We start from the raw sequence: 71,687 nt of genomic DNA, 5'->3' as shown, positions 1-71,687 counted from the left end.
ACTAGTATGCAGAATCACCAAAATTACACAGTCTGTGTGTAGTAACTCTTGCATGTATATGTATTTTGTTCTTAACCAGAACAGTGGAAACACTGGACAAAACGAATTCAACTGTATTTCACTTCTTGACACATGTACATCCAACAAGTACATGCTCTCCCTTTGGCTCACTGGTGCGTGAGGAAGGACGTAAGGGGCTGTGGGGGTGGAGAGTCCACCTGCCAATGCAGGAGACGTGAGTTTGACCCCCGATTTGAGAGGACCCCGCATGCCTCAGATGAACTACGCCCGTGTGCCGCAACTGTTGAGCCTGCGCGCTAGAGCCTGGGAGCCACAGCTCCTGAAGCCCCCGCTCTCTAGAGCTCGTGCCCTGCAACACGAGAAGCCACTGCCACGAGAAGCTTACGCATCACAACCAGAGAAAAGCCCGAGCAGCAACAAAGACCCAGCCTAGACAATAAATAAATGAAATTATTTAAAAAACAGAGGAAAAAAAAAAAAAGAAAAGGAACTATGGGCACTTCCCTGGCAGTCCAGTGGCTAAGACTCTGAGCTCCCAATACAGGTGGCCTGGGTTCAATCCCTTACCAGGGAACTAGAGTCCACATGCTGCAACTAAGACCTGGAACAGCCAAATAGCAAATAAATTAAAAATAAATATAAAAATAATGTCACCTTTGTTCTGTTCTCTATAGTGGCTGTTATCAGTTTACATCCCACCAACAGCACAGGAAGATTCCTTTAAAAAAATAAAAAAAAACTATGGGTAGTCCTATCTTTTCTTTTTCTTTTGTATCATTTTCAGTATAGATAGTTGGCTAACACAGTAAGAAAGGATATGTAACTAGAGAACAGTATGGAAATTCCTTTAAAAAAAACACACTAGGAATAACAATGCCATGTGACCCAGCTGTCCCACTATTGGGCATATATCCTGAGAAAACCATAATTGAAAAAGACACATGTACCCTACTGTTCATTGTAGCACTATTCACAATAGCCAGGACATGGAAGCTACCTAGACGTCCGTCAACAGATGAATGAATAAAGAAGTTGTGGTACTTATACACAGTGGAATATTACTTGGGCGTTGAACACATTTGACTCAGTTCTACTGAGGTGGATGAACCTAGAGCCTATTATAGACAGTGAAGTAGTGAGAAAGACTAATACTGTATATTAACCTATATACATGGAATCTAGAAAGATGCTATTGATGAACCTATCTGCAGGGCAGCAGTGGAGATGCAGACATAGAAAACAGACTGCTGAGCACATGAGGGGAAGGAGAGGGTGGGACGAATTGAGAGAGTAGCATTGAAACCTGTGCGTTACTATATGTAAAGTTAGATAGCCAGTGGAAATTTGTCATACGACATAGGGAGCTCAAACCTGAAGCTCTGTGATAACCTAAGTGGTGGGATGGGGTGGGAGAGATGGATAATAATGATAATATTATTATTATCAATATTATTATTATTACAATATTCAAGAAGAAGGGGACTTACATATACCTGTGGATGATTCATGTTGATATATGGTAGAAACCAACACAATAGTGTAAAGCAATTATCTTCCAATTAAAAATTAATAAATTTAAAAAAAAGAAATTTATGTACGTTTCCTTGGTCGTTGGTGTATCTTTGAATGCCACTGTCTCCTTTCTGTGTTCGTAGCAAATTCCAGTTTAAGGAAATGGTGTTTTCTCAGCTCTCCTACTTACTCAGTTGCAGACATAACATGCTCTCCTTGTACCTGCTTTGCGTCTTGCTGAATGCCCAAGCATCTCCAGTTTACAGGAATTCTGAGCTCATGGGGCTTCACATGCACTGTGCGTGGTGCAGACACCAAGGACAGTGGAGGACGTTTATACTACATGCATCTTCTCGGCTCATGCGCATGCTTCATTGTCCTGTCAGGCTTTTGCTTATAAAACAGGTTCAAAGCTAAAATTAATAAGAATTTAGGGGTGGTGACAGCAGAGCATTAACCCACACATGGGGCCCTTCTGATGCCCATGAAACCAGTCCTGTTTACAAGACTGGATGGCGAGGCTTCCACAGAGCCCAAGGCAAGAAAAGCATGGAGCTGCACAGATCCTCTGAGCTAGGTGCTCGATTGTTACAGAATGCTCTTCCTTACCCACCCTCCTTTCTGCCTGCCTGATCCATTCATTCATTCTCCATTCATCACAAGTTTACTGAGACTTGGTGTCAGATGGTGATGAGGAGTACATACTTTGAAACCAGATAACTTGAGTTTGAATCTTGGTTCTTAGACCAATAATCTGTGTGACTTTAGGCAAGTTACCCTATGTCTCAGTTTTCCCACATGAAATATGGCGATAATAATGTTCTATCTTACAGGATTGTTACATGGATTAAATAAATTACATGTGTGATGTAGATAGGACAGTTGTCTGATCATAATAAGCACTATATACACATTCCTATTATTATCATTATTACTATGTGCCAGGCATATTCTAGGGATATAGCAATACACAGAAATAGTCAACAACCTCTGCCCTCACAGAGCTTACACTTCGGTGGTGACATCTGGGCTGCATTATTCTTTCTTTAATGGAGAAAACGCAGCATTTCCACTACTTTTCTGGTCCAGCTGGAGGAAACATGGCTACCAGTAGCTCCCTTTAACTCCAAGTTTAAAGTTGACAGGAAAGGTTCTAATTGGCCTGATTTGGACCAATCATCTGTGGTTAGTAGGGGCAGGGGGCAGGGTCACATTGTTTAAAATTGCTGCTCTCATGGTAACCCTGTAGATGTATGTGGTACGAGAACGGCGAAGGCGATGGCAACCCACTCCAGTACTCTTGCCTGGAGAATCCCATGGATGGAGGAGCCTGGTGGGCTGCAGTCCATGGGGTCGCAAAGAGTCGGACACGACTGAGTGACTTGACTTTCACTTTTCACTTCCATGCATTGGAGAAGGAAATGGCAACCCGCTCCAGTGTTCTTGCCTGGAGAATCCCAGGGATGGAGGAGCCTGGTGGGCTGCAGTCCATGGGGTTGCACAGAGTCGGACACGACTGACACGACTTAGTAGTAGTAGTAAGAGTTAGAAAAGTGGACTGGGAACTTCCCTGGTGGTCCAGTGGCTAGGACTCTTTGCTGCCAGTGCTGGGCATCCAGGTTTGATCCCTGGTCAGGGAACTAGGTTCCACATGCTGCAAATAAGACCCTGTGAAACTAAATAAATAACATATTTTTAAATAGTTTAAGTAAATAAAAGTGGACTGAACAGACACAGCAAAGTAGTGTATCATCTTAGTCATTCAACTCTTGGCTTTCTTTTCTTGTATAAAATGTCTAACATCTTATCCCCTGTAAGGCTGGCTCCAGAACTTAGGATCAGCGGCTCAACTTTCCTCATCGCTCTTCTTTCTCTGATGTCTACTCCTCCCCTTTATGGCAGCAGGCCTGGGGCCACATCCACAGCGGGCTCAGAAAAGACTGCAGGCCACTGTCTGGGCCAGGTGATTTCTTACTCCTTCTCAGCCCACTGCTTCTCGCTTGTTTGGGCCCACAAAGCCACCACCTTAAGGAACTCACATTCAACACCCAGGCTTAAAGCCCACAGGGAGCCCTGGACATTATGGAACATTCTCTGAGGCCCAAAAAGAGAAAGGAACCTGGGCAAGGCCACCTGGAAACTAGGCACCAGGTCAAGAACAGAACTGGGGTCTTCCTCTCCCTACAACTCAGCCCTCCCTAAAGCATCTTTCTGCTGTTAGCTGTTATTTTGCAGTCTGTCTCCTTTATGATCCAGACTTTGCTCCATCTCCTAACCTGCATGGCAGTAGCTGTGTGGACCCTTTTCTGGAATGATTCCTCCCCCACCCCACCCCAGCCTACTGATTCCTACGCAACCTGTGTCCAGGCTCTTGGTGCCCACTGCCTCTGGTGGCCAGATGCTCATTTCCTCTGGGAAGGGGCTGAGGTCAGCAGTTGATGAATGGGGGAAGCAGAATGGAGGGAGAGAGGACAGCTGTCTTCAGAGTCACAGTGGTCAGTGACTGGGGAAAGACTGGTTTAGGGCAGTTGGGACCACAGATGCTAGCAAGTCAGATTAAGAAATTAAACAAGGAATGGATTCAGCCTTAATTTCTGATGAAAGTCGAGGTGAGAATGGGGGGCCAGTGCATGGAGGCTCTGGGTAGAGGGTGAAAAAGTCAGAGGAAGGGCAAAGATTTAGGTTCTTATTCCAATACTGAGGAATGCTCTCAGGGAAGTCATTTGACCTTTCTGAGCCTCAGCGTTTTCAACTTAAAGATGACTCCTGGCTTTATGAGACTACAGTGAGGCTGTAAGACGGGCAAGCACGGTGGTGAGGAGCATGGCTTTGGTGTCAGACAGAGCTGAATGTAAACTCAGCCCCACTTTTAACTCGCCCATGTGACTTCTTAGGCATGTTGCCTCACTGCTCTGAATCTCTATTTCCTCATCTGTGAAATGAGGACATTAATTATATATATAACTCATAGGGTTTGGGGATGTTTCAATGGAATCTTACATGAATAATAATTAACACAGAGGCTTGGCATGTAGTAACTGTCAGTAAATGGTTGCAAGGTATAGCAATCCAAAGGAAGAACGCTTAAGCTTAAAAGAGCAATTTATTCAAAAGCTCTTGAACCTTCCCTCCTTCCTACCACATCCCTATTTCAATATTCCACAGCAATTTTGGAACCTGACAATCATAAATGTTTATGGATGGAATAGGCTACATCTGAAGGTAGTAAATTCCTTGTTCCCAGAGAAAAGCCAATAAAAGCTAGGAAACGTCTTGGAGAGCACATTGCAGAAGGGATTCAACTGATAGAGTAAAGGGAGGAGGGCACTGGGTTATAGCCATCAGCAATCTTTTCCAGACCGTCTCTCACACTGCCCACCCACCCCTAGGTCTAGGGAGGGTGGTGACCACTGAAAATTCTCATTTGGACAACACTAAAGAAAATCCTGCTGAGAATTGGCTGTCCAGAAAGCCCACTATAAACTGGTCTCTCTGCATCATCACACATGCCTGTGTTTGGATTTCGTATTTGTACCGTAGGGGACTAGTCGTACGAGAGAAAAAGGCACAGACAGCTGGCCAGGGCCTCCTTCAGTGAAAGCCTGGCCAGAGAGGGGTCTTCAGCGATCACTGAGAATCTCCAGGCCAGAGATAAGCCTTCTCAGGAGCAGGAATGAGAAGCTCAGGGAAGCAGTTCACAAACCTCACCTCCTGGGCCTTCTCAGATACCCAGACCAGACACCAGAGGTGGGCACAACCACAGACTGGTCATCCGATCAAGTGGTTCTCCGCTTGGGGAGGGAGAGGTAGAGCATAGTCCCTTGAGGGGTATGGCACAGCCTCTGAAGGAGGTTTTGCTTTAAAACCCATACTCAATAATTTCACTTTTGACAAACACAAATCCCCTTTTCTTTTACTCTATGAGCCACAGAGTAAAGCTCAACAAAAACATCCTGGCTAATGGAGCTGTTTCTACCCAACCCCACTGGCCGATAAAATCCCAAAATGTTGTGGGAGAGAGAATGTCCCCCTGGAAGGTCCATATCATTATCTCTAGGGATGTGAAACTTTTCTGTTCCTCCAAAGAGCGTATGTATTCAAAAGAGTCAAGTAACTCTGACCTAGAACAAGCAATGTTTTACAGAGGAGGGGAGAAATGACAGCAAAGGAAAGGGATTTACCCAAGGTCAGAAGTGCTTTGAACTGAGTTACAATTAAACCTCATCTTTTCTCATTAAGTCTAGGACTCCTTAGTGCATTGATTGAGATGAATGTGGCATTCAAAGACAATATGAGCAATGGCGTTTAGAATCTTAAATCATTAGATCAAAGCAAGAAGTCAAGGTTGGGGTTGGCTCCTGTTGGGGTCAGCAGGTTGGCTCAGCTACTTAGTTCCTGAGTAATTTGAATTACATCCAAATACTTAAGAAGGGGTAAATTTGCTCTAGCTGTTGGGCTTCCCCATCAAGCTATGATCAGTAAAATCTAATGATGCCATAATTAAGAACATAAGTCCTAACCATCTCTCATGTTGACTATTTAAAGAGGAATTTTTATTTTATTTTCTTCCCAAAGTAACCACTCCCCAAACTTTGTGTTTTATCATGCCACTCCTTTTCTTTATGGGCTTCCTTGGTGGCTTAGGTGGTAAAGAATCTGCCTGCAATGCACAGATTTGAATTTATTATTTAGTTTTACCTACTTTTGAATTTGTGTAGATGTATGCCATTGAATTTTTTTCACTTAACATCATGCTCTACAGATTCAATGTTATTGAGTATAGCTATAATTTATTTTTTCTGTTACATAATATTCCATGGTATGAATGGAATATTTTTTACTTACATATCGTAGATGGACATTTGTGTTTTGCCTAAGTTTTGCCTTTTATGAACAATGCTGATGTAAACATTCTTAACTACAACTGCAAGTGGGGAAGATTCTCTCTAGGTTACATACATAGCAATGGAATTATTAGGTCATAGGTTATGCAGATGTTCAACTTTACTAGGTAATGCCACCTGTTTCCAAATTACTTTTACCAGTTGATATATTCATTCACAGTCTATGAAAGTTCCTTTGCTCCACATGCACACCAACGTTTGGTATTGATTAATTTTTAACTCTTGCCACTCTGGGAGGTGTGAAATAGTACTACATTATGGTATATGTTGGAGAAGGCAATGGCACCCCACTCCAGTACTCTTGCCTGGAAAATCCCATGGGTGGAGGAGCCTGGAAGGCTGCAGTCCATGGGGTCGCTAAGAGTCGGACACGACTGAGCGACTTCACTTTCACTTATGGTACATATTTGCATCCTCATTACTGAAATGAAACATATTTTAACGTGTTTGTGAGCCATCTGTGTTTCCTTTTCAGCGAAATTTCTGTTCTTTTGCCCATTTTTAATTGGGTTGTTTATTGTTTCTTATTGATTTGTAGATCTTCTTTATATAACCTGAATATTAACTCTTTATCATTTCTATGTATTTCCTTATTTATGACTTATCTGTGATATTTTTAGATAAACAAAACTTATAACTATTAACATAATTGAATGTATCAGTCTTTTTCTTTATTATTTGTCTCTCTTGTTTTAAAAATATACATATCCTTGAATAAAATTACTCTGTCATCTAAATTTCTAAGAACTGTGTACTTTTACTTTACTCATATAGGTCTAACCAATCTGGTTAAAGACTGATTTAATAGTCTATCATGTTTTAATAAACTATATGAAAAAGCTATAAAAAACACAACTGCTGCTGCTGCTGCTGCTAAGTCGCTTCAGTCGTGTCCGACTCTGTGCGACCCCATAGACGGCAGCCCACCAGGCTCCCCTGTCCCTGGGGTTCTCCAGGCAAGAACACTGGAGTGGGGTGCCATTGCCTTCTCCTAAAACACACACACACACACACACACAACTAGTAGCAGCTAAACAATATGCTACTAAATAACCAGTGGATCACTGAAGAAATCAAAGAGGAAATTAAAAAATACCTAGAGAAAAATGAAAATGAAAGCACAACAGCCCAAACCTATGAGATGGAGCAAAAGCCATTCTAAGAGGAAAGTTTATAGCAATACAATCCTACCACAAGATACAAAAAAAATCTCAAATAGACAACTTAACCTTACCCCTAAAACAACTAGAGAAAGAACAAACCAAACGTAAAGTTAGTAGAAGGGAAGAAATCATTAAGATCAGAGTAGAAATAAATGAAGCAGAGACAAAGAAAACAATTGCAAAGATCAATGAAACTAAAAGCTGGCTCTTTGGAAAGAAACAAAATTTATAAACCTTTAGCCAGACTCATCAAGAGAAAAAGGAAGAAGACTCAGATCAATAAAATTAGAAATGAGAAAGAAGTTATAGTTGATGCCACAGAAATACTGAGGATCATAAGAGCCTACTATGAGAAACTGGATGCCAATAAAAAGGACAATCTGGAAGAAATGGATAAATTCTTAGAAAAGTACAGTCTCCCAAGACTGAACCAGGAAGAAACCAAAAATATGAACGGACCAGTTACAAGCACTGAAATTGAAACGATGTTTAAAAAACTTCCAACAAAGAAAAGTCCAGCACCTGATGGAATTCTATCAAACTTTTAGAGAAGAGCTAACACTTTTCCTTCTGAAACTGTTCCAAAAAATTGCAGAGGAAGGGAAACTTTCAAGCTGATTCTATGAGGCCATCTTTACCCTGATACCAAAACCAGACATAGATACCACACACACACAAAAATTACAGACCAATATCATTGATGAACATAGATGCAGAAGTCCCCAACAAAATACTAGCAAACAGAATCCAGCAATAGATTTAAAAGATCATACACCAAGATCAAGTGGGGTTCATCCCAGGGATTCAAGGATTTTCCAATATGCACAAATCAATCAGTGTGATACACCACATAACAAATTGAAGAATAAAAATCATATGGTCATCTCAAACAAAAAGAAGACTATCATGTTTTACTTAAGATTAGCTAATTGTCTCAGTACCACATGTTGAAAAATCTATCTTTTCACTGAAATAAAATAAATTTTACTGCTCTGCAATAAAATTAATGCTGCTCTGTCTTAATTACTATAAATTTATGATAATTCTTGATACTTTGCCAGGCAAGTCTCTTTTTCTTCCTTTTCAGGAATGCAATAGTTTTCAACAGAGGCACAAAAACAATTTAGGGAAAAAAAATTCATCAATTTCCAGGAAAAAAATTGTGATTTTTATTATAATTACATGGAAATTCTCAATTTGACAGATCTGATATGTTTATGATTTTGAATCTTCCAATTCATGAACATAATATATCATTCCATTTATTTAGAACTTGTTTCTGTCATCAAAAACTTAATCAGTCAATCTAAAAAAGAAATAGGAAATTTTATTCAAGCAAATTTGAGGCTTATAACCTGGGAAGAGCATCTCAGAAATCTCTGAGAACTGTTCCATGCATTAGAACTCAAGGAAGAGTTACATAAGTTTTTGAGACAGAGGACTGTATACCAAACAATATATGTAGGGCTTCCCTGGTGGCTCAAAAAGTAAAGAATCCTCCTGCAATGCAGAGACCTGGGTTTGATCCCTGGATTGGGAAGATTCCCTGGAGGAGGGCACGGCAACAAAATCCAGTATCCCAGTCAGAGGAGCCTGACAGGCTACAGGGGTTTTTTTTTGACCATTCTGTGCAGAATGTGGGGTCTTACTTCCCCAACTGGGGTGTGTCCATTGCAGTGGAAGCACAGAATCTTAACCACTGGACCACCAGGGAAGCCCAAAATGACGTATTATTGACAGTTTACATAATCCAGATGTAAGTGGCATCGTAGTGGGTCATGTGACCTCTTACAAGCTCAAAAAGGAATGTTTTCTTTTAAGTTGTATTGTTGATGCTGGGGAAAAGGTTGATCTTTATGGCTGAGCAGTATTCCCGCTGATGGAGGAGGTTTGGTCAATGCATAACACAGATGCACGATGAACAGTGAGGGGAGAGACGAGGTCAAAGGGCAGAGAGGAATGTTTTACATTTAAATGTTTCTTGTCTTGACATAAAATATTAATTTTATTTCACAGTTCAATAGTTTTATCATTTTTTCCATGTGTTAAAAAGATGTTCCTACATACTTTATATTTGTTGATGATATTGTAAGTAATATCCTGTTTTATTGCATTTTCTACTTGTTTCTGGTGGCTAGAAATACAACTGATTTTTTTTCCTGGATTTTGTATCTTGTTGACTACCAAATTCTCTTTGAGGTATTCCATACAGACAAGCACATGTTCAGCAAATAATGATAGCTTTGCTTCATCTGTTTCAATCCTTAAACATTTTATACTTTTTTCCACATACTACCATGGTTAAGACCTCCAGTACAAAGTTGAATGAAAAATCATGATTTGGGGGCATCCATGTCTTATTCCTGATCTTAGAGAGAAATGTTTTCAAAATTGTATCATTAATATTGCTATTGTTATAGTTTTTTGGAAGATAATCGTTTTAAGATTAAGAAAGTTCCCTTTCTCTTTTATTCCTCACTTAATAAAAGGATTTTCCATTTGTTTTGCTTTTGCAAGTATGTTTTTTAATCTCCCAAGCATAAGTTTTCCTATTTATCTTTCTGTCTTTTTTTTTTTTTTAAAGCTCTATTCAGGTATAATTTACATGCCATATCATTCACCCATTTAAAGGATACAATTTGATGTTTTTTTTAGTAAACTTACTGAGTGTGTAATCATTACCACAATTCAATTTTAGAAGATTTCCATAATCCCCCAAAGACCCCTCATGCCCATTTTTGGTCAATCCTCAATCCCCAGGCACAACACCATAACACTTCCCATATCCATAGATTTACCTTTTGTGGATATATTATATAAATGGAACCATAAAATATGTGATCTTCTTTTACTTGACTTTTTTTCACTTAGCATAATATTTCTGAAGTTCTGTCGCATGTATAAATGGTTCATTCTTCTTACTGATGACGTATTATATGCATTGTACGGATAGGGCATGTTTTATTTTTTTCCCACTCATCAGTTAATGGACATTTGTATTGTTTCCACTTTTTGACTTTTATGAATAATGTTGCTATGAACTTTCCTGTACAAGTGCTTTTGTGGACACATGTTTTCATTTATTTTGAGTCGATGTCTGTAAGTCAAATTACTAGGTTGTTAAACATAAATTTAAATATAAACTTCTTAAGAGACTGCCAAGTTATTTTCTAAAGTGAATACATTATTTTACATTCCTGTCAGCAAACTACGAGGATTCCAATTTCTGCACATTCCTTCCCACAGTTATTATTGTCTGTCTTTTTGATTAATGTCATCCTACTGGGTGTGAAGTGGCATCTCCTTGTGGTTTTAATTTGCATTTTCCTAATGACTAGTGATGTTAAGCATCTTTTAATGTGCTTATTAGCTATTCATACATGTCCTTTGATGAAATGTCTATTCGGATCTTTTGTCTTCCTAAAAAATTGGGTTGTTTCCCTTATTGAGTTGTACAAGTTCTCTATATTCTCAACACAAGCCCTCTATCAGAATTATGACTTACAAATATTTTCTCCCAGTTTGTGGTTTATCTTTTCATTTTCTTAGTAGTGTCTTTCAAGGTACCAATTTTTAAAATAATTTTATTTATTTTTATTTTTGGCTGTGCTGGGCCTTTGTTGTTTTCCATGGGCTTTCTCTAGCTGCAGGACTACTCTTCGTTGTCATGCACAGACTTCTCGTTGCGGTGGCTTCTCTCGCTGTGGTGCACAGGCTTTAGGCACAAGGGCTCAGTATTTGTAGCACACAGGCTCAGTAGTTGTGGTAAGTGGGCTTAGTTGCTGTGCAACATGTGGAATCTTCCTGTTCGTTTTTTTTTTTGTTTTTTTTTTTAATTAAATTTGTTAGTCACTCAGTTGTATCTGACTCCTTGTCATCCCATGGACTGCAGCCCACCAGGCTACTCTGTCCATGGAATTCTCCTGGCAAAAATGCTGGAGTGGGTAGCCATTCCTTTCTCCAGGGGATCTTTCCAACCCAGGGATGGAACCTGGGTCTTCTGCATTGCAGACATATTCTTTACCGTCTGAGCCACGAGGAAAGCCCATGGACCAGGGATCAAACCCTTGTTCCCTGCATTGGCAGGTTGATTCTTATCCACTGTGCCACCAGGGAAGTCCTAAAGAACATTAGAAAAAAAAAAAGACTTTTATTATGTATTTTACTCTTTTTCTTTTCTTTTCTGGCTGTGCTGTGTGGCTTTGGGGATCTTGGTTCCCCCACCAGGGACTGAATCTGGGCCTTTGGCAGTGAAAGCCTAGAGTCCTAACACCTGGACCTCCGGGAAATTCCCCTAACTTTTTTATTGTCAAATTTATCAATATTTTCTTTTATAGATTTTTATCAATTTTTTCTTTAGTGTCACATCTAAGAACTCTTTGTCTAATCCAAAGTCAAGAAAATTTTCTCCTATGTTTTTTCTAAAAGTTTTATAGTTTTAACTCATGTTTTGGTCAATGGTCCCCTTTGAATGAATTTTTGTGTGAGTTAAGGGTATAAATTAATTTTTCTGCATATGAATATCCAAGTTTTCTGGCACCATTTGTTGAAAAAGCTTGTTATTGTTTTCTAATAACTCTACTGTGAACAGAGAAGGAGGATCTATGAAAGTAATCCTTTGTGTTTGTAGAGATATGCTTTATGACCCAACGACTGTTTGATTTTTATAAATGTCCAACATGTGCCTATAAAGAATGCATATTCTGTAAATGATGAGTGCAGTGTTATATATGTATACATATATATATATATATATATATACACATACTTAAATAAAACTTGAGAATACATTAGTTCAAATCTTCATCTGTATCCATTTTCAGGTCTGTTTGACCCAGCAGTTACTGATGGATGTTAAAATCTACTGATGCAGATTTGTCTTTTTCTTCTTGTCCATTTGATTTGTAATGTGTATATTTTAAGGCTGTGTGGTTAAGTTTCATACAAGTTTTCCTTATGATTTCATCATTTTATCACTATGTAGGGACCCTCTTTTGGAGAAGGCAATGGCACGCCACTCCAGTACTCTTGCCTGGAGAATCCCAGGGATGGGGAAGCCTGGTGGGCTGCCGTCTATGGGGTCGCACAGAGTCGGACACGACTGAAGTGACTTAGTAGCAGCGGCAGCAGCAGCAGCAGCAGGGACCCTCTTTATTGCTATCAATATTTTTTTGCCTTCAAGTCTATTTTGTCTGATATTGATATCTTGCAGTGAAACAACCCAGGAACTGTATACGTGGAAGGATTCGCTCTGGTGGAGTGATAAATACTGCCTAAAACATAGTTCTGATATTTCCACAGCACCTTCCCTCTCTTTCCCTCCCAGCCAGGCTCACATCCTTATATTAATCTAAGGACATCTTCACTGAACAGGCAGCATCTTCTCCTTAGGGTGTCAGAGAGCACCGACAATTTTTAACAGGTTATTCAAATCAGGTATTTGGAGTATAAAGAAATGTAAACATGACAGAGAAAGAAGGTTCTGTCTTTCAAAATCCAGACAGACCTTGGAAACTTACTTATGTAAATAGATGTACATACCAGAGGAAAGCAAAGTGTTTGGGCTTCTAGATTTCTTTTCTGAGGCCCGTTATCTCCACAAATGTGTAAAGCACTGCCAGTTTCTCCTGCAGTCTGGCCTGGACTCAACAGAAGGCGAGGACAGCCATATTTTAACAGACTCTGAAACAATCGGCTAGGTCCAGTAAATCAGGGTGAGGCTTTCTCTCTGCCTAGAGGTCATCCCCTTCACCCAAGGAGAGGACACCTCCTCTTCATCATTGGCTGATTCAGAGTAACTTTCTTGGGTTAAGACAGGAGACACCTGCATCCTAAGAGAAATACTCTCTCCCAGTGTGGATGAAGGTTTTGGTTTCAACCAACACACCAAAAGAAAGTCCTCTTTTAAAAAAAAATTTATTTATTTATTTATTTATTTGGCTGTGCTGGGTCTTAGTTGAGAGCTAGTTCTGTGACCAGAGATTGAACCTGGACCCTGCACTGGGAGAGCAGAAACTTAGCCAACTGAACCATGAGGGAAGTCCTGAAAGCCCATTTATGCAGCACTTCTATGCTGCATCCTTGGCATATCTGATTTCATCTAATCTGTACAACAACCCCATGAGGAAATACTGTCATCATTGTTTCACAAATGAGAACACTTAGACCTAAATAGACTGATTTTCCAATGGATATTGAGCTAGTAAGTAGCAGAGCCAGGATTTAAAACCCAGCACTTCTTACCTTCCTAGTCACAGGAGAAACGAGAGAACCAGGCTTTTGTAGAGAAGAGTTTTCTATCCACATGGAGCAGCCAGGAGATGGGGAGGGAGGAAGGGGAGGTGGTTGTGGCCACCTTCCCTCCCACTCCCTTCTGAGCCCCAGTGCTTGGTTTAGGAGGACAAGTGGGCACACAGTGGGTCCACGGGTGACCCAGACCTAGGTGTCAATGCTGCTCCAACACCCTACCAACTGAATAACATTGGGGAGTCACTTAACTGCCCAGGAGCCCATCAGTAACTAGTGGAACTGATAATAGTTCCTTGTTTGGAGGGCAACTGTGAGCATAAAATAGCATTATATATGAAGAACACTTGTGTTCCAACTGTGTCTCCTTAGGTTATGTATTTGTCTATTTGGCATCTGTTCATCACAGGGCCAATTACATTAACTATATTTTATATTCTTGATGCTCTGGCATTTAGGGCTTTTACAGATCAAGGAAAAGATTGCCCCTCCCAGGGCTGGCTAATTCTGAGATAATGAGCATGCCTTTCTGAGTCTATACCCCCTTAATCACCTTTTTATCTAACTCTTAAGCTTGAAGCCAATATTTTCCTGGCCCTAAAGTATCCCAGATTCAGGTACCAGGCAACTAGAGACCACGCCTACTGCCCAAAGCCTGCCAGAATTATCCTAATTGTTTACCATGCCCTGCCTTGACTTCACTGAAAAAGTGAAAGTCACCCTGTTGTGTATAACCACCAGGCTCCTCTGTCCATGGGATCTCCCAGGCAAGACTACTGGAGCGGGTTGCCTTTTCCTTCTCCAGGGGATCTTCCTGACCCAGGGATCGAACCCAGGTCTCTGCATTGCAGGCAGATTCTTTACTGTCCGAGCCATTCCAATTAAAACTCTGCTCTAGACTTTTCCTTTGCTGCTTTCCATCTCCTGACTGACACTAGTACTTTCCCCTATGGCTGCATGGAACCCTTCTCTGGGGTCATGAGCATAATAAACTTCCTCCTTTCAAGCCTATTCTCTTTCCTCCCATAGCCACGGTGACTTTACCATCTCATATCTAACATGGACATTCTTACAACAGCCTAGCAGTTTGAAGCCTGTAGTAAACATTCAATAATTGTTAGTTATTACTTTTACAGTATTCTAGACCAGCTTCTTGTTAATTATGTGACCATAAACAAGTCCCTTTCTTTTCTGATCCTCAATTTCCTCAGGCTACCAGTGGGGATTCATGATAACCCCAACTTCAATGGAATGGTTTTGAAGATCAGATATGTAAAATGTAAATATTAGCCTATTTTCTCTCTCTTTTCTAGTGTCTCCTTCTAGAAGCTTCACAGAGAGATAGAGATTTTCTTGAGCTTATAGTAGGTTTCATAGGCTAGCAATCACCTACTTTTCCTCTGCTGCCTCTGGTTCCTCCCAGGACCACTGTGCACAGAGGCTGAGATCCAGAATGACAATGCCCTCAGCTTGGGCCCCACCCCAGGGAGCTGGCTATGGCCTGAGCTTCAGAAAAGGGGTACATAGAAGGAAGCCAGACCAAGAGAAGAGCATGTGCGTAGATGTGGACACTTACCGACATGATGCACTCCATTAAGCCACCTTCTCCATGACTGATCAACTAGTAAATTGTTCCCAAGTATTTAGGGAGCACTGTGTGGGACTTGGTCTCTGCCTTCAGAGCTTAGTATTAAGCTGCAGACATAAAATGTACCAACCTGCTTATGAACCTATAAGCATTCCAGGATTCACTTGAAAATCAGTGCCTGGTTCTCACAATAAGTTGTTCTTTGGGGGGATAAAAAAATTATACACTGTACTAAGTGGGCTTTCCAGGTGGTGCTAGTGGTAAAGAACCTGCCTGCCAATGCTGGAGACATAAGAGAGATGTGTTCGATCCCTGGGTCAGGAAGATCCCCTGGAGGAGGGCATGGCAACTCACTCCAGTACTCTTGACTGGAGAATCCTACAGAGGAGCCTGTCAGGCTACAGTCCATAGGGTCGCATAGAGTCAGACATGACTGAATTGACTTAGAATGCATGCAAATACTATGTATTACATTTCTGTCCCCATCCATGGAAAAGTATTTATTTAATATATTATTCCATATAACATCTTAAGGAAAAACCTGAATGAACATTTTGGCCAACTCAATAATTACATATAGTGATATATCTTTGTAATAAAAATTGTAGGAAAAATAAGCAGCTCAAAAAAAAAAAATGCCCATGTTGTTTGGGTTAGTATGTAAATGTTTGCAGTATCAACATAACGAACATAATACGTTTGTAGATACTACATAATGTTTGTACACAAAGTAGATACTACATAAATATTTGTGGACAAAAAGCTAACTTTTTGGTCTCAGTTGCTTTCCTTAGGACTTGGCCACTTGCTTCTGATATGTCCTGGTGAGCCTTGCAATTGATTTTGAATGTTACCAAATTCAGATTTTCAAGAACTAAATTTTAGGTAGAAAACAATTATTAAAATTAAAAACAAAACTAAAAAAAAAAAAAAACAACTCCATAACGTCAAAAGGCAAGTGACAAACTGGAAAAATTATCTGCAACTCATATCACAGAGGACTTGTTGTTAAGTCACTAAGTTACATCTGACTCTTTGAGACCCTATGGACTGCAGCATACCAGGCTTCCCTGTCCTTCACCATCTCCTGGAGTTGGCTCAAATTCATGTCCATTGAGTCACTGATGCCATCCAACTGTCTCATCCTCTGTCGTTCCCCTTCTCCTCCTGCCCTCAGTCTTTCCCAGCATCACGGTCTTTTCCAATGAGTCAGCTCTTTGCATCAGATGGCCAAAGTATTAGAGCTTCAGGATCAGTCCTCCCAGGGAATAATCAGGGCTGATTTCCTTTAGGATTGACTGGTCTGATCTCCTTGCTGTCCAAGGGACTCTCAAGAGTCTTCTCCAGCACCACAGTTCGAAAGCATCAATTCTTCAGGGCTCAGCTTTCTTTATGGTCCAACTCTCACATTCATACATGACTACTGGAAAAACCATAGCTTTGACTAGACAGACCTTTGTTGGTAAAGTGATGTCTCTGCTTTTTAATATGCTGTCTAGGTTTGTGATAGCTTTTCTTCCAAGGAACAAACAGTTTTTAATTTCATGGCTGCAGTCACCATCCACAGAGATTTGGAGCCCAGGAAAATAAAATCTGTCACTGTTTCCATTTTTTCCTCATCTATTTGCCATGAAGTGATGGGACCCAATACCACAATCTTAGTTTTTTTAATGTTAAGTTTTAAGCCAGCTGTTTCAGTTTTCTCTTTCACCTTCATCAAGAGGCTCTTTAGTTTCTCTTCGCTTTCTACCATTAGGGCCGTATCATCTGCATATCTGTAGTTGTTGATACTTCTCCCAGAAATCTTAATTCCAGCTTGTGATTCACCCAGCCCAGCATTTCTCATGATGTACTCTGCATAAAAGTTAAATAAGCAAGGTGACAATATACAGCCTTGACATACTCATTTCCCAATTTGGAACCAGTCTGTTGTTCCGTGTCCAGTTCTAACTTCTTGACTTGCATACAGACTTGCATACAGGTTTCTCAGGAGGAAGGTCAGGTGGTCTGGTATTCCCATCTCTTTAAGAATTTTCCACAATTTGTTGTAATCCACACAGTCAAAGTTTTTAGCATATTCAATGAAGCAGAGTAATGTTTTTTTCTGAAATTCTCTTGCTTTTTCTATGATCCAAGGGATGTTGGCAACTTGATCTCTGGTTCCTCTGCCTTTTCTAAATCCAGCTCGTACATCTGGAAGTTTTCAGTTCAAGTACTGTTGAAGCCTAGCTTGAAGGATTTTGAGCATTACTTTGCTAGCACATGAAATGAGCGCAATTCTGTGGTAGTTTGAACATTCTTTGGCATTGCCCTTTTTTGGGATTGGAATGAAAACTGACCTTTTCCAGTCCTGTGGCCACTGCTGAGTTTTTCCAAATTTGTTGGTATATTGAGTACAAAGGATTAATCCCCCAATATTAAAAAAGCTTGAGGAAATAAAGGAGAACAAGAACATAGATCTAATAGAAATATATGGGCAAAAGACAAGAATGAGAAATTCACAGATAAATAGGGCTGACCCTTAAACATAGACAAAGAAGGTCAACTTCATTCAAAATAAGGGAAATAAAGAGTAAAATGTCTAGTAGCTACAGTTTTTTTTACCTAATAGCTTGGCAAAATCCAATACATTGTTTTTGGTGAGTTTGTGGTGAAACAAATGGTCTCATGATTGCAGACAAGAGAGCAAGAACTTCTGTGAGCAGCTGCTGCTGCTGCTAAGTCGCGTCAGTCGTGTCCGACTCTGTGCGACCCCATAGACGGCAGCCCACCAGGCTCCCCCGTCCCTGGGATTCTCCAGGCAAGAACACTGGAGTGGGTCTGTGAGCAGCAAATACCCCCTCTGAAATTTCCATATTCCTTTGCCCTTTGATCTTACACACTACTTCCAGGAATTCATCCTCTGACTTGTATAAATGTGAAATGACACGTGCACAATGGTATTAAGTAGGGTAATAGCAAATAGTAATAGCAAAAGATGGAAATAACGTACAACCTTTACGTGGGAGGGGATTAAATACCCCAAGATACATCCACACCGTGAAAGGATAGTAAAGTACAGAATACTTTGTGCTTAAATGGAAAGATCTTTAACACATGTTCAGTAAAAAACTAAGGTGCAGAATAGTAATTGTGTAAGAAGGAAGAAAACAAGAATGAATACTTATGTTACTGGTATTTACAAAAGAGACACTGGAAGGATACATCAGAAATGAAGAGAGATGTATATTTTTTAGACTAGAGCAGTGGTTCATGAACCCCAGTATGTATTAGCATCACCTGGAGGGCTTGCTACAACACAGGTTACTGGTCCCATGCCCAGCGCTTCTGCTTCAGTAGCTCTGGGATGGAGAACAAAGTGTGCATTCCTAATAAGCTCCCAGGTTGTCGGTCAAGGGATCATATTTTGAGAACTATTGGGCCAGAAAAATAGAATAGATAGAGTCAGAGGTTGGAGCAAGGCTTCTCAGGGTGTATCATTTTTTTATCATTTTGATTTTTTTAAACCTATGAATGTATTACCTACTCAAAAGAAAATCTCAATTTAAAGAAACCAAGATGTTCAATAAAATGACCTGTTCCTTAATCACTCTCTATCCCTTGAAGTGTTTTATTTTTCTTTATAATATTTATCATTATGCCTAAAACGATATTTCTTTTCTTTGCTTGCTTTTCTTCCCCACCTCCCCCCACTAAAGTCAGGACATTTCCTTTCTATTGTTCACTATATTTCCAACACTACTATCGTATCTGGCACCTAACTGAGTGCTTGAGAAATAGCTCTTGAATGAAATGTACATGCTGAATTCTCTCAGTAGACACTTGATCAGTGATCCTCAGTTGATTACCTGGGGAGGTTTTAAAACTCACCGCTGCCCCTGTCAAATGTTAGATTTTGATGCAATTTGGGGAGGTGGACCCAGCATTGGGGTGATGGTGATGAGAGCCACTGGTCTAAACCACAGCAATGTAGAAACTTATGGTTTGGATTCTTAGCATAAAAGGTATTCATTTTTTATATTAAGGACTACTGTTTTATATATAAAAACACTCATATGTTAAAATGTATTAATAGAGCTTGCTGCATTTTTGTACGTTGCTTTGGGGGCTGGTTCTGAGACCATTTTTGATTTGGAGACTCTGATGTCCTCCCTCTCCTTTCTCTTGAGGTTGTCTGATCTGGAAGCCTCACTGAAAAGATAGGCTAATGCCCAGGACCCTTTTCTGGGCAAGGGCTAGTTCAGGGGTTGACTGTTAGAACAGAGTTAACTTTAATGGTCTTCATGTAGGTTTCTTCCTTGTGGAGCAGAGCAGGGCAAGGAGTCTGAATGCTGGGCTCACTAACTGCCCTTTGTCATGGCATTTTACTTCTGCAGTGCAGTCAAGGGGCCTGTGAGCTCAGGCGATACTGTGTTGCAATCTTGCAACATCATCAGAGTGAATAGAGATTGGGTTTTGAAGTAACAGAGAGGTGGCATTCAACCCCATTGGCCCCTCACCAGTCGTATGATCTTAGGCAGCTCTGGGCCTGTTTCCACATCTGTAGAGTGGAGATGCTAATGCCTATCTCTTGGGATTGCAGGGAGAATCAAATGCTGTACTGTGCGTGATACATGGAACCCAATTAATGTCAGCTGTTTCATGGTTTTTCAGCTTAGTTATTGCATCAGCTGTTTTTATAGTTCTCCCCCAGGGTTTATTAAGTAATAGCTGTAAAAGTTTAAAACAGGTCACAAGTTGGCAGCCTGTATCCTTATTTTGATTGGCTTTCAAAGTGTTTTACAAAAATCCAACTTAATTGCCAACATTTAAAAACTAGAGATCTTACATAAAAATCTGGACTTGCGGTTTCATTAGAAACATCTGCATGACCACAATCGCTGGAACTAAGTACTGGATTCTCGCTCTGCCCACAATCCCCGTGATTCCCCATACCTCCCACCTCATCACCCCTCATATCCAAGTTCCCTGAACAGTTACCCACTAAAGGCTTTGAGTTCCAGATTAAGCCCCCAGTTTATAAAGCACTTTCACTTACTTCCTGTCACTCGAACCTCACCCATAAGGGAGATGTTACTATTATCCCCTGTTTTACAAGGAAAAAACCTGAAGCTGAGATGTTATGTGACCTACTCAGGGTTGTTCATCCCAGGAGCAACAATAAATAGCTAATGTTTATTGGGTACTCAACATGTGCTGGGCTTTATTCTAAGTACTTTACATTGGTTTGATTAACATAATCCTCACTACAATGTTATTAGATATGTTCATTATCCCTGTTTCATAGATGAGGGAATTGAGGCAGAGAGAGGTCAGTTAACTTCCCCAAAGTCAGCCAGTTAGAAAGCACAGAGTAAACCAAAGATTTCTGAGTCTTCATCTGCGCTTATTCTATGGTACTGCGGTGCAGTCTTGCCTTCCTGCCTCCTTTTCTCTTTTTTAAAATACTCAAATCTGTGGGCCCCAGCTTCTGGTCAGATTTATAAAGTGCATTTTTTATTTTTTGGTGAGAAGCAGGTGGAATTACATTTTGTAATATGCACTCATTTCACACACTAGTTAAGAAATGCTCAAAATTCTCCAAGCCAGGCTTCAGCAATACGTGAACCGTGAACTTCCAGATGTTCAAGTTGGTTCTAGAAAAGGCACAGGAACCAGAGGTCAAATTGCCAACATCCGCTGGATCATCAAAAAAGCAAGAGAGTTTCATAGAAAAACATCTCCTTCTGCTTTATTGACTATGCCAAAGCCTTTGACTGTGTGGATCACAATAAACTGGAAAATTCTGAAAGAGATGGGAATACCAGACCACCTGACTTGCCTCTTGAGAAACCTATATGTAGGTCAGGAAGCAATTTAGAACTGGATATGGAACAACAGACTGGTTCCAAATAGAAAAAGGAGTACGTCAAGGCTATATATTGTCACCCTGTTTATTTAACTTCTATGCAGAGTACATTATGAGAAATGGTGGGCTGGAAGAAGCACAAGCTGGAATCAAGATTGCCGGGAGAAATATCAATAACCTCAGATATGCAGATGACACCACCCTTATGGCAGAAAGTGAAGAGGAACTAAAAAGTCTCTTGATGAAAGTAAAAGTGGAGAGTGAAAAAGTTGGCTTAAAGCTCAACATTCAGAAAACGAAGATCATGGCATCCAGTCCCATCACTTCATGGCAAATAGATGGGGAAACAGTAGAAACACACTGTTGTGTGGCTGACTTTATTTTTGGAGGCTCCAAAATCACTGCAGATGGTGATTGCAGCCATGAAATTAAAAGACGCTTACTCCTTGGAAGGAAAGTTATGACCAACCTAGGCAGCATATTGAAAAGCAGAGACATTACTTTGTCAACAATGGTCCGTCTAGTCAAGGCTATGATTTTTCCAGTGGTCATGTATGGATGTGAGAGTTGGACTATAAAGAAAGCTGAGTGCCGAAGATTGATGCTTTTGAACTGTGGTGTTGGAGAAGACTCTTGAGAGTCCCTTGGACTGCAAGGAGATCCAACCAGTCCATCCTAAAGGAGATCAGTCCCGGGTGTTCATTGGTAGGACTAATGCTAAAGGTGAAACTCCAATACTTTGGCCACCTCATGCGAAGAGTTGACTCATTGGAAAAGACTCTGATGCTGGGAGGGATTGGGGGCAGGAGGAGAAGTGATGAGATGATTGGATGGCATCATGACTCGATGGACATGGGTCTGGTTGGACTCCGGGAGTTGGTGATGGACAGGGAGGCCTGGTGTGCTGCGGTTCATGGGGTCGCAAAGAATCGGACATGACTGAGTGACTGAACTGAACTGAACATTTACTTCCTACTGTATCCTCAGCACCTAGAACAATACCTGATACATAGCATAAGCATAAGAAATATAGCAAGGTTAAGCAATAAATGCATTGATCATTATCATCAGTATTTAGTATTCCTGGCTTCTGTAAAGAAGTTAATTGGTTAACTAATTAGCATAAAGATGAGGACCTACTATGTGGACATATAATGGGTTTCTTGCTCTTGAGTAGCTCAAGACCACGTGAGAAATACTGACAAATACAATTAAAATACAGAATATATGTGGACATAAGTCACTTGCCAAGAAAGTTACTCTCCATTAGAAATCATCAATTATCTACTTGTGATATTTTCGATAAAGGCTAAAAATGTAATCAAGTTAGTTTAGAATGATGATTATCTTACTGAATTTTTATTTTCAGTAGTGAAACTGGGTCCATGAGACAGAAAGACCTGGTGTCTGGGAAAATCTTATGATGAAAACCCAAGACAAAATGCAATTTGAAAGGATTTCCCACTCAAATATTCCCATGTTGCTAGGATAGGCTCACAGGAATCCAGGAGAGACACTGAAGTCTAACATGTTTGATCAAACTAATCTCTTCCGTGGTTTCCCTTGCCAGGGCTTCCGGAAAGTTCCAGCAAGGATTGCTGCCTTCTAGAGGTAGTTGGAGAAGGCAATGGCACCCCACTCCAGTGCTCCTGCCTGGAAAATCCCATGGATGGAGGAGCCTGGTGGGCTGCAGTCCATGGGGTCGCTAAGAGTCAGACATGACTGAGCGACTTCACTTTCACTTTTCACTTTCATGCATTGGAGAAGGAAATGGCAACCCACTCCAGTGTTCTTGCCTGGAGAATCCCAGGGATGGGGGAGCCTGGTGGGCTGCCGTCTATGGGGTTGCACAGAGTCGGACACGACTGACGTGACTTAGCAGTAGCAGCAGAAGTAGCTGGGGAAGATAGAGCCTACACAATTTAAATATCCAATAAAGAGCATCAAGAAGTAAAATATATCCAAAAAAGACAAAAGTCCTATCTCAAAGAGATATCTGCCCTCCCCCTAGCAGGACTGCTCACAATAACCAAGGCACAGAAACAGCCTGAGCCCACAGGCCCCTTGACTTTACTGCAGAAGTAAAATGCCATGGCAATGGGCAGTCATTGGGCCCAGCATTCAAACTCATCATCCTGACCTACTCCACTGTGGGGGAACCTACATGAAGACCACTAAAGTTACTTATGTTCCATCGATCAATGCCTGAACTAGTCCTTGCCCAGAAGAGGGTCTTGGGCCAAAGGGGCAGAGGGGTGGCCCACATCACACGGGTGGGGGTGCACTCTTCCCTGCCAACACTGCCCATCAATGCATTTGTACCTCTACTGCCTGTTTCCTTCCTTTTTTCAACTAAAAAAGAAAATGCTGCAAAGAATATATGTTTATTGTTGAAAAGTAAGAAAAACACAAAAATATCTTGTATTTTAACACCCAGAAATAGCTTTTCAGTTTATACTGCCAAACATTTTTCTGCCTTTCAGTTCAGTTCAGTTCACTCACTCAGTCGTGTCCAACTCTTTGCGACCCCATGAATCACAGCTCGCCAGGCCTCCCTGTCCCTCACCAACTCCCGGAGTTCACTCAGACTCACGTCCATCGAGTCAGTGATGCCATCCAGCCATCTCATCCTCTGTCGTCCCCTTCTCCTCCTGCCCCCAATCCCTCCCAGCATCAGAGTCTTTTCCAATGAGTCAACTCTTCGCATGAGGTGGCCAAAGTACTGGAGTTTCAGCTTAGCATCAGTCCTTCCAATGAACACCCAGGACTGATCTGCCTTTAGTTTTTTGCAAAAGCTTTCATATCGCTTTTTTGTTTCTTTTTCCTTTGTGCTAAAATATGCATAACACAAAATTTACTCTTTTAGCCACCTACTCGGACACGCCTGAGCGACTGAACTGAACTGAAGCGTGTGGTTCTGTGGCATTAAGCACATGCACACGGTTGTGCAACCACCAGCACCTTCCATTTCCGGAACATTTTCATTCATCTTTCCCAGCTGAAACTCTGTACCCATTAAACACCAAGTCTCCATTCCACTCTTTCACAGCCCCTGGCAACCATCACTGTACTTTCAGACTCTAAGTATAAGTGGAATCATATGATATTTGTCTTTTTGTGAGTGGATTATTCCACTTAGCACAATGTCCTCAAGGTTCATCCATGTTGTAGCATGTGTCAAAATTTCCTTCTTTTTTGAGGCTGAATAATAGACTGGCTCCAAATAGGAAAAGGAGTACGTCAAGGCTGTATATTGTCACCCTGCTTATTTAACTTATATGCAGAGGACATCATGAGAAACGCTGGGCTGGAAGAAGCACAAGTTGGAATCAAGATTGCCGGGAGAAATATCAATAACCTCAGATATGCAGATGACACCACCCTTATGGCAGAAAGTGAAGAGGAACTCAAAAGCCTCTTGATGAAAGTGAAAGTGGAGAGTGAAAAAGTTGGCTAAAAGCTCAATATTCAGAAAACAAAGATCATGGCATCTGGTCCCTTCACTTCATGGGAAATAGATGGGGAAACAATGGAAACAGTGTCAGACTTTATTTTTCTGGGCTCCAAAATCACTGCAGATGGGGACTGCAGCCATGAAATTAAAAGACGCTTACTTCTTGGAAGAAAAGTTATGACCAACCTAGATAGCATATTCAAAAGCAGAGACATTACTTTGCCAACAAAGGTCCGTCTAGTCAAGGCTATGGTTTTTCCTGTGGTCGTGTGAGAGTTGGACTGTGAAGAAGGCTGAGCGCCGAAGAATTGATGCTTTTGAACTGTGGTGTTGGAGAAGACTCTTGAGAGTCCCTTGGACTGCAAGGAGATCCAACCAGTCCATTCTGAAGGAGATCAGCCCTGGGATTTCTTTGGAAGGAATGATGCTAAAGCTGAAACTCCAGTACTTTGGCCACCTCACGCGAAGAGTTGACTCATTGGAAAAAACTCTGATGCTGGGAGGGATTGGGGGCAGGAGGAGAAGGGGACGACAGAGGATGAGATGGTTGGATGGCATCACCGACTCGATGGACATGAGTTTGAGTGAACTCTGGAGTTGGTGATGCCAGGGAGGCCTGGCGTGCTGCGATTCATGGGGTCGCAAAGAGTCAGACACGACTGAGCAACTGAACTGAACTGAACTGAACTGAATATTCTGTTGTACACCATATTTTGTTTATCTACTTATCCATCCATGAACATTTGGGTTGCTTCCACTTTTTTTGGTTCTTGTGAATAACACTGTTATAATGTTGGTGTACAAACATCTGTTTGAATCTCTGCTTTCAATTCTTTTGGTATATACCCCAAAGTAGAATTGCTGGATCACATATACACTGCTTTCTATTTTCAGTTTTTAAAAATCATGGTAAAGTGCACATAAAATATAATTTACCATCTTAACCATTTTTTAAAATTTGTTTGGCTGTGCCATGAAGCTTGTGGAATCTTAGTTGCTGAGCAGGGATTGAACCTGGACCCCTGGCAGTGAGAGCATAGAGTTCTAACCACTGGGAAACCAGGGAATTGATCATTTTTAACTGTACCATTTAGTGGTATAAAGTACATGCATTTTGTTGTGCAATTATTGCTCCTGTCCATCTTTAGCACTCTTTTCATCTTGTAAAACCACAACTCTGTGACCTTTAAACAGTGACTCTGTATTCTCCCCTCCCACCAGCCCTCAGCAACCACCATTCTATTTTCCACTTCTATGAGTCTGACTATTCTCAGAATCTCATATAAGTGGAATCATGTGACCGGCTCATTTCACTTAGTATCTTGTCCTCAAGGTTCATCCATGTTGTAGCATATTGCAAAATTGTCTTTCTTTTTTGAGGCTGAATAATATTCCATCATATGTATATACCACATTTTGCTTATCCATTCATCTTTTAATGGACACTTGGGTTGCTTCTACCTTTTAACTATTGTATATGTTGCTTCTTAATTTAATGTATTATAAACATCTTTTCATATGAATAACCAAAATTTCCCCAAGGCCTTTCTAGTGGCTTCTTTATAGTACATTATATCGCTGTTTCACAGTTTAGTTGACTAATCCCTAATAGTAGAAAATTTGGTTTGTTTCAAAATTTTTGCCCAGGTAATATAATAGGGTATTTTTAAGACATGATAAGCATTTAACCCCTGACTTTTGTCATCTCACTCCTGGGAACATAGTTTGAGGATATGATGCAAGTTAAAAATTTTATTTGCACTAACTTTTGGGAAGCAGTATGGCTTAATGACAAAGTATGAGTTTTGGAGACAGACCAAATTCCACCCCAGGCTCCCCTGCTTCCTAATTTTATGGGCCTTTGGGGACATGTTGATTTACCTCTTAGAGCCCCATTTTCTTCGCCTGTAATATCCATCTCCCCCCTCAAACTCTCTCTTGCTTCAAGGAGTTCTTGATTGAGAGGCTTAGATAAAAATCACCTAGAGGGGAAATTCCCTGCCAGCCTCATAGCACAGCCAAAAAAATCCACACATAAGGGGAACTGTCTGGTCACATGGCATCATGGCAGCACAGATGGTAGTATTATTGCTATTACTCTTCACTGCAACATTATCTGTAACAAGAAGTTTGGAAATAGCCCAGATACATAACAATAGGGATATGATTAAGTAATTTAGGCTTGCAGCTTTGCTCTATGAAATACGAGCATGAACACAACAGTGAAGACATGGGGCCCCCGGAACAGTGTCTCCGTTCTAAAGTTGAATGAAAATAAAGAATTGCAAATACTAGTTTAACAATACTCATAAGTCTAATGAATGGAAGAGAATATGAAGAAATAGAACCAATATGCCTGGTGAGGATCATAGGTATTCTTTTGTTTGTTTCTTTTGAATAAAATTTAGGTGGTTTTAAAATCACTGCAGATGGTGACTGCAGCCATGAAATTAAAAGACACTTACTCCTTGGAAGAAAAGTTATGACCAACCTAGATAGCATATTCAAAAGCAGAGACATTACTTTGCCAAGAAAGGTCCGTCTAGTCAAGGCTATGGTTTTTCCTGTGGTCATGTATGGATGTGAGAGTTGGACTGTGAAGAAGGCTGAGCGCGGAAGAATTGATACTTTTGAACTGTGGTGTTGGAGAAGACTCTTGAGAGTCCCTTGGACTGCAAGGAGATCCAACCAGTCCATTCTGAAGGAGATCAGCCCTGGGATTTCTTTGGAAGGAATGATGCTAAAGCTGAAACTCCAGTACTTTGGCCACCTCATGTGAAGAGTTGACTCATTGGAAAAGACTCTGATGCTGGGAGGGATTGGGGGCAGGAGGAGAAGGGGACGACAGAGGATGAGATGGCTGGATGGCATCACTGACTCGATGGACGTGAGTCTGGGTGAACTCCGGGAGTTGGTGATGGACAGGGAGGCCTGGCATGCTGTGATTCATGGGGTCGCAAAGAGTTGGACACCAGTGAGCGACTGAACTGAACTGAACTGAACTGAACAGTGTTTATATAAGCATAGTGGAGAAGGCAATGGCAACCCAGTCCAGTGTTCTTGCCTGGAGAATCCCAGGGATGGGGGAGCCTGGTGGGCTGCCATCTATGGGGTTGCACAGAGTCGGACACGACTGAAGCGACTTAGCAGAGCAGAGCAGATATAAGCATAGTATTGAAAATCACACAACTATTTCACATGAAGAAAGGTAATTTCTTCCTTTGGGTGACTATATTCTTTTCCTGTGGCTGCTGTGGGGCTTCCCAAGTGGCGCAGTGGTAAAGAGTGCAGACGCCTGCCAATGCAGGAGATGCAAGAGATATGGGTTTGATGCCTGGATTGGGAACATCCCCTGGAGAAGAAAATGGCAACCTGCTCCAGTATTCTTGCCTGGAGAATCCCATGGACAGAGGAGCCTGGAGGGCTACAATCCGTAGGGTCACAAAGAGCTGGACATGACTCGGCACAAGCCCAACACAAAAACATGGCTTAAAAATCACTACAAATTCGGCGGCTTCAAAAACAGAAATTTATGCTTTCACCCTTCTGGAGGCCAGAAGTCCTAGTCAAAGTGTCAGCAGGGCCATTCCACCCCCAGAGACTGTAGGGGAGAATCCACTGGAGAATCAAGCCTCTCTCCGAACTTCTGGTGGCTGCCAGCAATCCTTGGCATTCCTTGCTTTGCGCCCCCATCTCTCCAGTCTTTGTCTTCACATTGCTTCTCCTCTCTCTGGGTGGTCCCCCTCTGACTCACTCATAAGGACACTTGACATTGGATTTAGGATCCACCCAGACAATTGAGAATAATCTCCTCATCTTAAAAATCCCTAATTTAATTATATCTGCAAGTATCCTTTTACCAAATAAGGTCATATTCACAGATTACAGGGAGGATGCAGACGTATCTTTTTGAGGGGCTACTAGTCAACACATTACAAGCCATTTAAGAGAATTCAGAAACTTGGGGGAGGGAAACCAAGCTGAAACATCAGAACAGATGACGGTTATTGGAGAAAGAACTAATGAAAGCGCTAGTGTCGCGTTTGATCTATGTCTCGAATTATCTGAAGGCAAAAATGAAAATGAAAATTGGGGGTGTGTGTTTGTACTGAGAGATCGAATATATAAACAGACCATGGCAACAAATCGACAATAGCTGACAGCTGAGCTCTTACCCACAACCTCTGCAGCAATCAGGTCCAAACATTTAGGACCGGGTCAATAAAGGTCAGCTTTTCTAATCTTTGCCCCCACTTCCGACTCAGGACTAGTCAGAGAAATCCAAATTTGCTTCCCAAACCAATTGCGTAAAGACGCCCCACTTCTAGTCAGCTGTTTCCACTCCCCTTTGCCACAACCTCCAATCAGATTACCCCCTAAGCTCTCACTTTTTTTCATAATAAACCTATCATCCCCCCTGTTTTAAAATTTTTGTTTTGTCCGTGCCACACGTGGGATTTTAGTTCCCCGACAAGGGATTGAATGCAGGACCTCAGCAGTGAGAGCGCACAGTCCTAACCACTGGACCTCCAGGGGAGGCTCCCCCCTTGCTTGGCTTTGAGTCTCTGTCAAATGCAAAGGATCATGGATGACTCCCTTGCTATAGCAAGCTCAGAATCAGCCGCTGTTTGTTCTTACTTGGGTGGTCTTTGTTTATTTCCACAGTGCAGTCTCCTCATTCTGCTCAACTGAGTGCACTTAAGCCCTTACCCCTTGGTTATGTCTGTTGCCAGAAAGTTGAACTATTACAACCAGAGCAGTGCCTGGCACATGGAAAAGTGGAAAAGGTGAAAGTGCTAGTCACGTCTGACTCTTGGTGACCCCATGGACTATAGCCCACCAAGTCAGAGGATCTGAATGCCCTCAGATATGCCCTCACTTAACAGAACTTAATGATTCTTAAAGATGCAGATGGCATGTTATAATTTCACAAATGTTGTGGAAAATCCTGAGTGCCACACAAAATGAGTAGCAGTTGGATGGTGCCAGTTCTGGGGCTACACCCACCCAGGGGACTATTTCTGGACTAAGTGTTTAACAGGAGGATGTCTTCTTATTATTTATTGCTCATAAAATACAATGCAAAAGGCTCTCATACCATCAACAACATAGAGTTCCTTGATGTTCTTGGTTGTTTAGACTGTGGATAAGCAGGCTGTGGGGTGGTTACTGGGGAGAAAGCCTGGAGGCAGCAGAGATGAGGAAGACAGCAGGCCTGCAGGAAAAAGCCTCAGAAGAGGTTCTCGAGAGGCTGCTGCACCCATGAGACACGGGGACCACAGGATCTTTCACTTCTGTTAACTATGCAAGGTGGCAGTCATCAGTTCCAAAGCCGGAAGAAGACAATTTCCCTGAAAGCAGCAGGAGGTTCTTCTGACTCTGCCCTGCCCCGTGCTTTTTAAAATTCAGAACATCCTTTTCAAGCTCTGTTTAGCTCTTTTTATAGCTGTGTTTAGATAAGTTGAACAAGTAAAGTTTACTCAATATTTCAAGGGCAAAGCCTTTGGTTGATCATAGCATATTCTATGCTCCAATAAAAGTTTGAGTTTGCACATCAGCAAGAACTGTGCCATGAGAATGTATTCACTGCAGAGGCCAAAGGCTGTTCTCCTTGTCCCCTTCTCTCTTTACTTTTCCTTCCTTTCTTCCTCCTTCCCTTACCTCACTCATACTGAAATTCCTGTCACCTCCCCAGCATGCCCATAGCCTTCCTTGTCTGTCCTGCACACTCTGTTCCCACTGCCTGAGTGTTCTTTCCTCTCAGTCCATCTACTGTACCAAGCAATGCTCTTAAGACTAAACACAAGAGGGGGTTCTGGGGACAGGGCACAGTAAAAAACACCAGTAATCTATCTTCCAGCCTAGACAACAATTGTTCTGGCAGAATCCATCTGATGTACCTATTCTGGTGCTCTGAAGTCTGTTCCAGGCTTGCAACTTCCAGACGAAGGCTTGGATGGTAAATGGCTGTTAATTTGGGTCAATGTGAGCTCTTCGCACAGTAGCAACTGTCCATCCTCCATCCCAGGCTCCTGGTAGACAGGTATGCATGGGTTCCTGGATCAGCTTACTGGAGACAGAGAGGTCCTTCAAGTACCAGGGGGCTGTGCTCTGATGGCTGATTGCTGCTTCTGATCACACACAAAGAGGTAGGTGTCCCAGCACCTCTAGTGCTAGAGATGTGGGTTCAATTCCTGGTGGTGGAACTAAGATCTCACATGCCTCAGGATGCAGTCAAAAAGATTTTTAAAGATTTAAAAATAAATAAATAAAACCCCAGGGCTGAGCACCCTTCCTGTCAAAGAGTAATTACTCAATGTCAAATGGAATGACATTTTAAAAAGTTACACAGCTTTGCAAGCTCACTGGGATGGAATAAAATAAACTCAAGGTATTTGTCATGGAAATCTTCAAAAGCAGAGAGATTCTGTGAACATCAGTGACGATTCTCCACGGTCTGAGGAGAGAGTCAGAGAGCAAAGCCAGATGGTTCCCTTATTGGTACAGGGCACAGCACCTTGCTGCCACCAGCGGATGCAGCGTGGAACACGTAGCTCTGTAATGGCCCTTCAGGATGCTCTCCCTGGTGCCACATCCCTCTCCCTTCTGTGTGCCAGCAGGGGTCTCTCCTTGCTGGAGCTGGCTCTGCTGAAGGCCAAACAATTGCAGACAGGATTCACAAAGTTCTGAGCTTTTGTGTTCTCATCCAAATGCATGACTGTGCGGGGCAGGTTGGTTTTCCTAGGCTATCAGCTCTGACGTGGTGGAAATTACACCAGACTTGGGCTCCAAGGCCTGGGTCTGCTTCTCAGCTCTGTCACTTTACAGAGAAATGACACCGAATCTCAGTTTCCTTCGCTGTAAAATGGAAACGATGATTGTTCCTCCCTTACATGGTCGTTATGAGAAGTAAGACAATACACATGGGACATGCTTTTAACTGCTTGTTGCTGTAACATGCAAAAGATTGTTAGTAACACAAAGAAGCAAGAGTTTCTCAAGCCACAGTCTCAGGGCAATGTACCCAGCATGGAGTACACTCTTAATAGCAAATGCCAAGATGTCTAGACAACCCAGTCGGTTTATCTGAGTTCACCATTGACAGCCACACAATAGGGAAACTACTTGCTGAGTTGATTGGACCAGATGTGGTTATTTATAAAGGCCCCTTGGAACTAGCCCAGGATCTGGAGGCAGAAATCCTGGAAATGAATCCTAGATCCCCAATTTCTCTTTGTGTGAGCTAAGTGTTGTTTTCTCAGCTCTAAAATTGGTGCTACAATTTCTGCTTTGCATGTGCCCTGTGACCCAGCAATCCTGCTCTTGGATATAGCTCAGAGAAGTTCTCTTATAGGTATATAAATAAGGAGACATGTTGGAGGGGAGTCTCGCCCCACCCCTCTGTCATGGCAAAGGGAGTGAAGGTTTTCACCACCAGAGAAAAGGATAAGTGAACTGTGGTGGGTGTGGCTACAGGATTTCTGAGAGTAGACGTAAGCAACCGACTAGACACACATATAGCAACAGGAATGATCCTTCAAAACAGAGTTGGGTAAAGACCTAAGGGGCAGAACATGTATCACAATACATCACAGACATGAATAAAAAAGACAGAAAGTGAAAAGTGAAAGAGAAGTCACTCAGTCTGACTCTTTGCGACTCCAAGAACTGTAGACCACCAGACTTCTCCATCCATGGGGTTTTCCAGGCAAGACAGAAGCAAACATAAAACAATATATTTTACAAGGATACATGCCTATTTATAGATCTGTATCAAATGCACTAGAATAGATGCCTATGAATGGAGATTAGTGATGAGGGGGGAAAATAAAACCAGAAAATAACATTGCAGAGACCAATGACAATAACGGGCCATACCGTGGAGGAGGAAATGTCAACCCCTTCCAGTATTCTTGTCTGGAAAATTCCATGGACAGAGGAGCCTGACAGGCAGGCTATAGTCCACGGGGTTGCAAAGAGTCAGACACAACTGAGCAGGCACCCACCAGAACCAAAAGGTGTGATCAACTTGATTTCTTGCATTAAAATTTTAAAAATCCCTCCTTCAAGGTGTTGTCAGAATTATACATAATGTTCACTAGCATCCCCGGCACAGTGCTTGGTACATGTAGATGCTCCATCAGCTTTTTGTCTCTCACTTATAATATACCAAGTATGTACTTTATGCTGGACGTGGTACAAGGAGCTATAGAAGAGACAACTGTGTGTCTCTCAGGGGCTTGAGACGGCAGAGGGGACGTGATAGCATCAGGAGGAGGCAACCCTCATCAGGATCGCAGAGACCACGCTGTCAGATCCCCTCATTTGCCAAAATGAGGTTGAAAGGAGCGACTAGTTCAAGGTCACACAGCAAATTAGTGACGGAGTTCAGGGCATCTGTTCAGGTCTCCAGGGCCCTTTCCAGAGCATTACCAAGCCTGCACTCAGGCCTTCTTTATTGCTGTGGGGTCTACTCTCTGGTTGTGGTGCGTGGGCTTCTCACTCTGGTGGCTTCTCTTGTTGCAGAGCATGAGTTCTAGTGTATGCGGGCTCAGTAGTCGTGGTACACCAGCTTAGTTGCCCCGATGCATGTGGAATCTTCCAGGGCCAGGGATTGAACCATTGTCCCCTACATTGCAAGGCGGATTCTTAACCTCTGGGCCACCAGGGAAGCCCAATAGATGGTTTTAAAGTGCAGTTTGGTAGCTAAAATCTTTCAGGAGACAGAGCTGAAACTCTCAGGCGTCACTCTCCCACTCTTCCTCTTCTGGACTTGTCCAGTTGTCTGAGGGACCTCAGGTTAGAGGTTCCCAGTCCAGAGCAATCTCTACTCCCAGCCCTCAAAGTTTGCCCTCAAGTCTTCCCACGTAAATACTACTTCAAGGAGGGGGAGAAGGGTCCCTATAATTCCCTCTTAGCCTCTATTACCCTTATACTCATCCCTAAAATATCCCATTTCCTCCACATGAAACAGGTTCTCCAGAGGAGGAGGAGTAAGAAAGTTTCTGATGGGGCCCAGATCTCTGAGGTTTGATGCAGGGGATGGGGAGAACTCTGGGCTGGCTCATGGGGTGCTGTGTTTCAGACAGCAGGTCCATGTGAAGGCACCAGGAAAGTGAGGAGGTGGTCAGAGAAGCCCAGAGAAGGAGGGGTAGATGTAGCAAAGGGGAGGGACCAGTCCCTGAAGACTCTGCCAACACTTTGCCAGTCTTGATTCACAGGGTTATGATAGCCTTTCCTACAATTTCAGAAAAATTGAAAAGTTTTCCCATGGATTTCAAAATGAGACTGGCAAAGAACGGAATAATATACTGATTTTCCAGGACATGCATGGTCAGTTACATGTCAGATATAAAGAGAGATGAAGGAGAAAGAATTCTGTCGGGGGTGAGAACTCTCCATCTCCTGGGAATTTGGCAAAACCCTAAGCAGGGATAAGGGGATGCTGAGGAGAAGCAGGATGGCCAACATTTAATGAGCACTTTCTCTGCCCCCAAACACTGTGCGAAGCCCCAGCTAGATTGTCACCATTTAGCTCCCACACAATAGCCCCATGAGCTGGGCAGTCATGTGCCCATTTTACAGGTGAGGCGATAAGATACAGACTTATGGCTTGCCCAGGATCACACTTTTGGGAGCAGGATTGGAACTCCATAGTCCATGCCCTAACTGCTTAACAAAACAACAGCTAATCCAGAGTCTGGTCATTTTGGATCTCCCAGCATATGGCTGAGAACATGAGATAAACAAATCCTTTCCACCCAGGGCAGGAATCCAAGTGCCCATCATTCAGGCTCCTTTTCCCTTAGGAATAATTTTTAAGGAAATCCATTCCAGGAAAGCATCAATCTACAGTCCCTGTAGCATACTTTTGCTTTCTGTATTCTCATATCACTGCCAATATTTTATGGTGTGCTCTCTGCGACTTGAATAGCAGGTTTTTTCTGTTTTTTTTTTGTTGTTGTTGTTTTTTTTTAATCACCTCTAACCTTCTTTCCATTGCAACTGATCTCTGGCCACGTTTTTCAGAATTTTCAGCAGAACCACTGGTTATGAAATGTTTGGATAACATTATTATAAGATATTTAAAGGGATTTTAGAACACAAAGACGAAATAAAAACCACCACACTTATTAGAAGACATTCTAGAGTATGTCTCTTTCAGACAACATCGATGGACCCTGTTAAGGATTTCTGTTTATCGGCTAAGGTGGCGCCACCGTGTGGCAGGAATGTAAACATAGTTTACAACAGATTTGCAAAGCTAGCCTTGAAGCTGAGTCCTGATTAACAGTTTTTAATCCAGGAGAGTTGCCTTATTTTAAAATTGTACACATAAAGTCAAGCTTTATTAGCATGTCACATCACACCATTTCAAATTATCAGGTGGCCTCTAAAATACAACGTGGGTGACCTATATATCATGGTTCAGGCCGCCTTCTCCTGCCACATTCTGCTAATTAAAGAAGCCATGTGAAGCAGGTGGAAATTCTGATAATCTAATATTAGGAGCATCATAGAGGCACCTTGGTTGCATTCTCTCTGGCAAAAATATGGTGAAAGATCGATTTAAATGGCACTCTGAAATTGACCCAAAGAACTTTGGATTCTCTGACCCAAAGAATATGAACAGCAGTATAGATGGTAAAGAATCTGCCTGCAATGCAGGAGACCTGGGTTCAATCCCTGGGTGAGGAAGATCCCCTGGAGAAGGGAATGGCAACCCACTCCAGTGTTCTTGCCTGGAGAATCCCAGGGACAGGGGAGCCTGGTGGGCTGCCGTCTCTGGGGTCGCACAGAGTCAGACACAACTGAAGCAACTTAGCAGCAGCAGCAGCGTAGATGATAAAGAATCTGCCTGCAATGCAGGAGACCTGGGTTCAATCCCTGGATGAGGAAGATCCCCTGGAGAAGGGAATGTCAACCCATTCCAGTATTCTTGCCTGGAGAATTCCATGGACAGAGGAGCCTGGTGGGCTACAGTCCATGGGGTTGCAAAGAGTCGGACATGACTGAGCGACTAACATGTTCATGGTGACCCTTCAGGAAGGTACATGTTAATCATGTGACTTTAGTCACACTTGGTAGGGTGTCTTTACATTTATCTGATTTGAGAACCTATCCTGGATAGATTTCTTAGGTTTAACTCATAGAGTTCTGGTATTGTGACCCATGCCTGTTTCAAAGGATTGTTGTGAGGGTTAAATGACATAACATTGGTACAGCACACAGCAGAGGATGGCAGTCAACAATTTTTGGTTGCTTTTCCTTTCACTATTTGAAATGAGCTTTGAAAATTACAAAGTGATGAATGTCATTGACAAATATATCTTTGTATGATGCAGGTGGAACTGGTCCAGTGGAAGAGACCACTGTTTCCCAAATGCTAATGTACCTACAAATCACCTGAGGATCTTGTTAAAATGCAAATTCTGTGTTCTATAGTTCTGGGATGGAGCCTGAGAGTCTCCACTTTTAACTAGCTCTCACGTGATTCCAGTCCACTGGCTGCACTTTGAAGAGCAAAGGTTTAGAACAGTTGATCTTAACCAGACTGTACATTAGAATTACCTATGAGATTTTGTAAAGTGTGGACTCTCAGCCCCCACACTAGATCTACTGAATCAGAATTTCCAAGGGTAGGGCTCAGGCATTCATAGTTTTAATAAGTGACCCAGGTGATTCTGGTGCTCAAAATCTTCTTAAATCTGCTCTCAGCCAATTCTGATTCATTCAATCAGCTGCTGTTTGTTGAGCTTCTACTCTGTGCCAGGCATTGAGCCTGGTGAGGAGGAAAAACAAAAGAACAGCAATAACAAAGCATACGATAAATGTTGGATATGGGGTGCTTTATATGGGACAGGGGGTGTGAGGGCTCAGCCAGGCTGTTCAGTCAAGGGCAAGGAAGGCTTCTCTGTGGGAGGGGAAGTTAGGAACAAGTATAAGAGTTGAATAAGGCCAAATAAGAACAACAAGAAGAGGTATAAAATAACATAATATTTTAGCAAAGATTTGAGTTCACCCATGAAGAAGGTCAGAGAAGAAATTGGGAACAAGACCACAAAGGTGTGCTAGGCTAAATAGTTTGACCTTCATTATGAAGAAGTCTAGGGTTTTAAGAAGTACCTGGCAGGGCTTCCCTGGTGGCTCAGTGGTAAAGAATCTGCCTATTGCAGGAGATGCAGGTTCCATCCCTGCTCTAGGAAGATCCCACATGTCCCTGAGCAGCTCAGCCTGTGTACTACAACTGTTGAGCCTGTGCTCTGAAGCCTGTGAATCACAACTACTGAAACCTGGGTGCCCTGGAAAGGGAAGTCTGGCATGCTACAGTCCATGGGGTTGCAAAGAATCGACACGACTGAGTGACTGAACTGAACTGGGTGCCCCAGAGCCCGTGCTCAGCAACAAGAGAAGCCACTTTAATGAGAAACCCATACACTGCAGCTGAAGAGTAACCCCTGCTTTAGCAACTAGAGAAAAGCCCAACAAACAACAAAAACACAGCACAGCCAAAAAGAAATAAATTGAATTTACTTTAAAAGTACTTGGTAAATAGCAAGTTCAGTCAGTTCAGTCACTCAGTTATATCTGGCTCTTTGCGACCCTATGGACTGCAGCATGCCAGGTTTCCCTGTCCAGGGCACCCATCGCCAACTACTGGAACTTGCTCAAACTCATGTCCATTGAGTTGGTGATGTCATCCAACCATTTCATCTTCTGTTGTTCTCTTCTCCTCCTGCCTTCAATCTTTCCCAGCATCAGGGTCTTTTCCAATGAGTTGGCTCTTCTCATTAAGTGGCCAAAATATTGGAGCTTCAGCATCAGTCCTTCCAATGAATATTCAGGACTAATTTCCTTTATGATCGACTGGTTTGATCTCCTTGCAGTCCAAGGGACTCTCAAGAGTCTTCTCCAATTCTTCAGAGCTCAGCTTTGTTTACGGTCCACTTCTCACATCCATATATGACTACTGGAAAAACCATAGCTTTGACTAGATGGACCTTGTTGGCAAAGTAATGTCTCTACTTTTTAACATGCTGTCTAGGTTGGTCATTATTTTTCTTCCAAGGAGCAAGCGTCTTTTAATTTCATGGCTTCAGTCACTATCTGTAGTGATTTTGGAGCCCAAGAAAATAAAGTCTTTCACTGTTTCCATTGTGTCCCCATCTATTTACCATGAAGTGATGGGACCAGATGCCATGATCTTAGTTTTTTCAATATTGAGTTTGAAGCCAGCTTTTTCGCTCTCCTCTTTCACCCTTATCAAGAGGCTCTTTAGTTCTTCTTCACTTTCTGCCATAAAGGTGGTATTATCTGCATATCTAAGGTTATTGATATTTCTCCCGGAAATCTTGATTCCAGCTTGTGATTCATCCAGCCCAGCATTTCTCATTATGCACTCTTCATATAAGTTAAATAAGCAGGATGACAGTATACAGCTTTGATGTACTCCTTTCCCAATTTGGAACCAGTCCTTTGATCCATGTCTGGTTCTAACTGTTGCTTATTGACCTGCATACAGATTTCTCAGGAGACAGGTAAGGTGGTCTCATATTACCATCTGTTTAAGAATTTTCCACAGTTTGTTGTGATCCACACAGTCAAAGGCTTTAGCATAGTCAATGAAGCAAAAGAAGATGTTTTTCTGGAATTCTCTTTCTTTTTCTATAATCCAACAGATATTGGCAATTTGATTTCTGGTTCCTCTGCCTTTTCTAAATCCAGTTTGTACATCTGGAAGTTCTTGGTTCACCTACTATTGAAGACTAGCTTGAAGAATTTTGAGCATTACTTTGTTAGCATATGAAATGAGTGCAATTGTGCGGTAGTTTGCGCATTCTTTGGCATTGCCCTTCTTTGGGATTGGGTTGAAAACTAACCTTTTCAGTTCTGTGGCCATTGCTGAATTTTTCAAATTTACTGGCATAGTGAATGCAGCACTTTCACAGCATCATCTTTTAGGATTTGAAATAGCTCAGCTGCAATTCCATTACCTTCACTAGCTTTGTTTGTAGTGATGCTTTCTAAGGCCCACTTGGCTTCATGCTCCAAGATGTTTGGCTCTAGGTGAGTATTCACACCATTGTGGTTTCTGGGTCATGAAGATCTCTTTTGCATTGCTCTTCTGTGTATTCTTGCCATCTCTTCCTAATATCTTCTGTTTCTGTTCGGTCCATAATGTTTCTGTCCTTTATTGTGCCCATCATTGCATGGAATGTTCCCCTGGTATCTCTAATTTTCTTGAAGAGATCTCTAGTCTTTCTCATTCTATTGTTTTCTTCTATTTCTTTGCGCTGTTCACTCAAAAAGGCTTTCTTATCTCTCCTTGCTATTCTCTGGATCTCTGCATTCAGATGGGTATATCTATCTTTCTCTCCTTTGCCTTTCACGTCTCTTCTTTTCTCAGCTGTTTGTAAGGCTTCCTCAGACAACCATTTTGCCTTTTTGCATTTCTTTTTCTTGGGGGTGCTTTTGATCACTACCGTCTATACAATGTCACGAACATCCATGCATAGTTCTTCAGGCCCTCTATCTATCAGATCTAATCCCTTGAATCTGTTTGTCACTTCCACTGTATAATCATAGAAGATTAGGCCATACCTGAGTGGTCTAGTGGTTTTCCCTACGTTCTTCAGTTTAAGTTTGAATTTTGCAATAAGGTGTTCATGATGAGCCATAGACGCCTCCTGGTCTTATTTTTGCTGACTGTATAGAGCATCTCCATCTTTGGCTGCAAAGAATATAATCAATCTGATTTCAGTATTGACCATCTGGTGATGTCCATGTGTAAAGTCATCTCTTGTGTTGTTGGAAGAGGGTGTTTGCTATGACCAACACGTTCCCTTGGCAAAAATCCATTACCCTTTGTCCTGCTTCATTTTGTACTCCAAGGCCAAACTTGCCTGTTACTCCAGGTATCTCCTGATTTCCTTCTTTTGCATTCCCGTCCCCTATGATGAAAAGGACATCTTTTTTGGTGTGTTAGTTCTAGAAGCTGTTCTGTTCAGCAACAAGTTGTAGGTTTAGTTTTATTGAAGGAGAAGATGAGCACATGTCCTTCTACTCTGCCATCTTGTAGAGAGCAAGCCCAAGAAAGCATGTGGGGAAAAAGAAAGAACTCTCATGCACTGTTGGAAGGGAATGTAAATTGGTGCAACCACTATGGAAAACAATATGGAGATTTCTCAAAATTTTAAAAACAGAACTACCATTTGATCCAGCAATTCTACTTCTTGTATAAGTCCAAAGAAAATGAAAACACTAATTTATTTGAAAAGGTATACGCACCCCTATGTCCATCGCAGTACAATAGCCAAGATATGGAAACAAACCTAAGTGTCCATAGATGGATGAATGGATAAAGAAGATATGGATAAATAAAAAATATATATGGAGTAGTACTTAGCCATAAAAAAGAAAGAAATCTTGCCGTTTATAACAACATGGATGGACCTAGAAGGTATTATGCTAAGTGAAGTAAGTCAGACAGAGAAAGACAAATACCACATAGTCTCATGTATGTGTGGAATCTAAAAAACAAAGGAAAACAAAAAAAATCAAGATCATAGATAAAAAGAACAGACTAATTGTTGCCAGAGGGCAGGGGATTGGAGGGTGGGCAAAATGAGTGAAGGGGGTCAATAGGTACAACCTTCCAGTTATAGTTGGAGAAGGAAACAGCAACTCACTCCAGTACTCTTGCCTAGAAATCCCATGGATGGAGGAGCTTGGTGCAGGCTGCTGTCCATGGGATCGCAAAGAATCGGCACGACTGAGCAACTTTACTTTCACTTTCACTTTCCAGTTATAATACAAGTAAGTCACGGGGATGTAATGTCCAGCATGGTGACTATAGTTAATAATACTGTATTGCACATTTGAAAGTTAGAGAGTAAACCTTAGAAAATATTAGAAATCTTCATTACAAGCGGAAAAAAAAGATATTTATGACTATGAATGGTGACTAATGGTAACTAGACTTATTGTGATATTTGTTTCACAGTGCATACAAATATCAAATCATTATGTTTTCCACCTGAAACTAACATAGTGTTATATATCAGTTATATCTCAATAAAAAAATGTTTCTTTTTAAGAACTTTGGTTTTGAATAAGAATATTATTTAAACCTAGCCATCATGTTCTGCTTTTTCATAATTAATTCAAAACAGAGCAGAACTCTGGAATACTTCAATAAAATTTAATCTTCAGAATTTTTCTGAGTAAAGGAACTTTCTTGACTCCTACACAGCAAAATATGGCGTGTCTCTATAAGCAAGGTAAAAAGACAACCCTCAGAATGGGAGAAAATAATAGCAAATGAAACAACTGACAAAGGATTAATTTCCAAATTTCCAAAATAAATAACCAACTCATACAACTCAATACCAGAAAAACAAACAACCCCATCAAAAAGTGGGGAAAAGACCTAAACAGACATTTTCCCAAAGAAGACAGACAGATGGCTAAGAAACACTGAAAAAGATGCTCAATATCACTCATTATTCAGTTCAGTTCAGTTCAGTCGCTCAGTCGTGTGCAACTCTTTGCAACCCCATGAATCGCAGCATGCTGGGCCTCCCTGTCCATCACCAACTCCCGGAGTTCACTGAGACTCACGTCCATCGAGTCAGTGATGCCATCCAGCCATCTCATCCTCTGCTGTCCCCTTCTCCTCCTGCCCCCAATCCCTCCCAGCATCAGAGTCTTTTCCAATGAGTCAACTCTTTGCATGAGGTGGCCAAAGTACTGGAGTTTCAGCTTTAGCACCATTATTAGAGAAGTGCAAATCAAAACTACAATGAGATATCACCTCACACCTGTCAGAATGGCTGTCATCAAAAAGTCTACAAACAATAAATGCTGGAGAAAAGGGAACCCTCTCGCACTGTTGGTGGGAATGTAAAATGATACAGTCACTATGGAAGACAGTATGGAGACTCCTTTAAAAACTAGAAATAAAACCACTATATGATCCAGCAACCCCACTCCTAGGCATATACCCTGAGGAAACCAAAATTGAAACAGACACATGTACCCCAATGTTCATTGAGCACTATTCACAATAGCTAGAACATGGAAGCAACCTAGATGTCCATCGACAGATGAATGGATAGAGAAGTTGTGGTACATTTACATGATGGAATACTACTCAGCCACAAAAAGGAACACATTTGAGTCAGTTCTAATGAGGTGAATTAACCTAAAGCCTATTATACAGAGTGAAGTAAGTCAGAAACAGAAAGATAAATATTGTATACTAATGCATATATGTGGAATCTAGAAAGATGGTACCAAAGAATTTATTTGCAGGGCAGCAGTGGAGAAACAGGAGAAGGCAATGGCACCCCACTCCAGTACTCTTCCCTGGAAAATCCCATGGACGGAGGAGCCTGGTGGGCTGCAGTCCATGGGGTTGCTAAGAGTTGGACACGACTGAGCGACTTCACTTTCACTTTTCACTTTCATGCATTGGAGAAGGCAATGGCAACCCACTCCAGTGTTCTTGCCTGGAGAATCCCAGGGACAGGGGAGCCTGGTGGGCTGCCAACTACAGGGTCGCACAGAGTCGGACACGACTGAAGCGACTTAGCAGCAGCAGCAGCAGTGGACAAACAGACATAGAGAACAGACTTGTGGACATGGGGAGAGGGGAAGAGAGGGTGGGATGCATAGAGAGAGCAACATGGAAACTTGCATTACCATATGTAAAATAGATAGCCAATGGGAATTTGGTCTAAACTCAAACAGGGGCTCTGTATCAACCTAGAGGGGTGGGATGGGGTGGAAGATGGGAGGGAGTTTCAAGAGGGAGGGGACATATGTATACCTATGGCTGATTCATGTTTAAATTTGACAGAAAACAACAAAGTCCTGTAAAGCAATTATACTTCAATTTAAAAATAAATAAATTTTAAAAAAATGGCGTTTCTGGTTTTCCAGCTCATGTTTACCCTTAATGTGTTACAGGCCCCAGGGCCATCCCAAGGAGAAAATGCAAGCACCTACCCATGATAAGCCCTGTGCTAGACACCAGGTAGATAAATGAAAACAAGATCTCTGCCTTGGATAATGCATCATAGTCAATAACATAGTTCTGTTTCCATATGTAACAGTAAAGGATTGTGAAAAGTGCTGTGGAATCAGAGGGAGGAATTTGTTCTTGTGGGAAGGAGAAAGGATGAGGATTGAGGCAGACTTCATAGAGATTGTGAGTTTTGAAATGGGATTTGAAGGATGTCAGAGACTTCCCTGGTGGCTCAGACAGTAAAGCGTCTGTCTACAATGCGGGAGACCCGGGTTTGATCCCTGGGTTGAGAAGGTCCCCTGGAGAAGCAAATGGCAATCCACTCCAGTACTCTCGCCTGGAAAATCCCATGGACAGAGGAACCTAGTAGGCTACAGTCCATGGGGTCGCAAAGAGTCGGATACGACTGAGGGACTTCACCCACTCACTCGCTCAGAGTGTACTAGGAAGAGATGCACAGAAAAAAACATTCCAGACTGTAGTTAAAGTGAAAGTGTTAGTCACTCAGGAGTGTCTGACTCTGCGACCCCATGGACTGTGTCCATGGAATTCTCCAGGCAAGAATACTGGAGTAGGTAGCCATTTCCTCTTCTCCAGGAGATCTTCCCAACCCAGGGATCAAACCAAGGTCTCCTGCATTGCAGGCAGATTCTTTAGCATCTGAGCCACCAGGGAAGCTCTTGACAGTAGGTACAGCATTTTTTAAAAGGCATAGAGTGAGGACAAGCTCTGGGAATGGTGAACAGTTCAGTGTTACTACAGCATAGGGTTCTTAGGGAGACATGAAGGGAAGTGGAGAAGCAGATAGGTACCAGGAAAAAAAGGGCTTTGGACACCTGCCTGAGGGGTTAGATTTTTTACTATTGGCCATGCACCCCAGAAGGCTATTGAGCCCCTCTTCAGCTGTTAGACAAGATGGGCTGTATTCCTTGGCCCTCTGTCTCTAGAATTGACCCACTGCCCTTCTAGTGGGTTCACTGTTTCTTCTGGGTCCTCTGATCTTCTTAGCTCTACATAGCTCCTGTTGTTTGCCTCAGGTTTCAAGGCCTTGAAAACTGTCTGGACTTGAAGTGAGCTTTTTCAGAAAACATTTGACATGCTCCCTCGGGCCCTACACACTATACAGACAAATGGCTTTCATGTTTCACACTTGGATCAGCTCTGTCTGTCTCCCCTCAAAGGAGGACAGTTAGGTAGTGACTATTCTTAAGTTTCACGTTCAGTTTTCAGGGATTTGTAGTCACCACTGAATGAGTGTGGGCTGATTAGTGATCTTTGTGTTCAATCAGGGGTTACCTAACTGGATAAGGACAAAGCTGAGACCAAAATTCAGGTCTCCTGACTCCCAGTCCAGTACTCTTTCAGTCGTGCTCCAACTTCTGGCACTGCTTACATCTGGGCCACAGCAGATGTACTGGGCTACCTCAAACTCACAGGGCCTGGAGTGAGAGTGAAGCTTAGGGAAAGCCCTGTGCCTGGAATGGAATTCTGTACCTCAAGCCAGACAGCAAGATTTTTTGTCTTTTGACACCTCTCTTTCTTACATAAACAGGAGCCTGCTAAAGCTGAAACTCCAGTACTTTGGCCACCTCATGCAAAGAGTTGACTCACTGGAAAAGACTCTGATGCTGGGAGGGATTGGGGGCAGGAGGAGAAGGGGACGACAGAGGATGAGATGGCTGGATGGCATCACTGACTCGATGGACATGAGTCTGAGTGAACTCCGGGAGTTGGTGATGGACAGGGAGGCCTGGCGAGCTGCGATTCACCGGGTTGCAAAGAGTCAGACACGACTGAGCGACTGAACTGAGCCTACTTAATTCTCGGCTGCAGCTGAAAGCAGGGAGTGTGATGCGTTGTTTTGCGGGAGCTTCCTGTCTTTGGAAAAGTCCCGCTAAGGAAAGTTATGACCAACCTAGATAGCATATTCAAAAGCAGAGACATTACTTTGCCAAAAAAGGTCCGTCTAGTCAAGGCTATAGTTTTTCCTGTGGTCATATATGGATGTGAGAGTTGGACTGTGAAGAAGGCTGAGCGTCGAAGAATTGATGCTTTTGAACTGTGGTGTTGGAGAAGACTCTTGAGAGTCCCTTGGACTGCAAGGAGATCCAACCAGTCCATTCTGAAGGAGATCAGCCCTGGGATTTCTTTGGAAGGAATGATGCTAAAGCTGAAACTCCAGTACTTTGGCCACCTCATGTGAAGAGTTGACTCATTGGAAAAGACTCTGATGCTGGGAGGGATTGGGGGCAGGAGGAGAGGGGGACGACAGAGGATGAGATGGCTGGATGGCATCACTGACTCGATGGACATGAGTCTGAGTGAACTCTGGGAGTTGGTGATGGACAGGGAGGCCTGGCGTGCTGTGATTCATGGGGTCGCAAAGAGTCGGACACGACTGAGCGACTGAACTGAAGGGAAAGAGAGTTTTCTGCATAGACGTGGTGACTGGATGGAAACCTCCATGGTTTCAAGCTTCTGCACACAGTTTTTGTATGAATTATGTTGTTTTGTTTTCTGCCGCGGGTGGCTTTCGGTATCTTAGTTCCCCCGCCAGGGACTGAATCCAGACTATAGAAGTGAAAGCTCAGAGTCCTAACCATTGGGCAGCCAGGGAACTCCTGCACACATGTTTTCTAACATCGGCTCAAATGAGCTCGCAGGGCAGCTGTGTGGTGCTGATCAGGGTATGTCAAAAATTTTCTGCTGGGCAAATTTGACGGGTGCCTAGACACGACTTAGCGACTAAACCAGTAACAACAGCAGCCACGTTTTACTGCTTACAGCACCAGACACTGTCCACACCAAGTCTTTTCCTTTCATATCTAGGAACGTGAGAATGGGTTGAATGATCTTTTCAAATGAGGAAATGGACGTTTAAAATTTTCCCCATTTATCAGACTCCAAAACTGTTTTTCGGCTTCTCTTTTTCTCCAGTTTCTGCTGCTGCTGCTGCTGCTAAGTCGCTTCAGTCGTGTCCAGTTTCTGCTGCTGCTGCCAAGTCGCTTCGGTCGTGTCCGATTCTGTGCGACCCCATAGACGGCAGCCCACCAGGCTCCCCCGTCCCTGGGATTCTCCAGTGTTCTTGCCTGGGGTGCCATTGCCTTCTCCAATGCATGAAAGTGAAAAGTGAAAGTGAAGTCGCTCAGTCGTGTCCGACTCTTAGCGACCCCATGGACTGCAGCCCACCAGGCTCCTCCGTCCATGGGATTTTCCAGGCAAGAGTACTGGAGTGGGTTGCCATTGCCTTCTCCGCTTGTTCCAAAACAGAAGGGCGTGGCTTCCAAACTGGCTTTTTGACCGCCTGGAGATCAAGAAACCGAGCGAAGAGGCCGGGGCCCCGCCCACTCTGCGGTAGGCGGGACCCTCGTAGGGCCTGTGGGCGGCGCCTTCCGTGGGCGGGGGCGGGGAGCCGGAAGTGGCCCCGCGGAAGGGCACAAAGTGTACTGATGTACCTGACCCATTGTCGCGGGGCACCGAGGGCCGCGGCCTGATCTCCATACACCAGAACTCCCAATTCTCCGCGTTCTAGCTGCTGCCGCCTCCTGGGACGATGGTGGCCCGCCTGCTGCTGCGCTCTTGGTCCCGGGGCCTTGCCGTTGGCCCGGGAGCCCCATGTCGGCCCTTGAGCACCGGCTTCGAGCCCAGCCAGTACCTGCAGCGCAGCATCGTGCCCACTCTGCACTACCAGGACAGCCTGCCCAGGTGAGCCCGGCTTCCAGGTCCCTGTCGCCCACAGCCAGCCGGGGGTTCGGCCCCAGACTTTCTCCAGTCACTCTTGTCTCTTCCACCGAACCCTCTTGCACCCCCAAAGCTTCACCTGGGACGCTGCCGCATTCTCCAGTCTGAAAATCCCGTGGCACTGGAGTTTAAGAACGCTCAAGTTCTCTTCCAGAATCCACCCCCTCCCCGCCGCCCCACCCCACACCGCTACCATCATAGTTCTCTCGGATTTTCTCTCTTGGGCTCTTCTCAGACTCCTCCAAAAACTCAACTGCCAATCAGATATCTAATCGTCCCTCACATTTCTTTTTTTTTTTTTTCGTCCCTCACATTTCTCTCTGAACAAATGTACAACCTGTATATGTCCACCATTACTCTTACGCTTCCAGCTAGGGTGTCGCCCGAATTCCTGCACAGAATATGGATCGGCCAGTTCCTGATACATAACACTGATAGTTACTCTCCTTCAGCTTCTCCCACCACCACCTTTTTCGCAGCTGCTGCCAGAACCCTCAGCCCCACTCCCGATGTCTCCAGTCCTCTTCTGTTTTAGCACCTGTCAGTCCCCCAAGCTGACTCAGATATTTACCTTACCCTCCAAGTCCTCAGCATTCTAAGTCCAGCCTTCACCTGGAACCCTTTCATCCCTACCAAACCTTCCTCAACACTCCCCCACTTTCCTCCCCCTAAAATATCCTCCCTAATCCACACTACTCCCTGCAACTTAGCCAAACCTTACAGGATTCTAGACAACATCTTCAGTACTCCTCCTCAAATCTTACTTTATTCACATTAGATCCAGTTCAGTTCAGTTCAGTTGCTCAGTCCTTTCCGACTCTGCGACCCCATGGACTGCAGCACACCAGGCTTCCCTGTCCGTCACCAGCTCCCAAAGCTTATTCAAACTCATGTCCTTTGACTCAGTGATGCCATCCAAACCATTTCATCCTTTGTCGTCCCCTTCTCCTCCCACCTTCAATCTTTCCCAGCATCAGGGTCTTTTGCAATGAGTCAGTTCTTTGCATCAGGTGGTCAAAGTATTGGAGCTTCAGCTTTAGCATCAGTCCTTCCAATAAATATTCAGGACTGATTTCCTTTAGGATGGACTGGTTGGATCTCCTTGCAGTCCAAGGGACTCTTAAGAGTCTTCTCCACACTGCAGTTCAAAAGCATCAATTCTTCGGCACTCAGCTTTATTGTCCAACTCTCACATCCATACATGACTACGAGAAAAACCACAGCTTTGACTAGATGGACCTTTGTCGGCAAAGTAATGTCTCTGCTTTTTAATATGCTGGTCATAATTTTTTCTAGGTTGGTCATAACTTTTCTTCCAAGGAGCAAGCATCTTTTAATTTCATGGCTACAGTCACCATCTGCAGTGATTTTGGAGCCCCCCGAAATAAAGTCTGTCACTGTTTCCATTGTTTCCCCATCTATTTGCCATGAAGTGATGGGACCAGATGCCATGATCTTAGTCTTCTGAATGTTGAGTTTTAAGCCAACTTTTTCATGCTCCTCTTTCACCCTCATCAAGAGGCTCTTTAGTTTTCACTTTCTGCCATAAGGGTGGTGTCATCTGCATATCTGAGGTTATTGATATTTCTTCTGGCAATCTTGATTCCAGCTTGTACTTCATCCAGTCCAGCATTTCTCATGATGTACTGTGCATATAAGTTAAATAAGCAGAGTAACAGTATACAGCTTTGATGTACTCCTTTCCCAGTTTGGAACCAGTCTGTTGTTCTGTGTCCAGTTCTAACTGTTGTTTCCTGACCTGCATATAGGTTTTTCAAGAGGCAGGTCAGGTGGTCTGGTATTCCCATCTCTTTCAGAATTTTCCACAGATTATTGTGATCCACATAGTCAAAGGCTTTGGCATAGTCAATAAAGCAGAAGTAGATGTTTTTCTGGAACTCTCTTGCTTTTTCAATGATCCAACAGATGTTGGCAATTTGATCTCTGGTTCCTCTGCCTTTTCTAAAACCAGCTGGAACATCTGAAAGATGACGGTCCATGTACTTGAAGCCTGGCTTGGAGAATTTTGAGCATTACTTTGCTAGCATGTGAGATGAGTGCAATTGTGTGGTAGTTTGAGCATTCTTTGGCATTGCCTTTCTTTGGGATTGGCATGAAAACTGACCTTTTTCAGTCCTGTGGCCACTGCTGAGTTTTCCAAATTTGCTGGTATATTGAGTGCAACACTTGCACAGCATCATCTTTTAGGATTTGAAATAACTCAACTGGAATTCCATCACCTCCACTAGCTATGTTCATAGTGCTTCCTAAGGCCCACTTGTCTTCGCATTCCAGGATGTCTGGTTCTAGGTGAGTGATCACACCATAGTGGTTATCTGGGTCACGAAGATCTTTTTTGTATACTTCTTCTGTGTATTCTTGCCACTTCTTAATATCTTCTGTTTCTGTTAGGTCCATACCATTTCTGTCCTTTATTATGCCCATCTTTGCATGAAATGTTGCCTTGGTGTCTATGATTTTCCTGAAAAGATCTCTTGTCTTTCCATCCTATTGTTTTCCTCTATTTCTTTGCATTGATTGCTGAGGAAGGCTTTCTTATCTCTCCTTGCTATTCTTTGGAACTCTGCATTCAAATGGGTATATCTTTCCTTTTCTCCTTTGCCTTTTGCTTCTCTTCTTTCCACAGCTATTTGTAAGGCCTCCTCAGACAACCATTTTGCCTTTTTGCTTTTCTTTTTCTTGGGGATGGTCTTGATCACTGCATTCTGTACAATGTCACAAACCTCTGTCCATAGTTCAGGCACTCTGTCTATCAGATCTAATCCCTTGAATCTATTTGTCACTTCCACTGTATAATCGTAAGGGATTTGATTTAGGTCATACCTGAATGGTCTAGTGGTTTTCCCTACTTTCTTCAATTTAAGTCCAAACTTGGCAATAATGAGTTCATGATCTGAGCCACAGTCAACTCTTGACCTTGTTTTTGCTGACTGTATAGAGCTTCTCCATCTTTGGCTGCAAAGAATATAATCAATCTGATTTCAGTATTGACCATCTGGTGATGTCCATGTGTAAAGTCGTCTCTTGTGTTGTTGGAAGAGGGTGTTTGCTATGACCAGTGCGTTCTCTTGGCAAAACTGTATTAGCCTTTGCCCTGCTTCATTCCGTATTCCAAGGCCAAATTTGCCTGTTACTCCAGGTGTTTCTTGACTTCCTACTTTTGCATTCCAGTCCCCTATAATGAAAAGGACATCTTTTTTGGGTGTTAGTTCTAAAAGGTCTTGTAGGTCTTCATAGAACCATTCAACTTCAGCTTCTTCAGCATTTCTGGTTGGGGCATAGACTTGGGTTACTGTAATATTGAATGATTTGCCCTGGAAACGAACAGAGATCATTCTGTCTATTTTGAGATTGCATCCAAGTACTGCATTTTGGACTCTTTTGTTGACTATGATAGTTACTCCATTTCTTCTAAGGGATTCTTGCCCACAGTAGTAGATATAATGGTCATCTGAGTTAAATTCACCCATTCCAGTCCATTTTAGTTAGCTGATGCCTAAAATGTGAATGTTTACTCTTGCCATCTCCTGTTAGACCACTTCCAATTTGCCTTGATTCATGGTTCCTATGCAGTGTTGCTTTACAGCATCGGGCTTTACTTCCACCACCAGTCACATCCACAGTTGGGTGTTGTTTTTGCTTTGGCTCCATCTCTTCATTCTTTCTGGAGTTATTTCTCCACTGATCTCCAGTAGCATATTGGGCACCTACCGACCTGGGGAGTTCATCTTTCAGTGTCCTATCTTTTCACCTTTTCATACTGTTCATGGGGTTCTCAAGGCAAGAATACTGAAGTGTATTAGATCCAGAGCCCACCCAAATTCTATGCCTCTTCACCATAGCTACTCTCCCCACCCTCTTAACACTTCTTCCAGAATTTACTTCCCCTATGAAACAGCCCCAATATATCTTCCTCTCTCCTTCCCTCACCCAGTATTTTCTTTAATTCAGCTTCCTGTTTTCCCAGTCTTTGAACTCCCAGCCTTAAATTAAGCTGCCAGGTCTCCTCCAGTATTAGCAATTTCCCCAAAGTTCTTCACCCTCTACAATCAAACTTTGCTTACTTGCTTACCAGTTAGTTCCTAGTGCAAAGTTCCAAATTTCTTTCAAAAACCTTTTTACTTCCTTCCTTACCAAGCTGCCCATCAGGGATCTCACAGTCCAGGGGTTGGAGACCAACTCTCATTGTAAATAGAACCAAGATTGTCACAGACATCCCCCAGAACTACTAGGTTGCTCTTTTTCTCTACAACCAGGAGCCTCTTAACCCTTAACTCCCAGCCCACCTTCTCAGGAATATCATCTGAGGTGATTCTTGTGAAGTTACAGTGTGCAAACTTCTAAAACAGACTAAAATGAGATTATCTAGTCCCAACCCCGCTGTTTAAATTTGGTAGGAGGTCTGGGAGGAGAAAGAAAAAGTCCCTGTTCCTGTGAGATAAGCCTTGACCTCCTATGTCTGAGCTGAGCCTGTATGTAGGGGAAAGGTGAGGGATGACAGAGTCTCTTTGCTTGCCAAGCCCAGCAGCAGTTGGCCTTTAACTTTTAGATAGGCCTGGGCATGGAACAACAGACTGGTTCCAAATAGGAAAAGGAGTATGTCAGGGCTGTATATTGTCACCTTGCTTATTTAACTTGTATGCAGAGTACATCATGAGAAATGCTGGACTGGAAGAAATACAAGCTGGAATCAAGATTGCTGGGAGAAATATCAATAACCTCAGATATGCAGATGACACCACCCTTATGGCAAAAAGTGAAGAGGAACTAAAAAGCCTCTTGATGACAGTGAAAGTGGAGAGTGAAAAAGTTGGCTTAAAGCTCAACATTCAGAAAACGAAGATCATAGCATCCGGTCCCATCACTTCATGGGAAATAGATGGGGAAACAGTGGAAACGGTGTCAGACTTTATTTTTCTGGGCTCCAAAATCACTGCAGATGGTGACTGCAGCCATGAAATTAGAAGACGCTTACTCCTTGGAAGGAAAGTTATGACCAACCTAGATAGCATATTCAAAAGCAGAGACATTACTTTGCCAACAAAGGTTCATCTAGTCAAGGCTATGGTTTTTCCTGTGGTCATGTATGGATGTGAGAGTTGGACTGTGAAGAAGGCTGAGCGCCGAAGAATTGATGCTTTTGAATTGTGGTGTTGGAGAAGACTCTTGAGAGTCCCTTGGACTGCAAGAAGATCCAACCAGTCCATTCTGAAGGAGATCAGCCCTGGGATTTCTTTGGAAGGAATAATGCTGAAGCTGAAACTCCAGTACTTTGGCCACCTCATGTGAAGAGTTGACTCATTGGAAAAGACTCTGATGCTGGGAGGGATTGGGGGCAGGAGGAGAAGGGGATGACAGAGGATGAGATGGCTGGATGGCATCACTGACTCGATGGAAGTGAGTCTGGGTGAACTCCGGGAGTTGGTGATGGACAGGGAGGCCTGGCGTGCTGCGATTCATGGGGTCGCAAAGAGTCGGACACGACTGAGCGACTGAACTGAATTGAACTGGGCCCCACCCAGGTTTAAGATCAGAGGGATTTTCTCCACTGTAGAATTGGAAAGCCGAGAAGAATATTAAAGTCAAGGAATATGAAGATCCTTTCTTTCACTCTGCAGAACAAATATCCTGGAGCTACAAATAGTAGCTCCCATCACCTGTGTATAATTCTGTAAACAATGACTCCCTCAGGCCTCTACTTCGTCACCTGTATGTTGAGAGTTAGATGAGATTCCTTATCTCTGAGATTCTGGAAAGGTAAATTGTATTATCTTTACACTCATTTAGATGTCACACTTAATGAAAAGCCCAGGCTTGAAGTCTGGTAGAACTTAGATTTAGATTCCAGATCTGACACTATAACTTCAGGCAGTTCTGTCCACTTCTTTGAGCCCAGTTCTTACCTGCAAAGTAGTATCAGAATGCACAGTTCATAGGGCTGTTGTGAGGGTAGAGTGAGGTAAAATGCCAAAATAGTTGGCATCTTCTCTTGTTAGTTGGCAAGAGAAGGACTAGCCTCTTAATATCAGTATTAGGTGGTCCAACTGGGCCTCCCTTCTTCCCTCATCCTTTTTCTGGTCATATCCCTGCCTTATAATCAAGTGACTTTGGACTTGCTTTCTTCTAGGAAGCCTTGCAGTATCATTTGCTTGGTTTCCAGCTATTATGTTTTTTTCCTTTGTTCTTTTTTAGTGTAGGCAAATATACAAAACATAAAATTTACCCCTTTAACTATTTTTAGGTGTGCAATTCAGTTAAGTGTTTTTTTTTCAGGGTTATGTTTTATGCACTGAGCAATTAATCTCAGAATATAAAACCGCAAGTCTGGAGAAGACAAAGGGTGGATCAGCCTGATCTACACATTTACATTGTTAACTTGATAAACATTGATTGACATGAATTTGGAGACCAGTCAGTCATGGTGAGGAGTTACTGTATAGTGGGGGAGATTTGACAGGTAAGCAGATATAGTTATAGTATAATTGATCAGTGGGAAGCAGCATTTCATGGTGGTTACGGTCATGAGAGAGGAGTCAGATTTGATTTTTAATCCAGCTCTACTTACTATCTTCATGGCTGTGAGGAAATCATGTAACCTGAAAATGGAGTGTTAATATTACCTTCCTCTCAGGGTTGTTAAAGTTAAATACCCTGATATAAAACGCTTAGCACAAAGCCAGGCATATAGCAAGTACTCAGTAGATATTCTCAAGTGCTATAACTACCTTAAATATTTGTTGCATATTGCATTGTATGAGTGTGGTGGTGGGAGTGACTTAGTGCCTGGCAGAGAAAGGAAGCTTCATAGAGGAGGTGCTATTTGAGTTGGAATTTGAAGATTACCACATGAGAGGAGTGAGGCAAGGATAGAACAGCATGTGCTAAGAAACAGAAGTCTGAAAATGCATGACGTGTTCAAAAATTTTGAGAAGCTGATGGGAGGCCCAGCTCAAGGTAGAGACTCATCACTTGGGCCCTAAGTTACTAGAGTTGGGCTGGTGTGTGTGTGTCTGTGTGTTGGCTGGGTTGGGGGAGTGGCACTGTGTCTTAAAAAAAATAGTAATGGGCCACTATTTTAGGCCTATGGTTGACCCACAGTCATTGTCAATTATCTTGTGATTTCTTTTAACCCCTAATCATTTTAGATGATAGCTGGTGTTCAAGACAAAATGGGCATGTTCTCTAGAATTCACATGGGAGGCAGGCGGGCCCAAGTTTCCAAGGTGTGGAGGATAACAGATAGAAACAGTAACGCTCTGAGCCCCGAAGGCATGTTCTCCGGACAAATTGTCTTGACAACCAGAATGATTTTACCAGAATAATATAGATTCTGTAAATAATATAGATTCTATAAATAAATATATATAATATACTTATTTATATTATATATATAATATAAATAATATAGATTCTGTAAATAATATAGATTGTGTAAAAATACAAAAGGCTTTATACCTGTGTTCTTGCAGGGAGAATAATAAAACGCCTACTGCTTGGAGGCTTCTTAGATATTCATATCAGAGTCACTTAGACAGGAGATAAATCAGGTTGGTGCTAACTTTTCTTCCATCCTTATAATAGCAAATGGTGTTTAGATGGGGATGGGGTTCTTTGATAGAGGGTGGGGAAAGAGAACCCACATGGTTAAAATGAAACTGCCAGGGCTCTCTCAAGGCTGTAGCTCTGTAGCTCTTTTCAAGGCACCTGGTGAACAACCCCTCAAGGAGCTCAAGGGACTTCAGCTGTGCCTTTGAAACCACTTCTGGTGTTCCTTGAGGAACTGTGGAGGAAGGGTTGTGCACATACTGAAAAGGCCACAGTAAGGGCAGTTGTGTAGCAAGTTATAGGAAGCCCAATTAAACTGGTTTTAGCCAAAAGGAATGTGTGAACCCACAGACCCGAAAAATCCAGGTTGGGTTAAAAGGTCCAAATGATGTCATCAAGACCCTGATTTGCCTTCCCACTCAACTCTTCATTTGTGTGACTCCATTTTCAAGTAGGCTCTCTCCTCATGAACCTCCTCTCTCCTCATGGTGCCATAGTGGCAGCCATCACCTAAGGCATAGCTTTCGCACTCATTTCTTAGTAACTCAGATGTTAGAGATTCCCTTCTTCATCCTAACAGTTAAAAAAAAAACCCAAACTCCTATAGTTAAGTCTTTAGATTCTTGCTAGGTCTCATTGAGTCTGAACCAGTAAGCTTTAAGCGCACCCCTGGGAGCTGGGCATGGAGTCAGCTCTACCTGAACTGCAGGGACTTAAATAGAAAGGGTGCTCTTACTAAAAGAAGTGAAAGTTTGGGGTAGGCAAAACACCAATATGGTGAAACCCCATTCCAGGCACTGAGGCAGAGATGATGAGCTAGTTCCCTAGGAACACGAGCAGAGTTTGAATCTATAGGACTTGACGACCAAGTAAGTAAAAAACAAAAAACGTATTTATCAGAAGAAAAGCATTGACAAACCTAGACAGTGTATTAAAAAGCAGAGACATTACTTTGCCGACAAAGGTCTGTATTGTCAAAGCTATGGTTTTTCTAGTAGTCATGTATGGATGTGAGAGTTGGACCATAAAGGCTGAGCACCAAAGAATTGATGACTTTGAACTGTGGTGCTGGAGAAGACTCTTGAGAGTCCCTTCCACAGCAAGGAGATCAAACCAGTCAATCCTAAAGGGAATCAATCTTGAATATTCACTGGAGGGACAGATGCTGAAGCTGAAGTTCCAATACTTTGGCCACCTGATGGGAAGAGCCAACTCATTAGAAAAGACCCTGATGCTGGGAAAGATTGAAGGCAGGAGGAGAAGGGGATGACAGAGGACAAGATGGTTGATGGCATCACTGACTCAATGGACATGAGTTTGAGCAAGCTGCGGGAGATGGTGAAGGGCAGGGAAGCCTGGCGTGCTGCAGTCCATGGAGTCGCAAAGAGTGGGACACAACTGAGCGGCTAAACAACAACAATCGAGTGCTTGCTGTGTGCCAGGCACTGTTCTGAGTCTGTGACATGTGTTGCCTCATCGAATTTGCACACAACACTGAAAAGTACGTATTAGTATCATCTCCACTTTATGTACGAGGAAAGTTACATGCAGAGCAGCAGCATGCCCAGAGTCACACAGCTGTGAATGGTGATGCCAGAGTCTGCCCTTTCACCATCGTGCAGTTCTGCTGCCTTGCCGCAGAAGGAATCAACAGGATTCCTGCGGTTGTGGTCACAGAATTGTAAAGGAGCCTTAGAAACAGTCTCTTTCAGTTCCTTCATCTTCCTGAGGAAAAAATTGATCACCAGAGACGAACATAACTTGTTTAGAAACATTTCTAACAGCTTTATTGAGATATTGGAGAAGGAAATGGCAACCCACTCCAGTATTTTTGCCTGGAAAATCCCATGGATGGTGGGACTTGGTAGGCTGCATACAGTCCCTGGGTTGCAAAGAGTTAGACACGACTGAGCAACTTCACTTCACTTTATTGAGATATAATTCACATGCCATAAAATTGACACTTAAAAAATTGAGATATAGTAGATTTACAGTATTATATAAGTTTCATGTGTACAACATAGTGACTGATAATTTTTAAAGATTGTACTCCATTTATAGTTAATATAAAATGGTGGCTATCCTTGATGTGCTACAGATACATCCCTGAAGGTTATTTTGTACCTAGTGGTTTGTACCTCTTAACCCCCTACCCCTGTTTTGCCCTTCACTGCTTCCTTCTCCCCACTAGTTTGTTTTCTGTATCTGTGTTTCTTGTTATATTCACTAGTTTTATTTTTAAATTTCACATATAAATGATACCATACAGTATTTGTCTTTCTCTGTCTGACATATTTCACTAAGCATAATACCCAAGAATATGCATTCCTCACAGGACTCCTGGTGAGCTGGGCGTGACTTGACAGTCCATCCCTTGGTTGGCTGGCCCATGGATAGACCTGTGTTTCTCTTTTGTATGGTTCTCTGTCAAAAATACACCAATAAATTTAAAAATAGAACTTTTTTTCATCTTAGGAAAGAAAAAGACTGTTGTTCAAAGTAAGTAGAATTAAAATCCATGCCAGTGCAGGGTTAACACAGGTATTATAACTGTGACAGGAATCAGGAATATTTTGGCTGCTTCTGCTTCCCCATTTTTAATTTGTTAGTATATTTACTAATTTAGCTTATGAAAATCATCATTAATACATTAAAAGATTATTCTTCTACCTAGAAAATAAAAGGAGTACTCTTGATACTTAAATTCATCTATTCTCATTTGTCAGTGGCTTAGGCTTCCTGTTGTTTTGTTTTTTTGTGTTGTTTTTTTTTTTTTGGAAAGAATTTAAATATCCAGTAATTATTTATGAGTTTGGATTGGCAAGCTAACTAACCTCTTCCACATCTTGTCACCATTACACTGACCTTGTTTTCTCCCCAGGCTGCCTATTCCCAAACTTGAAGACACCATTAGGAGATACCTCAGTGCACAGAAGCCTCTGTTGGATGACAGCCAGTTCAGGTAAATGCTGAGAAACCCAAATGACCATGGTTGGGTGGTTCAGGAGAAGCTGACAAGTGGTGGTGGACCAGTCTTCGGGGAGTGTCTATGATTTGACTGGGTCCTCAGGCACCTGAGACCCAGTCTTTACATTTGCAAGTTCAGGAAATAGATTTTCACTCATGAAGGGGTGACCAAGCCCTAAGGTGAGACTCTTTAACTTGACTGAATAAACAATGGTTTAGACACTAGAATGCCAAATTTGTACTGCCCTGGCAGATTTTACCTCGTCAGCTAGCTGGCACTGGTCATTTGCAGAGGGCATGTGCTCTTGGCAGGGAGCTTCATTGAGGAGAGCACGTGGCAGACCAGAAGTTTGCTTGGTGAGCTTATGTACTGGGTTGTATAGTATGTCCCCTAAATCCACTCCCTTCTCAAAAACCTCAGTATGCAACCTTTTCGGAAAGAGGGTAGTTGTATGTGTAATTAGTTAAGAGCAGTTCAGTTCAGTCCCTCAGTCGTGTCTGATTCTTTGTGACCCCGTGGACTGCAGCATGCCAGGCTTCCCTGTCCATCACCAATTCCCGGAGCTTGCTCAAACTCATGTCCATTAAGATGAGGTCATACTATTAATAGAGAAGGTTTAGTCCTTATTCCAGTCCTTAGAAGGGATAAAGAGACAGCCATGTAAAGACAGAGGCAGGTTGGCGTGTAGTAACAGGCTAAGCAATGCCAAGGATACCTGATAACACCACAAGCCAAGAGAAAGGCCTGGGACAGATTCTCCCTGAGAGTCTTCAGAGAGAGTATGGTCTTGTCAGCATCTTGATTCTGTACTTCTAGCCTCCAGAACTATGAGAGAATACATTTCTGTTGTCTTAAGCCATCTGGTCTGCGGCACTCTGTCTTGGCAATCGTGGGAAACTAATTCAGCCTGGAAGTGGAAAATAATATTGAATATTGTAAAAAAAAAAATGGATTCCATCAGGCTGTTGTATCCTGGTGTAGTACTCTTTTTCCACAATGGGAATTTGTTGTGCAAAACACTGGCCTTGTCATTAGAATCACATAGAGTCTTTCACTGGACAGTGACGGCAAAAAACAGATGAACTGTCCACTGTCTTTTTGTTGTTGTTTAGTCATGGCACCCCACTCCAGTACTCTTTTGCCTGGAAAATCCCATGGATGGAGGAGCCTGGTAGGCTGCAGTCCATGGGGTCGCTAAGAGTCTGGCACGACTGAGTGACTTCACTTTCACTTTTCACTTTCGTGCATTGGAGAAAGAAATGGCAACCCACTCCAGTGTTCTTACCTGGAGAATCCCAGGGACAGGGGAGCCTGGTGGGCTGCCATCTATGGGGTCGCACAGAGTCGGACACGACTGAAGCAACTTAGCAGAAGCAGCAGCAGTCATTAAGTCATGTCCATCACTTTTGTGACCCCATGGACTGTAGCCTGCCAGGATCCTCTGTCCATGGGATTTTCCAGGCAGGAATACTGAAGTGGGTTGCCATTTCCTTTTCCAGGGGATCTTCTCCACCCAGGAATTGAACCCACATCTTCTACATTGGCAGGCAGATTCTTTTATCACTGAGCCACCAGGGAAGCTAATCCACTGCTTTTAAATATTCCATATTAGTCACTTGAAGCTTCTCTTGACATGGTAATGATTTAATAGCTACCCATTATTAAGTATTATTTTTCAAACTATCCTAAATCCTTAGCTTTATAAATATTTTAAAAATCATGTAAGGTGGTGTATTTCTGGGTTAACATATAAAGAAACTGAGACTGAGAAAGATCGAATAACTTGTCCAAGGTCATACAATTTGAAAGTAACAGAGCTAGAATTCAAACTTAGCTCTTCTTGACTCCAAAGCTTTTGGAGTCATTTTCTCCATGTCAAGCTGCCTTCTAGATTACACATTGTTTTATGAGATGTGAATTCACCTTCCTGATCTGTCATTTTAAGAAAATATCTTAGATTTATCTACTTAGATTGATTCTCCTCTTCTGACCAGAGGTACTTTCTGGTTTCAGTCCCAGATTCTAGGGATATGCTAGGGAACCCAAAGTTCTGCAATGCATTTGTGGCCATGAATCTAAAAACCACCTATTCCCTGTCATGGTTTGATTATGTCTTTTCTTGAACATTTCAGGAAAACAGAACAGTTGTGTAAGAGTTTTGAAACTGGAATTGGAAAAGAACTACACGAGCAGCTGGTTGCTCAGGACAAGCAGAATAAACATACAAGCTACATTTCAGGTGGGTAGGCAGGGCTGCGAATGTGGTATTTCCAGAGCCTTCCATAATGGAAAGCAGGGCATCTTCTCTCCTGTTTTGGTCTCACAGGTGTTTTTGGTGAGACCAAAAACGTTTGTGAAGTGTTGTCTCATCCTGTCTTCCTGAGGTGAACATTAAGGCTGAGTGAGTTCTTCCTCCACTGAGGTGTTGTCTGGAGTCTGTGGTCAAGAGCAGTGGCTTGCCTGCTCTGTAGATAGGATCAGGACAGAACCTCATCATTGGTTCTGTCTGAAAAGGATGCAGGATTTAGTTGTGTGTCCTGTATGTATCATTCTAGGTCCTTCATTGTCTGGCCCAGCTGCCCTCTGCAGCCTCGTTTCACCATCCTCCCTGACACACTCATGCTTCAGCAAAACTGAGTAGCTTCTTCCCTCGACCCCTTAGTCTTTTCATTCTTCTGGGCCTTAATCCGTGTTGTTCCCACCACCTTTTTTTACCTGGAAAATTCTTCTTTAAGACCCAGTTAAGATGGTTGTCAGAGGTTGGGAGTAGGGGCTGGCAAAATGGAGAAGAGGATCAAAAGGTACAGACTTGCAGTTATAACCTAAGTCAGTCCTGTGGCTGCACTGTACAGCTGGGTGGCTGTAGTTAGTGCTGTGTTGTGTATTTGAAAGTTGCTGTGAGTATGGATGTTAAAACTTCTAATAAGGAAAAAATTTTATAAGTGTGTATGGTGGTGGATGTGCTGAGCATTTTACATATATACAAATATCGAATCATTATGTTGTACACTTGAAGCTAATATAATGTTATATGTCAATTACACCTCAATTTGAAAAAAGCAGAAAAGACCAGATCTGGGTAGGATGATTTTTCTATAAAACCTTTCAGCCCTTCCCTTTCAGAGTTGGTTGCTTCCACTTCTGTTCCCACTGCACTTCTTTTAACTCAGTTTGTTTGTAGTAAGGTTATACATGCATATCATTTAAAGAATCAAATAGTTTTCTCATGCTTGTTATGAGAAGCCACAGTTTCCTGACCTTGACTTAATTTCTCACTTCTCATTTTGCCCCATTCTCTAAATTACTTACTCATATCAGTGCATCTTTTTTAGTTTTAGGCATTATCTATAGATGTCTCACTATAAAAGATTAGGATTTGTCAGTCTCTTGTGTCCTCACCCCATTTCCATCCCCTTATTGTCACAGTATGCTATGCTGTGCTTAGTCACTCAGTCGTGTCCAACTCTTTGTGATCCCATGGACTGTAGCCCACCAGGCTCCTCTATCGTGGGATTCTTCAGACAAGGATACTGGAGTGGATATCCCCTTCTTCAGGGGATCTTCCCAACCCAGGGATCGAATGCAGATCTCCTGCAATGCAGGCAGATTCTTTACCGACTGTGCCACCAGGGAAGCTACCTGGTGTTTATACTGTTATAATCATGTAAACGCTGTTGTCAGCTGAGTTGTGTAGCACATTGGAATTGTTTTGCCTTTTCCATACTAACTTTGTTTTCTCTAAAATTAATAATTATACCTTCTTCTGTTTTGCTTTCTATGTGCCTAATAATTTATCTGGGAATTTTGTTTTAATTTCTCATCTTCTTAATGGTCTTTCTCCAGTTTTCTTTTTTTCCTGTTTGTTTTACCCTCTTTTCTTTCTTCAGATGTTTCATAATCCTTCTCTGTTGTCTTAGACCTGAATGAGATATTAAAAGTTGTGGGAATTTCTATAAATGAGAGTGGACTTGCCAGTCACAGCTTCACTGTAATGTCATCGGCTAAACCACTTCCTCGGGGCGCCCCTAATGTTGGTGTCTTTGGGTTATTTAGACTTCTTAGGGAAGGCTTTTCCAGTTAACTGCCAAAAGGTATATTCTTGGTTGCTGCTGTTGCAGGAGTGAGATTAAGGAAAGAAGACTTGAGTTCTCATCTATGACTTACGTCTCCCAATTTTACTTTCTCCAGTGAAATAAAACTTAAATCTTCTACTGGAATAGGGAGGGAATCTGGGGGGTGGGGTACTAATTAAACAGCCCTTCAACCAATGTACCTAGGCTACTACATCCTGAGCCATCTGGGGGTTCTGCTGTTTAAGTCATATTGTTTCCTGGCTTTCTTTGCTGCCAGCTTAGGGTTGGCTTTCTCTGACTCTGCTAGATAATTTTATACTTTCCAATATTTGTTCTTTTCTTCTCTCTCATTCTCTTTGCCTTATTGGCTTATGTCTTTTTAAAATTCTTTTACTCAGGGGATCAGAAGCATAAATTCATGTCTTCTTTCATCAAATGTATCTTACCCCCATTTTAATGAATTGCATTCTATTTTAATTCTGTTTATCTCCTTCGCCAGAGTTCATCTGAATTGAAGTCCATGCTCTATCCCCAGGCCGAGGGCCTGGCATGGCACTGATTCTCAAGGAATGAAATGGAATTAATGGATCAACAAATGAATAATAGATAAATTTTTGCCCATTAACCCTTCCCCAATGCTTTATATATAAAAACTACTTCTTCCCATTGAAGATACCCCATATTTGTAGAGTTCACCCATGCTTGCTAATCCAACCAGGAACTTACCTTGAAAACATGTTTTCTAATAAGATACTGTTTCTGGAATTTTTACAAGCATCCACAGGAATACAGAGGGCTAGTTTGAGTGGCTCATATGCACTGAGTTATTTCTAATTGCCTTTCAAGTATTTCCTAAAAGAGGGAGTAGTGTACATAGTACACAGAATGATGGTGAAAACTTTCTGTCATTTTAGGGAGACAGTCAAGTATGGATATTGTCCCTGAAAGGAAGTGAAGCACAGGAGGGGTGGGGATTAAAAACTGTTCTGTTTCAGTCTGAATGCAAGTGAGGAATTACTGTTTTTTATTTCTGTAAGTGTTAAGGAGGAAAACAGAATGAAGAGGAAAAAGCAATTAATAAATATAGAGAAATGTAAGTCAAAACCACAGTGATGGTTATCCACTAGAATGGCTCCAATCAAATAAGACTGATAGTAATGTTAACAACAACACTAGAGATGACTCTGCACATGGACATCACCACATGGTCAACACTGAAATCAGACTAATTATACTCTTTGCAGCCAAAGATGGAGAAGCTCTATACAGTCAGCAAAAACAAGGTCAAAAGCTGCCTATGGCTCAGATCATGAACTCCTTATTGCCAAATTTGGACTTGAATTGAAGAAAGTAGGGAAAACCACTAGACCATTCAGATATGACCTAAATCAAATCCCTTATTATACAGTGGAAGTGACAAATAGGTTTAAGGGATTAGATCTGATACACAGAGTGCCAGAAGAACTATGGATGGAGGTTTGTGACTTTGTACGGGAGGCAGTGATCAAGACCATCCCCAAGAAAAAGAAATGCAAAAAGGCAAAATGGTTGTCTGAGGAGGCCTTACAAATAGCTGAGAAAAGAAGAGAAGTGAAAGGCAGAGGAAAAAAGGGAAAGATATATCATCTGAATGGAGAATTCCAAAGAATAGCAAGGAGATATAAGAAAGCTTTCCTCAGCAATCAAGGCAAAGAAATAGAGGAAAACAATAGAATGGGAAAGACTGGAGATCTCTTCAAAAAAATTAGAAATACCAAGGGGACACCTCATGCAAAGATGGGCACAAAAAAGGACAGAAACAGTATGGACATAACAGAAGCAGAAGATATTAAGAAGAGGTGGCAAGAATACACAGAAGAAGTGTACAAAAAAGATCTTCATGACCCAGATAATCATGATGGTGTGATCACTCACCTAAAGCCAGACATCCTGGAATATGAAATCAAATGGGACTGAGGAAACATCACTACGAACATACCTAGTGGAGGTGATGGAATTCCAGTTGAGCTGTTTCAAATCCTAAAAGATAATGCTGCAAAAGTGCTGCACTCAGAATGGCAGCAAATTTGGAAAACTTATCAGTGGCCACAGGACTGGAAAAGGTCAGTTTTCATTCCATTCCTAAAGAAGGTCAATGCCAAAGAACATGCAAATTACTGCACAATTGCATTCATTTCACATGCTAGCAAAGTAATGCTCAAGATTCTCCAAGCCAGGCTTCAACAGTACGTGAACCAAGAACTTCCAGATGTCCAAGCTGGATTTAGAAAAGGCAGAGGAACCAGAGATCAAATTGCCATTATCCATTGGATCATCAAAAAAGCAAGAGAGTCTCAGAAAAACATCTACTTCTGTTTTATTGACTACACCAAATAAATTGTTGTGTAGATCACAACAAACTGTGGAGAATTCTGAAAGAGATTGGAATACCAGACCACCTGACGTGCCTCCTGAGAAATCTGTATGCAGGTCAAGAAGCAACAGTTAGAACTGGACATGGAACAACAGACTGGTTCCAAATAGGAAAAGGAGTACGTCAAGGTGGTATATTGTCACCCTGCTTATTTAATTTATATGCAGAGTACATCATGAGAAACGCTGGGCTGGAAGAAGCACAAGCTGGAATCAAGATTGCCAGGAGAAATATCAATAACTTGAGATATGCAGATGGCACTACCCTTATGGCAGAAAGTGAAGAAGAACTAAAGAGCCTCTTGATGAAAGTGAAAGAGGAGAGTGAAAAAGCTGGCTTAAAACTCAATATTCAAAAAATGAAGATCATGGCATCTGGTCCCATCCCTTCATGGCAGATAGATGGAAAAACAATGGAAACAGTGAAAGACTTTATTTCCTTGGGCTCCAAAATTACTGCAGACGGTGACTGCAGCCATGAAATTAAAAGATGCTTGTTCCTTGGAGGAAAAGCTTGACAACATATTAAAAAGCAGAGACATTACTTTGCCAACAAAAGTCTGTCTCAAAGCTATGGTTTTCCAAGTAGTCATGTATGGATGTGAGAGTTGGACCATAAAGAAGGCTGAGCACTGAAGAATTGATGCTTTTCAACTGTGGTGCTGGAGAAGACTCTGGAGAGGCCCCTGCACTGCAAGAAGATCCAACCAGTCCATCCTAAAGGAAATCAGTCCTGAATACTCATTAGAAAGACTGATGGTGAAGCTGAAACTCCAGTACTTTGGCTATCTGATGTGAAGAGCTGACTCATTGGAAAAGACCCTGATGCTGGGAAAGATTGAAAGCAGGAGGAGAAGGGGAGGACAGAGCACAAGGTGGTTGGATGGCATCACTGACTCAGTGGACATGAGTTGAGAAAGCTCCAGGAGTTGGTGATGGACAGGGAAACCTGGCATGCTGCAGTCCAGTGGGTCAGGAAGAGTCAGAAACAATTGTGCAACTGAACTGAACTGAGTGGTAACAACTGTTGCTGAGGATGTGGAGAAATTGAAACCCTTGTACACTGCTGGTGGTAATGGTGCAGCCACTTTGGAAGACACCTGGGCAATTCCTCAAAAGATTAAACATAGAGTTCTGGTTCAAGATGGTGGAGTAGAAGGGCATGGAATTCACCTCCTCCCACTGATATGTCAGAAATATTTCTACATGTGGACTGAAAGCTTGCAGAAGACCCCATACAACCAAAGCTGCAAGGAAGGTCCCCACTTAACTGGGTAGGATGAAGGGAAAAGGGAGAGGAGGAAGTGGGACAGGACCTGCGCTCCTGGGAGGGAGCTGTGAAAGATGACCTCTTCCCTCACCTGGCAACCTCCTTCACTGAGTATGAGATCCACCAGGACAGATAGGGAGCTTCAGAGGCTGGAGAGGAGAGTGTAGGAGCTGGCTTGCCACCCTGCAGAGGAGAGAGACCCACAGATGGTCCAGGCCATATTGCCTCACTTCTGAGCCCAAGACACCTGCCTGCTGGTGTGTGCAGCAACTGGGTGCTGAAACTTAGGTTTCAGAGGGCAGACATGGGGGTAGGACGTGGTTTGGCTGTGGGGAGATAGCCCAAAGGGCTTGGAGTATGGCCAGGCTGAACAAAGGGTGTGCACATGATTGATGGTATTGGCACAAAAACAGACATATGTATCAGTGGAACAGAATAGAGAGCCCAGAAATAAATCCACACACCTATGGTCAATTAATCTATCACAAAATAGGCAAGAATATACAGTGGAGACAAGACAGTCTCTTTAATAAGTAGTGCTGGGAAAACTGGACAACTACATGTAAAACAACGAAGTTAGAACATTCTCTAATACCATATACAAAAATAACTCAAAATGATTAAAGACCTAAGTATAAGATCAGTTACAATAAAGCTACTAGAGAAAAACATAAGGAGAATACTCTTTGACATGAACCATAGCAAAGTTTTTTTTTAGGTCTGTCTCCTAGAGTAATGGAAATAAAAGCAAAAATAAGTGAATGGGACCTAATTAAACTTAAAAAGCTTTAAAAGCACAGCAAAGGAAACCATAAACAAAACAGAAAGACAACCTGTGAAATGAGAGAAAATATTTGCTAATGATGTAACCAACAGAGATTAGTCTCCAAAATGTACAAACAGCTCCTACAGTTCAATATAAAAAAACAAACAGCCCAATCAAAAAAATGGGAAGAAGACCTAAATAAACATTTCAACAAAGAAGACATATAGAGATAGCCAATGGGCACATGAAGAGATGCTCAATATCGCTTATTATTTGAGAAAAAAAATATGGGGTATTGCCTCACGCCAATCAAAATAGTCATCATTAAAAAGATCTACAAATAATAAATGCCAGAAAGGGTGTGGAGAAGAGGGAGCCCTCCTACACTATTGGTGGGAATGTAAACTGGTGCAGCCACTATGGGGAACGGTATGGAGGTTCCTTTAAAAACTAAAAATAGGGTTACTATATGATCCAGCATATATGCATATATATGGGCATATATCCAGAGAAAAACTCTACTTCATAAAGGTACATGCTCCCCAGTGTTCATAACTGCACTATTTACAGTAGCCAAGACATGAAAGCAGCATAAATGTCCATCAATAGGTGAATGGATAAAGAAGATGCGGGGGGTAGACATACACACACACACACACAATGGAATATTACTCAGCTATCAAAAAATGAAATAATGCCATTTGCAGCACCATGGATGGACCTAGAGATTAGCACATATACTAAAGTAAGTCAGAGAAAGATAACCATCATGTTACCACATGTGGAATCTAAAATATACACATGAGCTTATTTCTAAAACATGTTTGAGACAGACTCACAGACATGAAAATAAACTTATGATTGCCAAAAGGGGAAAGGTGGTGGGGGAGGGATAAATTAGGAGTTGGGGATTAACAGATACCAATATATCTAAGATAGATAAACAGCAAGGACCTACTGTATAGCACAAGGAACTGTATTCAACATCTTGTAATAATCTATAATGGGTATTGTAAATCAACGCTACTTCATTCTCAGTCAAAAAGCAAAGGGTTAGAGTAGACTTCCCATATGACCCAGCAATCCCTATCCTAGCTATATCTTCCAAGAGAACTGAGAACATAATGTCCTCACACAAAGAAAGCACTAGCATTATAATAACCAACAAGTGGAAACAAATGTCCGTGTACAGGTGAATGGATAAACAAGATACAGTATATTACTGGAACATTACTTACCAATAAAAAGAAATGAAGAACTGATACATGCCACAGTGTGGATGAATTTTCAATACATTATTATAAGTGATAGAGTGTGTGTTCAATTGCTTAGTCGTGCTGACTCTTTGCAGCCACATGGACTGTAGCCCTCCAGGCTCCTCTGTTCAAGAAATTTTCCAGGCAAGAATACTAGAGTGGGTTGTTTTTTTTGTACTGCAGTGGATCTTCCTGACCCAGGGATCGAACCTGCATCTCTTGTGTCTCCTACATTGGCAGGTGGGTTCTTTACCACTAGAGCCACTGGGAAGCCCATAAGTGATAGAAGTCAGATGCAAAAGACGACATATTATATGTTCCCATTTAATGTTTTTGAATTATTGCAAAGCAAAAAAAAAAAAAAAAAAATCAGAAAATTCCACCCTCTGAAAGTGATCGTCATTTCTTCTGAATATGCTTGATTTTTTTTTTCTTTCTCACATTCTCTCTTTAGGAACTCTTTATTGTTCACTTTTATTTTTTAGGCCCCTGGTTTGATATGTATTTAACTGCTCGAGATCCTGTTGTCCTGAACTTTAATCCGTTTATCTCATTCAACCCTGATCCAAAGTCCGAGTATAATGACCAGCTCACCCGGGCCACCAACATGACTGTCTCTGCCATCCGGTTTCTGAAGACACTTCGGGCTGACCTTCTGGAGCCGGAAGTGTTCCATTTGAACCCTGCCAAAAGTGATACCGATACCTTCAAGAGATTCATACGCTTTGTGCCTTCCTTCCTATCTTGGTATGGCGCCTACTTGGTCAATGCATATCCCCTGGACATGTCCCAGTATTATCGGCTTTTCAATTCAACTCGTTTACCCAGACCCCATCGAGATGAACTCTTCACCGATGACAAGGCCAGACACCTCCTGGTCCTAAGAAAAGGACATTTCTACATCTTTGATGTCCTGGATCAAGATGGGAACATTGTGAGTGCCTCTGAAATCCAGGCTCATCTGAAGTACATTCTGTCAGACAATAGCCCGGCCCCCGAGTTTCCGCTTTCCTATCTGACTAGTGAGAACCGGGACATCTGGGCAGAGCTCAGACAGAAGCTGGTGAGTGGTGGCAACGAGGAGACCCTGAGGAAAGTGGACTCGGCTGTGTTCTGTCTCTGCCTAGATGACTTCCCCATTAAGGACTTTGTCCACTTGTCCCACAGCATGCTGCACGGTGACGGCACAAGCCGCTGGTTTGACAAATCCTTTAACCTCATTGTAGCCAAGGATGGCACTGCTGCCATCCACTTTGAGCACGCCTGGGGCGATGGTGTTGCAGTGCTCAGGTTTTTTAATGAAGTGTTTAAAGATAGCACTCAGGCCCCTGCCATCACTCCCCAGAGCCAGCCGGCCAGCACTGACTCTTCTGTGGCCGTACAAAAACTCAACTTCAAGCTGAGCGATGCTTTAAAGACTGGCATTAGCGCTGCTAAGGAAAAATTTGATGCCACCGTGAAAAGCCTCACCATTGACTACATCCGGTTTCAGAGAGGAGGCAGAGAATTCCTGAAGAAGCAGAAGCTGAGCCCTGACTCGATGGCTCAGCTGGCCTTCCAGATGGCCTTCCTGCGGCAGTACGGGCAGACAGTGGCCACCTACGAGTCCTGTAGCACTGCAGCATTCAAGCACGGCCGCACCGAGACCATCCGCCCAGCCTCCGTCTTCACAAAGAGGTGCTCCGAGGCCTTTGTCAGGGAGCCTGCCAAGCATAGCGCTGGAGAGCTTCAGCAGATGATGGCCAAGTGCTCCACATACCACAACCAGCTGACCAGAGAAGCAGCGATGGGTGAGGCGGGGTTGGGGAGCATGCCGTTTGGTCTTGTTGCCCTCAGCTCTGGGGTATGCCTCAGTACTCTTCTGATTTCCACCCTTCTCTAGGCTTAATCCATCTGCCAACTGATTATTATTTTTTCCTTAGCAGTCTGAACAGCCAGACTAGCCACTAGGGACAGACCATTCTCTCCCCCTGAGCAGGAATGGGGCGATGCGTCTGACTTAAATGCATCATCCTCATTTAAGGTCACTTTCAGCTGTGTCACATACTCTCTTCCTATTATTTATTGGTCTTCAGCCTCATTTTTGACAATGCAGGATTTCTAAGCCCACAGCCCCTCTTACTTCAGCCCCGTTGTAGTGTGTTGGCTGCGTGTAAATAGGCCATCTCAGAAGCTCTTCCCTACCTAAGTGGCATCATTTTGCTCCTTTCTGATGAAATTCAAGACCTAGGAAGGACCTGAAGGATCACACAGTCCAGTCCTTTCATGTGGCAGAGTCCTGGAACTAAAAGGGACCTCCGAGATCATTCTGGTCTCAGCCTTCTCTATTTTATAGGTAGGAAGCTGAGACCACTGGCCCAGGATCACACAGCAAATTAGCAGGAAAGCTGAGATTAGAACCTGGTCAAATACCCTTTCCATTTTGTTCCACTGACTCCACCTTGTCCTTTGTACTTGATTTGGGCTTTTGGTTTTCCTTTAGTTTTTGAGTCCATGGTGTGCTCTCCACATACTTTTCGTGACTGTTTAAACTGATTCAATCTCAGAATTTTAAAAATTAGGCGTATCTTAGGCTGATTTTTAGCTCAGCTGTTCACTGCTTTTTTAAAAGGAATATTCTAGAATGCACTGCTCCAGAATTTAGCAAGGTGGAGGTGTGAATGCAGAGGTCAACAAACCCTTCTTCCCCTCTCGAGGATGCTGTGAAGAATATTCCTACCTTGGGTGGGAGGTGTTACTAAGTGAGGTCCCTTTCAGTTCTGAGAGTCTGATTTTCCATTTTGTCTCTGACAGGCCAGGGCTTTGATCGACACTTGTTTGCTCTGCGGTACCTGGCAGCAGCCAGAGGGATCAGCATGCCTGAGCTGTTCCTGGACCCTGCATATAGGCAGATAAACCACAACATCCTGTCCACAAGCACACTGAGCAGCCCAGCAGTGAATATCGGCTGCTTTGCCCCCGTGGTCCCTGATGGTTTCGGCATTGGGTACGCAGTTCAGGACAACTGGATAGGCTGCAATGTCTCTGCCTACCAAAGCCGCAATGCCCATGAGTTTCTCCAGTGTGTGGAGAAGGCCTTAGAAGACATGTTTGATGCCTTGGAAGGCAAAAGGATCAAAACCTAGCTTCTGGGTGAGTGAAAAGCCTCTGTTTCATCAGCATAAAAACTGGGGCCTCTGTAGCCAGTAGGCAGTATTCTGTGACTAATGAAACTAATTATGAGGTGCCTGAGCACCATTGCTATAAGATTTGAGCCTTAAAACCATGGTTTTAAAGCTAAACATATGATTTCCAAGACCATAACTAAAGATGCTGTACGATTTCGGTTTTAAGGACATTATCAGGAGGTAAGACTTGGAAAATAACTCAGATGTACTTATTGTTGAAGCAGAAATAAAATTTAATTCTTTCTTAGAGGTGGTTCCTCTTAGGCTTTTTTGTGTTGTGTTTTGTTTGTTTTAATTGTTTAACCAAATTGCCAAATCTCCACAAAGAGTTTTCCAGCAGTAAATTCGGGTGGCAGTTCCTGTTGGCTCCAGGTTCTTCAGGTAATGGTGGGAAACACGCATCTTTGCTGTAAACATGCTTCTCTCTCCTGGGATATCCTTTCTTTAAAAATCCTCTTCATTTTTCCAAGGAGTAAACTGCTACTGCCTGATTCTGACAGTCCTGCTGCAATAAAGGGGTTATAATACCCTTGGATTTAAGGAGTTCTATTTCACCATTCTTCAAGCCAAATGAAGATTAAGAATGTGTGTGCATTTATTTTTACCAGTTGACTCTTGTGTGCTGATGATGCTCTGTACATTGTGCAGAGCATAGAAACCTCTCCATTGAGGGAGATGAACACAGAATTTATCATTAGAACATCACTGCTCTAGCAATGTATTGTTTAAAATACTGCCATAATGTGAAAAGGAAGCGTATTCTGTTGTTTTTGAAAAGGAAGAGTTTTTTGTTTGTGTTTAATTTTACCTGTGTTTCCAGTGGCTTGCCCAGTGAGTTACTGGACAGCTGGAATTTGAAGTCTGATAATGAGCCAGTCACAAAGTTCTTCCAATGCATTATCTCATTTAATCCTCCTCACACTTCATGTCAACACACCTGCCTGTTTTCTTAGCCAACACCGTCCATCCTTTGCTCAGTAACCATTTGGTAAATACCCAACAGATCCCAGGTCCTCTACTCCGTGATTTGATCGGACAGAGGCATTTGGGGGCCGCCAGTGACTGAAGCAACTTAGCAGCAGCAGCAGCAGCACACATAAACATATGCTGCTTTCATTTAGCAAACATGATCAGGAGTATCTGAACTCGGTATCTGGGTTCCACCATGTCCTTACTTTACGACTATAGGCAAGTTCTTTTGTCTTTCTGGTCTGTGAGTTCCTTTGTAAAATGGGGATAATTCCTGTAGCATGGGGATGTTATAAGAATTAGCTGTAACAATATAGGTGAACTACCCAGTGCACAGTTGGAGCTGAGTCTCTGCTCTCTTGCTCTGTGATGTCTCTGCTGCCACTGTTATATTCCTTAGTGAAATACTCAGCTCTGTTGAATAGCAAGTTCCCCATAGCAGGAGCTCTTAAGACCAAAGCCTCAGTTCAAACTTGATGAAAAAGTATATATTTCATGTTTACATCAGGTGAATGTACCCTTGGGTAGTACACCTTGGGTGCAGGCAGTTCCTTAACAGGGCTATGCCTGCCGGCCTGTCTCAATGTTCAGCATTCCTATTTACAACTTTCCCCACCCCTCCTTCTGGTCTTGGGTTCATGCTGTGAAGGAGTCTATGGGGTGAGTAGAATGGCAAAAACAAGTATTAAGTCTCAGTCCAGTTGGGGCTCACACACACGTCTCGCACATTTGTAC

General features: G+C 42.5%; 1 protein-coding gene across 2 annotated transcripts; it reads left to right on the top strand.

Moving 5' to 3' along the window:
- The first annotated feature begins 46,161 nt into the window (after nt 1-46,161).
- On the top strand, nt 46,162-70,232 carry CPT2 (carnitine palmitoyltransferase 2). 2 transcript variants are annotated; one of them, XM_055585847.1, is made up of 5 exons: nt 46,162-46,469; nt 56,953-57,033; nt 59,172-59,278; nt 67,302-68,606; nt 69,610-70,232. In XM_055585847.1, exons 1-5 carry the CDS (start codon nt 46,318-46,320, stop codon nt 69,939-69,941), a joined length of 1,977 nt encoding a protein of 658 aa, XP_055441822.1. In that variant the 5' UTR covers nt 46,162-46,317; the 3' UTR covers nt 69,942-70,232. The 2 variants fall into 2 exon arrangements, with proteins under 2 accessions (XP_055441822.1, XP_055441823.1); XM_055585848.1 differs by lacking the exon at nt 46,162-46,469 and adding an exon at nt 54,767-55,572.
- The last annotated feature ends 1,455 nt before the right edge of the window (nt 70,233-71,687 follow it).

Source organism: Bubalus kerabau, chromosome 6, assembly GCF_029407905.1.
Source record: "Bubalus kerabau isolate K-KA32 ecotype Philippines breed swamp buffalo chromosome 6, PCC_UOA_SB_1v2, whole genome shotgun sequence".
In the NCBI taxonomy this organism is placed as follows: Eukaryota; Metazoa; Chordata; class Mammalia; order Artiodactyla; family Bovidae; genus Bubalus; species Bubalus kerabau.
This window is presented reverse-complemented; position numbering and strand designations above follow the sequence as displayed.

What these genes read in the sequence shown, in the direction of transcription:
- CPT2 (XM_055585847.1), top strand. Translation starts at nt 46,318, where the DNA reads ATGGTGGCCCGCCTGCTGCTGCGCTCTTGGTCCCGGGGCCTTGCCGTT. An exon ending in TACCAGGACAGCCTGCCCAG is followed by an intron (nt 46,470 to 56,952) that starts GTGAGCCCGGCT and finishes TTTTCTCCCCAG; the next exon opens with GCTGCCTATTCCCAAACTTG. An exon ending in GACCAGAGAAGCAGCGATGG is followed by an intron (nt 68,607 to 69,609) that starts GTGAGGCGGGGT and finishes TGTCTCTGACAG; the next exon opens with GCCAGGGCTTTGATCGACAC.